At 37.4% G+C, this 59,019-nt stretch overlaps 3 protein-coding genes and 3 long non-coding RNA genes across 9 annotated transcripts; 2 read left to right on the forward strand and 4 right to left on the reverse strand.

Moving 5' to 3' along the window:
• Nucleotides 1–10,906: 10,906 nt before the first annotated feature.
• Nucleotides 10,907–13,475, reverse strand: LOC148202342 (uncharacterized). Its single transcript, XR_015785313.1, has 3 exons — nt 13,214–13,475; nt 13,018–13,107; nt 10,907–11,246 (listed from the first exon to the last, which is right to left on the reverse strand). It is a non-coding gene; the product is annotated as an uncharacterized LOC148202342 (long non-coding RNA).
• Nucleotides 13,476–17,971: 4,496 nt separating this feature from the next.
• LOC148202343 (uncharacterized) lies at nt 17,972–20,971 on the reverse strand. Its single transcript, XR_015785042.1, has 3 exons — nt 20,710–20,971; nt 20,514–20,603; nt 17,972–18,743 (listed from the first exon to the last, which is right to left on the reverse strand). It is a non-coding gene; the product is annotated as an uncharacterized LOC148202343 (long non-coding RNA).
• A 566-nt stretch (nt 20,972–21,537) lies between these two features.
• On the forward strand, nt 21,538–24,939 carry LOC148202344 (putative glucose-6-phosphate 1-epimerase; the record flags this gene model as incomplete). The annotated part of the gene is made up of 8 exons (XM_088110008.1): nt 21,538–21,744; nt 21,929–22,003; nt 22,469–22,525; nt 22,608–22,771; nt 22,930–23,064; nt 23,682–23,784; nt 24,009–24,108; nt 24,224–24,939. Coding segments are annotated over 8 exons (1,050 nt in total), but the record flags the coding sequence as incomplete, so codon positions are not given.
• A 1,411-nt stretch (nt 24,940–26,350) lies between these two features.
• On the reverse strand, nt 26,351–30,326 carry LOC148202345 (exosome complex component RRP41 homolog). 2 transcript variants are annotated; one of them, XM_088110949.1, is made up of 11 exons: nt 30,273–30,326; nt 29,393–29,439; nt 29,247–29,307; nt 29,043–29,078; nt 28,883–28,950; nt 28,125–28,203; nt 28,003–28,039; nt 27,767–27,883; nt 27,557–27,627; nt 26,499–26,588; nt 26,351–26,398 (listed from the first exon to the last, which is right to left on the reverse strand). In XM_088110949.1, the coding sequence occupies exons 1-11, from the start codon at nt 30,324–30,326 to the stop codon at nt 26,351–26,353; spliced, it is 708 nt and encodes a 235-aa protein (XP_087967075.1). The 2 variants fall into 2 exon arrangements, with proteins under 2 accessions (XP_087967075.1, XP_087967074.1); XM_088110948.1 differs by having other exon boundaries at nt 27,557–27,642.
• A 5,615-nt stretch (nt 30,327–35,941) lies between these two features.
• On the forward strand, nt 35,942–46,278 carry LOC148202346 (exosome complex component RRP41 homolog). 2 transcript variants are annotated; one of them, XM_088110011.1, is made up of 11 exons: nt 35,942–35,995; nt 43,117–43,163; nt 43,249–43,309; nt 43,478–43,513; nt 43,604–43,671; nt 44,426–44,504; nt 44,590–44,626; nt 44,746–44,862; nt 44,987–45,072; nt 46,041–46,130; nt 46,231–46,278. In XM_088110011.1, the coding sequence occupies exons 1-11, from the start codon at nt 35,942–35,944 to the stop codon at nt 46,276–46,278; spliced, it is 723 nt and encodes a 240-aa protein (XP_087966137.1). The 2 variants fall into 2 exon arrangements, with proteins under 2 accessions (XP_087966137.1, XP_087966138.1); XM_088110012.1 differs by having other exon boundaries at nt 45,002–45,072.
• On the reverse strand, nt 38,302–42,442 carry LOC148202347 (uncharacterized). Of its 2 annotated transcripts, XR_015785045.1 has the most exons (3): nt 42,128–42,166; nt 41,755–41,856; nt 38,302–39,316 (listed from the first exon to the last, which is right to left on the reverse strand). It is a non-coding gene; the product is annotated as an uncharacterized LOC148202347 (long non-coding RNA). The 2 variants fall into 2 exon arrangements; XR_015785044.1 differs by having other exon boundaries at nt 41,755–42,442.
• Nucleotides 46,279–59,019: the final 12,741 nt, after the last annotated feature.

Consider the following 59,019-nt stretch of genomic DNA (forward strand, 5'->3'; position numbering starts at 1 on the left):
AAGCAGCACCGAACACTCCTCTCACAGATATGGCAGCAAGGATTTCACTCCCCATACTCCCCTTTTAATCTCCCACAAGCCTCTCTTTCCTTTCTTGTTTTTTTTTTTTGAGTGGGGAAGCAACGTTGGCTGTCTCCTTGTGGCCAACGTTCCTTCCTCCTCCCCTTTCCCCCGTTCGTTTTGTTTTTTTTTTTTTTTTTTTTTTTTTAAATTTTAAAAAAAATGATTCCTTACATAATCAATATTAATAAATGATTGTCTTTTAATATAGGACATTCAAATAAACACTGAAATATTCTTTGTAGGTAGAACTTTGGTTCGATCGAACAGGAAAACCTTTTTAAAAAAAACTTAACCTTAACCCCAAACTAAAACAACATTGTTTTGAAATTGTTTTGCATATAATTCTTTTTCTTGAATATTCAATAAATTTATCGCTCTTTATATAAACTTATTAAATATCCAGTAAATATAATGACATAACTCAAAATTAATACTTGATGTAACATCCCAAAATACAGTAATTACCATAATTGAGAATTAATTACAATTAATAATACAAACAGTGCAGTCTTTAAATTCATAAACGAAGTTCCAGAGTCGAACGGTTCAAGTACAAAACAACGTATGTGAGAACCTGATTAATTAACGCACCCAAATCCACACTCTGATCACCATTTAATGCACCGTGCCACGTCAAAACACACTCACACCCACTCTGCATGCGGTTGCCAAGTGTCACGACTGTAAGTTTGGAATTAGATAGTGGAAAACAAGTGGCATCAGGAGAACGGACGTTCATCCTGCGTGGGAAGGAAAACGATCCCACTCTCTGCAGGCACTGAATGCCATCTGTCACGTTAGAAGCTTCTAAAAGCTGTAGTGGGAACCAGGTGGCAGTACGGGAGTGCACGACCGTTTGACGAGGGAGAGAAAATGAGTTCTCTGAAAACACTTCTCTTCATTCCATGCACTCACCTTCTTCCTCAAGAAAACTCTGGCCTTTTCTATTCTCCAACTTCTCTCTAAAACTCTTCATCTTCTCTCTAAGATAACTCACCATCATCTACTCCAAATCCATTTCAGATACCATAGAAACATTCCCTGCACCGTGAGCAGCGTTCTGAACCGAACAGAACTAAGATCTGAACCGGTAAGCTCTCAAACCCTAAAAACCCTTTTCTGAGTTGCATGCGGACCTTGATACAGCTGCATGTTAGAATATACACTAAGTTTTCCTACGTTTCTTTTGGTTAGAGTTAGTGAAACACTTGAGAAGCACGTTGCGGGTAGGAAATTGTATTTGGGCAAGTTAACAAGCATTCACTTAGGGAGTTCACTACTAGACCAGGTAAGGGAAGCTTTAGTAATTTAATTTATACTTGTATGATGTGTGGGAAAGCATGAAACTGTACTGGATATATGAACTGTATGATATTTAAATATGCATGAACGAGTGCTGTGTAATGGATGGATATGAATGATATTGTTTGAACTGTATGTTGAGAATGAAACGTATGATTTGGAAAAATGGATAATTTCTGTATGGTATGGGATGATAATATGAATTCTGTAATGTATGATATGTATGTTGGAGATAAATTCTAAGTTATGGATCGTATGAAAATTGTGAAGTTATTGTGGATGGAAAATCTGGAAAATATAAGAGTTCTTGCTTGATAATGCACGCTCGTCATCGAACGGTCTTATACCGTTCGGTTTCCCTTGAAAATGACTTAGAATAAGAATTATTTCATTTGGAAAGGATTCTGATTAAGAACGAGCGTCCTTTGTGTGAAGGGTTAGGTTTGAGCGTTCGGCTCCGCCTAGCGTGTCCAACGATTGAAATTAAATGAAGTATATTAGTAACGCTCGGTTTTATATTCCAGCGTTCGTTATAAGTAGCGCTTAGTCTTATACTGAGCGTTCGTCCAAATGAGCGCTCGGTCTTATATCGAGCGTCCGTTCTATTTAGTGCTCGGTCATCTACCTAGCGTTCGTCCTAAATATCGTTCGGTTTGATACCGAACGTCCGTCCTAAATAGCGTTCGGTCTGATACTGAACGTTCGTTCTAAATTAGCGTTCGTCCTAAGCAGTGTTCGGTTTTATAACTGAACGCTCGTCCTTATCATTGATTACTGAGCGAACGTAACTAGCGTTCGTCCCAATTATTAGTTGGCGTTCGGTCATTGACTAGAAGTGTTGTCTTCTGAATTAATCATACTCTGGTTATTTATCTAAGTTATTTTGTAAGGTATTTATCCTTTTTATTCAACCTAAGGTCTTTGTACTCAAAATTTTCTAAGTATTATTCCGATCTTCTAAGATCAGTTCATTCAAATTATTTAAGTGTCGTAACGTCCGTCAGTGGATAATGGTTCGTTTCTTTTGTTCAGAAACGAGGATGCAGTGTACTGTAATACGTTCGTTCTTATCTATTAAGTGATGAACGTTCGTTAATTTATGAGAGTGGAACACAGAATGAAAATGTGAAAAAGAGAACTGGTTAATGTGTGCGAACGTTATTTTAAGTGAAATATTGAAAGTGAGTTTTGAACGAACGTTCCAAGGAGGAACGTCTCTATGATCTGAATGTGATAAGTTGTATAGTATGACCATGGTAAAATCGCTGATGGCTGTTCATCCTGATATTCCGTGAGTGCTCGTCCTCATGTAGAGGGGAGTAGGTCATGCGTGGGAATGGCAGGAGACTCTAGTCCTATTGAGTACTTTGGACTGATAGGGTTAACCTCGGGTGGCAGCTGATGGATGGTTCCAGTTACCACACCACCCGAGTGCATGAACGCCTGTGGTTACATGGATTCATACAGTCCGGACAGTCGTTATTTATGAGAATTGGATGATTTACTATATGCTGATTTATTGGTGGATGCTTTGTATGTTAATTTCTTATGTTAAAATTGTATGTGAATTGTATGAATTAAATTACCTAAGCTTACCCTTGCATTTCCTTGTGTTGTCTACTGTTGTTGTACGTTCGTCTTATCAATGCAATGATCATCTGTGTGGATGTGAGCAGACGGAGAGGCGCCACTTGAAGAGATGCTGGAAGAAGAAAATTTGGAGGACGCCAATCTAGTCGAGGTGGAGGTTAAAGCCGAGCAGTAGAGCGCTCGCTTCTTAGTAGTAGTTAGTGGTTTGGATTGTATTTTTGGGACGTTCGGTTATTTGGTTTTGTAAAACCGTTCGTCCAGAACTTGGTATTTTGTAGATAGATTCCGAACCCTGTATATCTCGTACGTTCGGCTTTTAATAGCTGTTATGTTTAAGACTGCACTGTTAATTCTGAAAATGTGATTAGTTCTAATTAATGGTAATTACTATTTATTGGGATGTTACAACGTACGCTCAGAACAGAAGTAGAGATAATTAAGACGAACGACTTTACAAAACATTTAGCCGAACGTCCAAGCTACGCTAACATTTACAGTTCTATTCTAACGAGCGCTCTAAGGCTCGGCTTTTACTTCCACTTCAACCAGATTTGCATCTTCCAAATTTTCCTCTTCTAGCATTTCTTCAAGAGATGCACCACCATCTGCTCACATCCACACGGATGATCATTGCAAGATAAGACGAACGTACATAGACAGAAGACAACACAATGGAAATGCAAGGGTAAGCTTATAATATTTAATTCATACAATTAACACATACGTCTAACATTTCAATTCACAATTTCAACATGTAATTAACATAGAATAACATAGAAATATATATATATATATATATGACAGACCGTCCGGACTGTATGAACCATGTAGTTACAAGCGTCCTTGCACCCGAGTGGTGTAGTAACTGATCTAATCTCACAGCTGCCACTCGAGGTTAGTCCGTTCTTACGTCACCCATGTTAACTTATGGACTAAGGACCTCCTGCCGTTCCCACACATGACTACCCTCTTCTACATGAAGATGAGTATCACGGAACATCAGGATGGACAACGAGTCTTAACTCATCCATGTTCATACTTTACCAAATTTAATATTTAACACCTCTGAGACGTTCCTCCTTGGAACGCTCGTTCAAATTCCACAATCGTATAACCAGTTAATATAGTGTTCGAACATCTTAACATTTCATGTTTATAACATTTTCATTCTATGTTCCACTCTCTGAAAAAGACGAACGTTTATCTTCTGAAAGAAGAGGACAAACGTTAAAAGTCAGATTTAAAAGAACCTATTAAAATGAGACAGACTCCAGAATAATAAAACCAATTCCAGAATATTTTAAGTACCAAGAGGTCAGACTAACTCAACTTGGATGAAGGGACATCAAGGAGAATACTTAACTACATAGGGAACCTTTTATTCGAAAAGAACTGGCTGCCAGTCAATGACCGAACGCACCAATACTCATTTTACTAACTGTTTGAACGAACGCTATTTACGTTCGGTAAGGAATTAAAGATAAGGCCGAGCGTTCAATCTAGGACCGAACACTTCATTAAAGCGAACGCTAGGTAAATGACCGAGCACCAATCAGGACGAACGCTTGGTATAAAACCGAGCGCTATTTAGGACGAATGCTTCGGTATAAGACCGAGCGCTATTTGGGACGAACGCTTCGGTATAAGACCGAGCGCTATTTAGAACGAACGTTCGGTATAAGACCGAACGCTATTTAGAACGAACGTTCGGTATAAGACCGAACGTTACGTATCTTTAAAGTTTAAAGTATTATATATCGCTGAGCTGAACCGAACGCTCAGATATTCAAATGGGGACGCTCGTTCTCGAGCAGAGTTCTTTCCAAATGAAAGAATTCCATTCTAAGTTATTTTAAGAAAAACCGAACGGTCTAAGATCGTACGGTGACGAGCGTCATTTATCAAAGGGCATAATTTAAGTTGCAGAATTCTCAACCTTAACAAATTTTCCAGATTTCAACATTTTAACTTATACTTTATACTTCAGATGATTCTCAAATTTATGAATTTTATAACTTTCACTCCCAAATTAATTCACGTTCAACAATCAACATATTAATAACTCATACATTATAATATTCATCCATCATTCATACATATCAAACCAACATGCAGTTCAACAACCCAGAAATCATATCCGATATCAGTGAACGTTCATAACAGCTCAAACATCATACTTTTCACACATGCAATTCAGATCATACAACATGCAGGTATAAATTAAACATATAAGCTTCCCTTACCCGATAGCAGTGTTCGTTCTAATGCGAAGATTGGGTTTGTCTCTTACAGCGTTCTACCCTCAGTTTCACTAAACACTCTCACTTGATCTAAACACCAAAACCAGAAATTACTCAGATACAGTCCATGCATGAACCGAGAGCATGGTTTCACATGAAACCCTAATGGACAACTACTAGAAAAGGGAACTTACCAGCTTAGATTCCAATTCTGCTCGGTCCAAAAGGAAGATCACAGCAGGACGAACACTCCTACGGTGCTGCAAACGTGATCGGAGAAGAGATGTGAGTTTTACAGTAGAGAGAAGTTAAGGGTTTTTAGAGAGAAGTTGGAGAAGATGAAAGGGTGAGTTTCGTGAGGAAGAAGGTGAGTGATTGCAGGTGGGAGAGCTTTTTCGAAAACTAAAGTTTTGTTAATTTCCACGCCCCACGGACGAGCGTCTCCCACGTTGACACCTGCACTCTCACTTCTGATTTCAGAAACTTCTCTCGCGACACGTGGCGTGCGTGCATGTGAGGCTTGGTGCGTTTTTAATGTTTCAGAGGAATGATGGGGTGGTGTTTTCCGTGCACGTCAGAGAGATGATATCAGATTGGGGAGTGGTTTGAAATGGGATAAGTATGGATGTGGTGTGCATTAATGGTGAGGTGTCAGAAATTATCTTTGCTAATTATCAAGGGTCTCACACTTGATATATTTAAAGTTTTAAAAATAGATGAATGAAACAAATTGGGTTTCCATATAAAATCAAATATAAGCTTATAATATAATAATAGCTCATCTACACTTTTAAAAATTAATTAAGTCTTTAATCTATATATATAATTAGTTATGCCGTTTATAGTTTGCGAATTTTATAAGCGAGTTCAAGTTAATTTACTGGTTCGAAGTCAAAGAAAAACAATATTTTGTATCGATTTAAATAATTTCAGGTACTCCTTATAAGTTGCAGAAGATCAAAATTATAATTTCTAATTTAAGACTCCAACTAAAAAATTAATCAGTTCAAGGTTTTTGTTTTTAAAAATATTAAACCTTAGCCATTAATACAATGGTTTACTGTAGAATGAAAAGATTGAAAAGTTTAAAAAGAAAAAATAATTTCAGTACAACAAAATGCAAAAAATGTGTATGTAATCATGATTGAAAGAGACAGGAAAGAAATAAATGTGCACAGTGAAAAAGATAATGAAGATAATATTAGTAAACAACATATTGTATGAATAAATGTAAATTTAATGTTCAAAATACTAACGGTGATGCAGAGTCTAGAATTCCATGGACGTCTCTTTGCCCTTATCGTCTCAATTGAACAGCCGTGACGAAATGATAGTATAATAATAATTATTATTATTAATATTATTGTCATACTAATAATATAGGGAGGATAATGATAATTTATTAGACTAAAATTTTTTATTGTGGGAATTTCAATTTCTTTTTTTGTGTGCTCTGTCTTAGTATATTAAAAAGAAAGAAAATGGTCAGTGTTTCCGTGCTAAAAGAAAAAAGAAAGAGAAATTGAAAGATAAGCCCGGGATTGCGGTGACAAATCCATTTTGCACACCTCATTGGAAGAAATACCGAACATCTACGCATACCCTTATAATAGTATGCTGAAGTGATGTGATGCCTCTGTGTTGTGTGTTCTGTGTTTAAGACATAAATGTTTTTTTTTTTGTTTTTTCTATTGGTTTACATCTTGAGATGGATTCATCCATCACCTTCGATTGTGTTGTGCTGTGTGTTGTGTATGTGTGACATCCCAAAAATACAGTATTAAACCATAAAATCAGAAAATCACATTTAATAATAATTCAATACAGTTTTCCAACTAAAAACAAAAATAAACGAACGAACACTCAAGGACGAACGTTCTTGAGTACAAATCCAACATTTCGGACGGATGTGCAAAAGCCGCACGTCACACATAAGAGTTTACAAATTAAAACCGAACGTACAATAGACTTGACCGAACAGTTTACACATAACAATTACCGAACGGTCGAAATAACTTAAACGAAAACAAGAGATGGTCGAACGACCACTCACGCCAACAACCAGTAGCCGAGCTTCTCACTGCTCGGTCTTCACTTCAACTTCTATCAGGTTCTCTTCGTTCAGCGCCTCTTCCAAACGCTCATCTCCCTCTGCTCACATCCACACGGATGATCATTGCAATGACAAGACGGACGTACATGACGAGACAACACAAGGAAAACACAGGGTAAGCTTACGTAATTTAACTCATGCATCAACATACAATTTCAGGTAAACAATTCAACATACATGCATATCTCAACATACACATTCATTACATAACAACCCATTTTAACGTACTCACTAAACAAAATTCGACACTATTGACTGTCCGGACTGTATGAACTCTGTGTAGCTTCGGTGTTCGTGCACCCGGGTGATGTAGTAACTGGAACTCTCATCAGCTGCCACCCGAGGTTAGCCCTATCTGCCCAAATAACCACTAGGACTAGGACCTCCTGCTGTTCCCACACATGACGTACCCTCTCTACATGAGGACGAGTAGTCACGGAACATCAGGATGAACAACCGGCTAAGCTTACCACATTCATACATTACAATTCTCAATAATCAAATTCTGAGTCGTTCCTCCCCGGAACGCTCTTTCAAAAGTCACTACTTTCCATTCATCTTTCATCATTTACTATTCATCATTCACTGTTCATCAATATCATGAATTACCGAACGTTCCATTCCTAGGAGACAGAGGACGAACGCTGTTTTGCGAGGCCAAAAGACGCTCGTTCGGATCAAAGAACGAACGGCAGAGTTACAATTATGTTCGAAAGTAGCCAAGTATAGTACTGTTCATTGGACGAACGCTATTCTGAGGTAAAAGAGTACGAGCGCTCAAAATAATACCGAGTGTCATTTACGACGAACGCTCAGCATAAGGCCGAGTCTCATTTTAAGCGAGCGCTCTGTATAAGAACGAGCCTCATTTAGGACGACCGCTAATTTCAAAACACAGCAGCATTCTGGACGAACGCTCACATCAAAAGCGAGCGCCATGTTGGACGAACGCTCGGTGTGAGACCGAGCACCAATTTGAGCGAGCGCGAATATCATTTAGAGCGAGCGTTCGGTATAAGACCGAACACAATTTTGAGCGAACGCTCATTATGAAACGAACACCAAACAGAACGAGCGTTCAATATAAGACTGAACGTCAATTAGGACGAACGCTCAATGTGAGACCGAACGTTAATTGGTACGAACGTCACGTATGAGACCGAACGTTTAATAACCCATATTTGTAGGACTTGAAAAATAAACTAAGATACTTTTAAAGAAGTATTTTCGAACGGGAAAAATAGACTGTTACATATACACATACAATTACAAAGAGATAGAAGTTTATCAAAAATGTTAGGTTCAACAGTGTTTGACCGAACGCTCAATTAGACCATTTTGGAGTGAGGACGCTCGTCCTCAATTAACGAAAACCGAACGGTCAATGACCGTTTTGTACGAACGTACAATTTCATGGAGAATTCATTTTCAGTTACATTCCAGTATATTTCTCATCATAAACTTTTCATAGCTTCATTCGTTCATATCAAAATCAACTTCCACATTTCATACGATCCAGATCATCAAATCTCATATATTTCATACATCATACATACACTTATTCACATATCATTTCCATTCAACAAATAACGAACGTTCACATAGCCAATCATAGCAGCATCAAACAGTAAAATGACGAACGTTCATTCATTCATACATCATGCCTTACTTTCATGCAATTAAATAACGAACGTTCACATAGCATACATCAAACCAGTTAAATTAAATAAGCTTCCCTTACTTGGAAAATGACCGAACGTCCACAAACGCACCACACTCTTCTCCACTACAGTTTTCCCCCGCTCGTCAACGCTCGTTAAACCAAGCTACAATGAACGAGCCCCTACACCAAATCAGATCTATACGTTTCTAACAAGGATGACGCACGTACGAACTTAGAACTGAGTTCACGTTCATGAAAAACGAACGTCAGAGAGAGGGAAGGACTTACCAGCTACACTTAACCGAACGTTTCTTCTGGAAGTCCTGGTCACCGTACGTCCTTCTATGGTACCGGAATACAGATAGGGGGAGGTGAACGGTGGTTCCTTTAGAGAGAGAAGGTGTAGAGAAGGTAGAGAGAAGGAGGAGAAAATTCTTGGAAATTTGGCAGGGAAGGTGCGCGCAGGGGGAGTGGTGAATAAGTTCAAAATCTCCAATTTGTTTCCACTCCCGTCCAGCGCCCGTCCAGTCTGGCAGCCACTTTCCCAGGACGGCGCACGTCCCCACTCTGCGGCGCACTCCACGCTCCTGTCGGCCATGCTGGACGGTCGTCCACTCTGCAGTCGCCACGTGTCTTCCACTTCTGATTACTGACTCAGCTCCACGTTCGATAAGCGGCGCTCGTTAGTGGATGTCGGGCGCTGCTGTCGCCCATGTGCGTCGCTGAGGTGGCGCGCTCTCCAACTGCCACGTTTTTTTTTTTTTTTTTTTTTTTTTTTTTTTTTTTTGGTTCTCACAGTATGTGACTCTTGATTCTGTCCACCACAGTCAAAGAAAAAGTAGCTTTCAACCCTGTACTGGAATGGTGTATATTTTATTCTGGTTTTAAATCTTGTACACAAAATTAATGTAGTTTAATTGTCATTAAAAAATGTTTAAATTTTTTAACTGTTTGTACATGTGTACATTTACTTTTCGTATCTCCACGTCCAAGAACTGGCTTTTGCACCAAAGTAGGCAAATATGCCTCTAATATTACCAAAATGGGCAAATTCAAACCATATTACGAAAATGGGGAAGTCGTGAGGGGCCCAAACGACTTCAAATGAAGAAGTCGTGCCCCTCCTGCACGACTTCACACTGTTCATAGCAACAGTGTTGAAGTCGTGCACCCCAAAAACGACTTCTGGGTCCTGTAATCGATTACCATTTTTTGGTAATCGATTACACAATGTTGAAATCCTGACCCCTGCAAGACTGAAAATGGACGAGCGTTCAATGCAAATGGACGAGCTTCACTTTCGGTCAAATTTTGCCTATTTTGGTAATAAAGAAGGCATATTTGCCTACTTTGGTGCAAAAGCCCCAAGAACTAGATCTCTTCAGCAGCCAACAGACACAGAATTTACAAGACCGGTTTTTGCTCCTTATCTTAAGCTTCTGTAAAAGTTTTATCTCGCCTTCACACAACATTGCCACCTACCATTTGCTGTAGTTTTTTTGGTTTTTCAAATCTTGGGGTTGTTGAAAGTTTTGAACTTTCTTGATTCAATTGCAAGTATGGTCTTGAATGCATACTTCTAAGAAAAGGGTACCTTTCAACTTTTTGAACGCTTCTTCTTCGTCATGTATGTATCTATGTACTTGATGAGCATGTGCTGCCTCGTGTCATTGGATGTGTGAATTTTCTTAACTCATTTCACAGAGGTCATGCATTATTCTGGCTCCTACTGCTGCTTCTCTTTGCATCCAAGACCTGGTGTCGGTTTAGACTTAGAATTCCTGATTCCGGATTGTTGAAGTAAGTAAACTTATTACCAGTGTTTGGTTAATGGGAGATTTATTATTCAGTATTCTCTTGAGATTTATTAGTGTTTGGTTTTTCTTCCTTAATTTGAATTTTCTTGAAGAAATTATGGTTATTGTATTGTAACATCCCAATAAATAGAAATCTCCATTAATCAGAACTAATTACATTTACAGAAAATACAGTGCAGTCTTTAAATATAAACAGCAGCTGCTCAAAAGGATACAGCACGTACATAACAGTATTTACAGTAGTTTCCGTGTTCAGAAATTCAGCCAAATTAAAAAAAACCAGTTCTGATTAATCTATTCTGCACAACCGTATACAGAACTGTCAAAATACAGTACATAAAAATCTAATATCTACTACGGAACTAATCCCTACTGCTCCGATTTGACTTCAACTTCCACCAAGGTGGCATCCTCCAAATTTTCTTCTTCCAGCAATGATTCCAAGGGTGCTTCGCCATCTGCTCACATCCACAACGGATGATCATTGCATTGACAAGACGGACATACAGAAACAGCAGACAACACATGGAACATTGCAAGGGTAAGCTTATATTGTTTAATAAATACAACATACATACAGTTCATGATTCAATTCACACATTCATCAAGTAACTTAATCATATAATTTAACATATAAATATATATATATATGACAGACCGTCCGGACTGTATGAACCATGTAGTTACAGGCGTCCTTGCACACAAGTGGTGTAATAGCCGGGATATACCTAATCAGCTTCCACTTGAGGTTAATCATTCGCCCCTGCTAAGTGAGAGATACGAATGACCTCCTGCCATTCCCACACATGACTACTCCCTTCTACGTGAAGATGAGCATCACGGAATATCAGGATGGACCAAGCCAGCATTAACTAACCACGGTCATACTTTACCAATTCCATATTCAATCATATATGAGACGTTCCTCCTTGGAACGCTCGTTCAATTCCATAATCGTATAATCATATCACATAGTGTTCAACCATCAAATCCTTTCATAGTTATAATCTTTCCATTCTGTGTTCCACTCTCTTAACATTAACGTCATGCATTCTTTGATCAAATAAAACGAACTTATTACAGAACCTTTGATTTCACGTTTCTGAACAAAAGAAACGAACTCTTATTCATTGATGGACGTTAAGAATTCTTAAAGAATTTAAATGAGATTGAATTTAGAAGTTCAGAATAATACTTAGAAGATGTTGAGTACAAGAACTTTAGGTTGAATCAAAAGAAATAAATATCTTACAAGAATAACTTAGATAAATAACCAGAATATTTAAAGTACAGAAACAACTCTTACTGTCAATGAATGAACGTTCAGAAATTTACTTTGGACGAACGTCAATTACGTTCGCTCAGAATTCAATAATAAGGACGAGCGTTCAGTTAGAAACCGAACCCTGCTTTGGACGAACGCTAGGTCAATGACCGAGCACGAATTAAAACGAACGCTGGATATACACCGAGCGCTATTTAAGACGAACGCTTCGGTATAGGACCGAGCGCCAATTCGGACGAACGTTCAGTATAAGAATGAACGCTCTGTAGAACGAACGTTCGACATTAGGTCGAACGACATTAAGGACGAACGCTCGACTTAAGGCCGAACGTCACTTATTTATAAAGTCTTAAATATTTAAACATTGCTGAGCTAGACGAACGCTCAGACCATCAACTAGGGACGCTCGTTCTCGAGCAGAATTCTTTCCAAATGAAAGAATTCCAATCTAAGTAATTTTACTGAAAGCCGAACGGTTTAAGACCGTACAGGGACGAACGTCCTTTATCAGTGGGAAAGAGTAAATTCCAGATTTTTCAACTTTAACAGAATTTTTCCAGATTTCAAATTTATGAATTTTACAACTTTCCTTCCAGATTTAATACATTAAAATCATACAGATTTCAACATTTGAATCATTCCAACTATACAATCAACATATTCCATTCATACATAATCAAATCAACATGCATTTGAATCAAATCAACCACAACCTGTATAAAGCATATATCAGTATTCATTCATGACAGATTCAATCAATCCACTCATTCCAATTCTATAACATTCATACACCTTTCATACGTATCCAAAGCAACATGCAAATGAACCAGAATTCATATCCCATATCAGTAAACGTTCATAATGCTCAAACATCAGATTTCATATACATGCAACTCAGATTATAAAATCAAGCAGTATGAATTAAACATATAAGCTTCCCTTACCTTATCAAGCAGTTCACTTCAATTGTTTAGAGTTTCTCTCGTGCTCTCACAGCTTTCTATCAGAATTTCACTCAACCACTTCCACTTAATCTAACACACCAAAACCGTAAGCAGATCAGACTTCTAACTCAAGCATGCAACCAGAATTTTGGTTTGCATGAACCAAATGGACGAAGATGCAGAGATGAGAACTTACCAGTTCAGTTCTCAATTCTGTTCGGATCAGAATGAGATTCACAGTGCAGGGAAGGCTTCTATGGTGTCTGAAATAGGATTGGAGGAATTGATAGTGAGTGATCTTAGGGAGAAGATGAACACGGTTTAGAGAAAAGCAGAGAAATCGAAAACAGAAATTCTGAGAAGGAGATGAAGCATGCAGGAGGAAGAGGGAGAGTTTCCAGAATTATTTTTCTCTTCCTATGCAGAATAAACTCCCCAACCTCCACACGCCACTTGTCTCCCACTAACCTTCTCAGAATGCTCTAACCGTGACACATGGCAAGCGCATGCAGTGGAAGTGTGAGTGCATCTTGACGTGTCACGGTGCATTAAAATAGTGATCAGGGAATGAATTAGTGTGTATTAATTATCAGGTTCTCACATTCCCCCTAACTACAAAAATTTTCGTCCTCGAAAATTCTAAAGCTTACCAGGGAATAGGTGAGGATACAATTTCTTCACAGCCTCTTCCACCTCCCATGTTGAGTCACCTGTCTTGGCATTCCACACCACTTTCACGAGATGAACATTTTTACCTTTGTAGAGTCTGGTGCGGCTGTCTTCCACACAAACAGGTTGCATTTCCAGTGTTCTGTCTGGGCGAATTTGGATATCTTCTAACTCCAGTACGTGAGATGGATCAGCTATATACTTCCGGAGTTGAGACACGTGAAAGACTGGATGAAGGTTGGACAGTTGAGGAGGTAAAGCCAGTTCATACGCCACTGCTCCAATCTTTTTCAGAATCTGATAGGGTCCTACGTACTTTGGTGAAAGCTTCTTTGGACGAAGAACTCTTCCCACTCCAGTGATTGGATTCAATCTCAGAAAAACGTGATCACCAGCAGAGAACTCTAAGGGTCTTCTTCTCTTATCTGCATACGATTTCTGCCTGCTTTGAGAAGTCTTCAAACGTTCTTGAATCAGTTTCACCTTCTCAGTTGTTTGCTGAATTAATTCAGGTCCAGTTACTGCAGTTTCACCTTCTTGGAACCAACATAAAGGAGTCCTACACTTTCTTCCATAAAGAGCTTCAAACGGTGCCATTCCTATGCTTGCTTGATAACTGTTATTATACGTGAATTCAACAAGCGGCAGAACCTCATCCCATACTCCCATATGATCTATAACGCAGGTCCTCAACAAGTCTTCAAGAGTTTGGATGGTTCGTTCAGATTGGCCATCCGTCTGAGGGTGATATGCAGAACTCATTTGAAGTTTGCTTCCTAATTCTCCTTGCAATGACTGCCAAAAACGAGATGTGAATCTCGTGTCTCGATCTGATATAATGCTTGAGGGAACTCCATGCAACCGAACAATCTCTTTAATGTACAATTTGGCCAAGTTTGTCATGGACATCTTTAAATTAACAGCCAGGAAATGGGCGCTCTTAGTCAATCTATCCACAATCACCCAAATTGAATCATGGTTTCGGACTGTACGTGGCAGATGGGTCACGAAATCCATGGAGATGCTATCCCACTTCCATTCTGGAATCTCCAAAGGCTGCAGCAATCCTCCTGGTCTTTGATGTTCAGCCTTGGCTCTTTGACAGGTTAAACAGGATGACACAAAACGTGCAATGTCACTCTTCATACCAGGCCACCAGAATGACAAACGAAGGTCATGATACATCTTAGTCATGCCAGGATGCATGCTAAGACGGCTGTGATGTGCTTCCTCCAGGATGATTCGTTTCAGTTCGCCGTCATTGGGAATGCACGTCCTACCACGGTAACGTAGCATACCATCTGTCCCAGCATTAAACTCCTTGGCCTGATCTGTACCAAGCACGTTAAAAATTTTCACCAATTCTTCATCCTCACGTTGCTTCATCCAAATTCTGTCAAACACATCGCTGGAAATTCTAAGATTACAGCACTTTATAACGTTCTCTCCTAATTCAAATTGTAATCTTAGATCTCTAAAACTCTCCACCAAGTTCAGTTCCTTCACCATCATTGAAGAAACCCTTACGGCCTTCCTACTCAAGGCATCCGCAACTACATTGGCTTTTCCAGGGTGATACAGCAGTTCAAAATCATAGTCTTTTAAAAACTCCAACCAACGTCTTTGCCTCATATTCAGCTCCCTCTGATCAAACAAATATTTGAGGCTCTTGTGATCACTAAAGACTTGGAATGTTGATCCGTATAGATAGTGTCTCCAAATTTTTAATGCGAAAACAACTGCTGCTAACTCCAGATCGTGTGTGGGATAATTTTTCTCATGAATCTTCAATTGGCGAGACGCGTATGCTACTGCACGTCCCTCTTGCATGAGCACACAGCCCAAGCCTTGGTGAGAAGCGTCACAGTACACTTCAAATGGCTTGGACGTGTCTGGAATAATTAGAACTGGCGCGCTCGTCAGTTTCACCTTCAGCTCCTGGAATCGCTCCTCACACAGATCAGTCCAAGCAAAGGGTTGATCCTTTCTAGTCAACCGGGTAAGCGGAGCCACTATCTTGGCGAACCCCTCTATGAAACGTCTGTAATAGCCTGCCAGTCCCACAAAACTCCTCACTTCCGTGACTGAACGCGGGCTCTTCCAATCCAACACTGCTCTCACCTTAGAGGGATCCACTGAAATACCTTCAGACGATATCACATGCCCCAGAAACTGCACCTCCTTCAACCAGAATTCACACTTGGACAGCTTTGCGTACAACTCTTTCTCCCTCAACACGGTTAATACTGTTCTCAAGTGTTCTTCATGTTCGGCATTGGTTTTGGAGTAGATGAGAATATCATCTATGAACACAACCACAAACTTATCCAAATAGGGTCTGAATATCCTGTTCATGTAATCCATGAAGATGGCTGGAGCATTTGTCACTCCAAATGGCATTACCACGTACTCATAATGCCCATAACGTGATCTAAATGCTGTCTTCTGGATGTCGTCCTCCTTAACCCTTATCTGGTGATATCCCGAACGCAAATCAATTTTAGAAAATACCGTTGCTCCATGTAGCTGATCCAACAAATCATCTATCCTTGGTAACGGGTATTTGTTCTTGATGGTCAGCTTGTTTAATTGTCTGTAGTCTATACATAACCGAGAGCTGCCATCTTTCTTTTTCACCAAGAGCACAGGAGCCCCCCATGGTGATACGCTTGGTCTAATGAATTGCTTCTCCATAAGCTCTTCAATCTGCTTCTTGAGTTCAACCAACTCTGCAGGTGCCATACGGTATGGTTGAACAGATATAGGGGCTGCCGTTGTCACCAGATCAATGGTGAATTCAATCTCTCTAACAGGAGGCAATCCTGGTATCTCTTCTGGAAAAACGTCCAGAAATTCATTCACAACTGCTCGTTCAATACTGCTCTCCTGGGACGTCCGTGCTTCTGCCAATCCTCCTAATTCCTTATCTTCATGCGTCATGATGAGGAAACAGCTTGCTCCCTCCATGATGTCCTCTCTAAACTGCCCAACAGTGATTGACAGTTCTTCCTCTTCTTCACTGGGAAAAACTAATTCCTTCTTCCCACAATCTATAATAATATGGTTGGTAGCCAACCAATCCATTCCTAGAATTATTTCCAAGTCCTTCAAAGGTAAACAGATTAAGTTCACCTTATAACTATGCCCCTCAACCACAATAGGACATCTAATGCACACGGTAGATGTCCTAATCTCTCCAGCCGCTGGTGTTGATACCACCAAGTCAAACTGCATATCCCTCTCCACTATTCCCAGCTTTTCAACACACGCCTTCGAGATGAAGGAGTGCGTCGCCCCAGAATCAAACAGTACATGACAAGGCATTCCAAACAGCAAGCATTCACCAGTTATAAGATTACCTGCGCTTGCTGCCTCCGCTCCAGTGATAGCGTACACACGGCCTACTGCTTGTGCTCGCCCCCCCCTAGGCTGATTTCTTCCCGTGTTTGGTGGTCTCATCACTGCTCTTCCACTCATATTACACTCGTTCCCCAAGTGTCCATTTCGTCCACATCGGTTGCAGTGTTTTCCTCCCACTAGCTGAGGACAGGATGAACGATAATGCGGCCCTCCACACTGAAAGCAAGTTATATTTCCTTGTCCAGTGTGTCCGACAGGAATCAATGCTTGAGAACCACTCGTATTGGCTGATTGATTTGGACGAGTGTAAGGTATTTTCCTTTGAACAGAACCTCCCCTGGACACAATTGGTCCCCTACTAGCTTGTTGTTGCTTCTTGTGTCGTTCCGCCTCTGCCAAGTTCTTCTCCAACACCTTGGCTCTCTCAACCATAGCAGGGAACGTTCTGATACACAAACTGGAAATTACAACTTTTAGATCACTGCGTAGACCGTTCTCAAATTTTCTGCACTGCCACTCCTCACTAGTGGCCATTGTATTGAAGCGGACAAGGTGTTTAAACTTATTGGTGTATTCTGATACAGACATTCCACCTTGAGCCAGTTGTAAAAACTCCACCTCCTTTGCAAACTTTACGCTGTCAGGGAAATATTCCTCATAAAACTTATTACGGAATACTTCCCAAGTAATAGGGCGGTGAGCGTCTACCAGTATGGCCCTTGTGCTCGTCCACCAATGGCTTGCTTCTCCAGTTAATAAGTATTCTGTATACGCCAACCTGTTCTCATCCGGACACCTTTTGGCGTTAAAAATCCTCTCCATATCCCTTAGCCACTGGTCCGCCTCATCAGGAAGACATTTGCCACTGAACTTAGTCGGATGATGTTGGAGGAAACTCTCCAAACTCCATTCCGTTGCAGGTGGGGCAGCGTTAGAAGAAGATGCTCCAGGTGCACCTCTAGTTGCAGCCAGTATTTCCATCAATTGCCTTTGCGTGTTTTCAGAATGAACACGCGAGGCCTCCAAACCTTGCATAGCAGCTTGGTTTTGCTGCATCAAGGTAGCATTCTGCTCCATTAACGTGGTATTCTGTTGATGCAATCTTTCCACCACGGTTTCCAACAATCTAGTGTTGTTGGACGTTTCGGACTCATTCGGTTGAGGAGGAGGAGGAAGTCTAGGTGCCATTTGTTCTCTGGATGCAGAGAAAAACAAACGAGCATTAGTTATGTCCAAGAGTTAAAACAATAATAACTCATTAAACATGCAATAAGCACACAGCAAAAACACAGTGCACTCATAACCCTACAGTGTCCTTAGAAGAACAAAACTGCTCTGATACCAATAAATGTAACATCCCAATAAATAGAAATCTCCATTAATCAGAACTAATTACATTTACAGAAAATACAGTGCAGTCTTTAAATATAAACAGCAGCTGCTCAAAAGGATACAGCACGTACATAACAGTATTTACAGTAGTTTCCGTGTTCAGAAATTCAGCCAAATTAAAAAAAACCAGTTCTGATTAATCTATTCTGCACAACCGTATACAGAACTGTCAAAATACAGTACATAAAAATCTAATATCTACTACGGAACTAATCCCTACTGCTCCGATTTGACTTCAACTTCCACCAAGGTGGCATCCTCCAAATTTTCTTCTTCCAGCAATGATTCCAAGGGTGCTTCGCCATCTGCTCACATCCACAACGGATGATCATTGCATTGACAAGACGGACATACAGAAACAGCAGACAACACATGGAACATTGCAAGGGTAAGCTTATATTGTTTAATAAATACAACATACATACAGTTCATGATTCAATTCACACATTCATCAAGTAACTTAATCATATAATTTAACATATAAATATATATATATATGACAGACCGTCCGGACTGTATGAACCATGTAGTTACAGGCGTCCTTGCACACAAGTGGTGTAATAGCCGGGATATACCTAATCAGCTTCCACTTGAGGTTAATCATTCGCCCCTGCTAAGTGAGAGATACGAATGACCTCCTGCCATTCCCACACATGACTACTCCCTTCTACGTGAAGATGAGCATCACGGAATATCAGGATGGACCAAGCCAGCATTAACTAACCACGGTCATACTTTACCAATTCCATATTCAATCATATATGAGACGTTCCTCCTTGGAACGCTCGTTCAATTCCATAATCGTATAATCATATCACATAGTGTTCAACCATCAAATCCTTTCATAGTTATAATCTTTCCATTCTGTGTTCCACTCTCTTAACATTAACGTCATGCATTCTTTGATCAAATAAAACGAACTTATTACAGAACCTTTGATTTCACGTTTCTGAACAAAAGAAACGAACTCTTATTCATTGATGGACGTTAAGAATTCTTAAAGAATTTAAATGAGATTGAATTTAGAAGTTCAGAATAATACTTAGAAGATGTTGAGTACAAGAACTTTAGGTTGAATCAAAAGAAATAAATATCTTACAGAATAACTTAGATAAATAACCAGAATATTTAAAGTACAGAAACAACTCTTACTGTCAATGAATGAACGTTCAGAAATTTACTTTGGACGAACGTCAATTACGTTCGCTCAGAATTCAATAATAAGGACGAGCGTTCAGTTAGAAACCGAACCCTGCTTTGGACGAACGCTAGGTCAATGACCGAGCACGAATTAAAACGAACGCTGGATATACACCGAGCGCTATTTAAGACGAACGCTTCGGTATAGGACCGAGCGCCAATTCGGACGAACGTTCAGTATAAGAATGAACGCTCTGTAGAACGAACGTTCGACATTAGGTCGAACGACATTAAGGACGAACGCTCGACTTAAGGCCGAACGTCACTTATTTATAAAGTCTTAAATATTTAAACATTGCTGAGCTAGACGAACGCTCAGACCATCAACTAGGGACGCTCGTTCTCGAGCAGAATTCTTTCCAAATGAAAGAATTCCAATCTAAGTAATTTTACTGAAAGCCGAACGGTTTAAGACCGTACAGGGACGAACGTCCTTTATCAGTGGGAAAGAGTAAATTCCAGATTTTTCAACTTTAACAGAATTTTTCCAGATTTCAAATTTATGAATTTTACAACTTTCCTTCCAGATTTAATACATTAAAATCATACAGATTTCAACATTTGAATCATTCCAACTATACAATCAACATATTCCATTCATACATAATCAAATCAACATGCATTTGAATCAAATCAACCACAACCTGTATAAAGCATATATCAGTATTCATTCATGACAGATTCAATCAATCCACTCATTCCAATTCTATAACATTCATACACCTTTCATACGTATCCAAAGCAACATGCAAATGAACCAGAATTCATATCCCATATCAGTAAACGTTCATAATGCTCAAACATCAGATTTCATATACATGCAACTCAGATTATAAAATCAAGCAGTATGAATTAAACATATAAGCTTCCCTTACCTTATCAAGCAGTTCACTTCAATTGTTTAGAGTTTCTCTCGTGCTCTCACAGCTTTCTATCAGAATTTCACTCAACCACTTCCACTTAATCTAACACACCAAAACCGTAAGCAGATCAGACTTCTAACTCAAGCATGCAACCAGAATTTTGGTTTGCATGAACCAAATGGACGAAGATGCAGAGATGAGAACTTACCAGTTCAGTTCTCAATTCTGTTCGGATCAGAATGAGATTCACAGTGCAGGGAAGGCTTCTATGGTGTCTGAAATAGGATTGGAGGAATTGATAGTGAGTGATCTTAGGGAGAAGATGAACACGGTTTAGAGAAAAGCAGAGAAATCGAAAACAGAAATTCTGAGAAGGAGATGAAGCATGCAGGAGGAAGAGGGAGAGTTTCCAGAATTATTTTTCTCTTCCTATGCAGAATAAACTCCCCAACCTCCACACGCCACTTGTCTCCCACTAACCTTCTCAGAATGCTCTAACCGTGACACATGGCAAGCGCATGCAGTGGAAGTGTGAGTGCATCTTGACGTGTCACGGTGCATTAAAATAGTGATCAGGGAATGAATTAGTGTGTATTAATTATCAGGTTCTCACATGTATTCTGCTTATATTAAAGAAAATTTTAATTTTATTACAGCTGTAATATATGTATGTGTGTGTATGTATATGTATGTATGCGTGCGTGATTTATTTATTTACTGATAGTTATTATGTTTTTTCAGTGTTTAATTGTCTTTTTCTGCTGTGAATCTGACAAGTTTTAAGGACATGTTTGGATGTGTACCAGGTAGATTGGTATTCAATTGCTAAATGTTCAGTGTAATGTTTCTGCTCTTGGCTTTCTGGAGTTTTCGTGGAATTCTATCACACATTCCAGATTCTTGTTTAAATAGGTTTATTGTTCCGTAGATCTGAATCATACCAGTGAGAAGAAATTTGGAGTGAAATTGGGTGTTGGGATTTTGGATTTAACTGACGAGGAGGCTAATTCACGTGTTTGTTACGGTATAGGTGTGAGGTGGAGACCCCTTCAATCCTCTGGCATTTGCATGTTCCGAATTTGAGAAGCTTAATAGGATTTTGCTGAAGAAATTTAGGATCTGCATTAATTTGAATGGGCATTCTGCAGCCGTATGGGACTATAGAGCAGCAACTGAAATTACAAAGGACTGGAATGGAATTGATCAAGTTCTGCTTCGGACCCCAAGGGGTTCTTCGGCACGGGTGAGAAATTGTTCATTGCAAAACTGGTGTCGGTTTTAACATTTGGTAAAGTTATGATTTTAAAATTTACTATGACATCCAATGCGAATTCTTGATGTGGATAACTTGGTCTGTAAAGATATTTGTAGTTTGAGTAATTTAATTACTACGATTACTTAGATTAACTGCTTTTTCTCGAAATTAGGTAAGCTTACATGGGGCGCAGGTCACTTCATGGCGGAATGAGCACGGGGAAGAACTTCTATTCACAAGCAGCAAGGTATGTCTTTCAATTTTGATTGAAAATCAATTTGTACATTTTAAATTATATGAATTTTGTTAGTTGTCAGCGCTGATAAGGAAAACATGTCAATATTTCATAATCTTGCTTTCTGAAAATTTTCATTTTGGGATAATCTGCATTATATTGCAACTGGCATGTGAAGGGCATTTGCCCAAATAATCAATAAATTTAAGAAGAGTTTGGATTTTGATGAATCATAGTATTCTATGCTGTCCATCAATCACATCGATGCAAGAGAAAAACAGGGAAGAATGGTGCATTGTAGTGCTTTTGTCCTTTGGAACCACTGGGGTTGAATACTGGTATAATGAAAAACTTTGACGGCAAAACCAACTTCTTAACTGATGCTTTTGTAGGAACACAGAACTTTAATCAATTATACTTTTTAAAGAGGCAAGTAGTAATAACTAACTGTTTTGTTTCCTTTTCCATTATCTGTAGGCAATTTTCAAGGCTCCAAAAGCAATTCGAGGAGGAATTCCCATGTGTTTTCCACAGGCAAGCTTATTCCTTTTTACGTTCATTTTATATAACTTGTAACATGCATACTTACATATCTTGAGCTGAATTTGTTTCACAGTTTGGAAACTGTGGATCGCTGGAGCAGCATGGTTTTGCAAGAAATAGAATGTGGGCAATTGATGAAAACCCTCCTCCTCTTCCTGGGAATGACTCCAGTGGGAAATCCTTCATTGACCTGGTGCTAAAATCATCTGAAGAAGATATGAAGTGCTGGCCACACAGGTATGAATAGCATGATGTGACAGTATAACAGGGATATCCACTCTCCATGTGTTTGATAATTTGAATCTGGCATATATGCACTCGATATTACTTTTTCCTGTGTTTGGCAGTAAATTTCAAGCAGTAGTAATCTAACGATTGTTTAATAATTGTACCAGTTTTGAATTCCGTCTTCGGGTGTCTCTTGCAGCAGATGGGGACTTGACTTTGATATCTAGAGTCAGGAATATAAATGGCAAGCCATTTAGTTTCTCATTCGCGGATCACACATACTTATTGGTTTCTGACATTAGGTATGGATAATTCTTTGTTGTACTTGGTCTGCATTCCCTTTTCTGAGTGTGTGGGATGATGTCCAACCATCATTTTTCTTTTCCATAGTAAATTGATTGCTGAACACTTGATCGGAGTTTTATTAGCACTAATGGTACTTCCTTGTTCAATATTTATAGTAGACAAATATATTTGGTTTTTGTTCTGAAACGTGTAGTTTCTGCATTTGCTGAATGCTTTAAATTGTGGGATTTTAACATTCAAGCAGATCTTAGAGGACTGTTTCTCTTCTTTAGAAACTAATAACAACTTACACTCTAATCATTTGAAACTAGCATGGATACTCTATATATTAGGTGGATTCTTCTCCGAATACTGGAATTATGAGTTTTATTCATGTCAGTTATCGGGAAATATGTAAACAAGTGATCAGTCGTAATGAAAGTACAAAGTTCTTACACAGCCTATAGAATTTGTAAGCATTTGAAGCAAACTACTGTTTGCAATGCTTGTTACCTATATAGATTCTTGTTTACATATTTTTACTTGAACTACCTCTCTTTTGATTGTTTTAGAACAGGAAATTTTATTTTAAGATTGACAATCATTATTAACGTCACATTAACAATTTTTATAGTGAGATAAGGATTGAAGGTCTGGAGACACTGGACTACCTAGACAACCTTTTCAAAAAAGAACGATTTACTGAACAAGGAGATGCAATAACATTTGAATCTGAGGTAAACCCTTCTAGGTTATATTGATGTTAACAAAATGTAGACATTTATAGTTCCATGCTGCAATTTAAGCTATTACTTCAGGTTGAGATAAATAGAGCACTATATTCCTGGCCTATGCTGCAGTTTTGTCAATCACACACAGTATCCACTACTAAAGTCTTTTGGTTTTGACACAATGAAGGCTAATGAAGATGTTTTTAATATCCATACTTCCTTCATGGCAGGCGGATCGAGTTTATCTTAGCTCTCCAAACATAATTGCAGTGCTAGATCATGAGAAGAAGCGAACATTTGTTATAAGGAAGGAAGGTCTCCCTGATGTTGGTAAGCTCTAAGTAGCAAATTTTTTCCACAAACAAAATACAAACGTAGATAAGGTTTCGAGTTGTAGAAAATATAAAATCAGTCCTTTTCATCTTAACTTTTATGGTGTGTTCAGCTGTGTGGAATCCATGGGAAAAGAAATCAAAATCCATGGTAGATTTTGGTGATGAAGAGTACAAACAGATGCTTTGTGTTGACGGGGCGGTGATAGAGAAACCGGTGAGCTTGAAGCCGGGAGAGGAATGGACCGGTCGGCTGCAGCTATCAGTTGTGCCATCAAGTTTTTGCAGTGACCGTCTTGGTCTTGACAGAAGTGGTCTTTGAGGAATTGTACAAAATGGGTCTGAGTTAATGCTGCTACTACATCCAGCAATGTAGCAGCATCTAGTTGTAGAAATAGTGCTGTTCAGTAGGAGTGTCAGGTTTTATGTTGTTATGATCTTAGGCTAGAAATAGTGCTTTATAGAGGCCTATGTTTTTTGTGAGAATGGCTTTCAAGTGTTACCAGGTCATTAGTCAGTTGGTTCCTTCCGTTCTGCTATGGATGCTCCTTTAAGCATTAGATTTGTTGAGTTGGTGCCGAGTTTATTCTCTCCATGGATTTGATGATATGTTCCACGGCATGGATAATTTAGCTTTGGTGTTCCAATTTGCTTATATTGGATGGTTACGGCTATGATCTGCCTCTCATGACAGAGATAAAACGAGTGATTAGTGGACAATGTGATCATGCATCTTTTTTTGGCATTTTCCATTTTACAGTGATACGTGCATAATTCAATAACCTTCACATAAATTTTGTATACTATCACTGTTTTTATTTCATGGTTAGTTGGCTGAATTATGCTATAAATGGCTTTTAAAGTAATCTAGAAGTCAATATTTTTATTATAAATGATGTTTACAATTGAATGACATTGTCAAGAATTCTGATGTTGACTGTGATGTAATTGAATTCATGTCTGTATTCAATAAAGTGGGTCAAAAGTGGTGCGTCAAAAAGCAATAGCACTTCTCCTGCTTTGTACAAATGGGACCGATGGGCTGTGCATTAAAAGGTTGAAGTTGCTGAGATTCGAGACATTGCGGTTGGTTATTCAAACTATGAATCGGTATTTACTTTTTTCCAACTGAGCTTCATATGTTCATATGCACTTATAATTATCTTAATTTTTTCATCATTTACCAGTGGTTTCTTTTAAGAGGTAAAATTTTTGTGTTCAATTATATTCTCGTTATATCACTCTCCATTCATAATTCTCATAACTTCAAACTTATTTTTATAAATAGTTAGTATTATAATATATTTTTTAATGAAGTCTGGTATTAGTTGAAAACAAACTCAACCACCAAAATACTTTCCTTTACCATAGAAATAATCCTAAAATTCTCTTGATCATTAACTTTCAGGTTAACTTTTTCTGTGAAATTTTTTTCCCAGAAAAATTAACATTTTTCCATACAATATTATTACTTCAAATACTTTTTTTTCTTCTAAATCTGTATTAGTGATGTTTCAAACTTACAGTATTCAACTCTACCAAAAAACTTCAGTATTCCGCTCTAGCATACGTATTTAAAAGAAATAAAAAAATGTTAACTTAATTAAACTACTTTAAATTTACCAGGATTTAGAAATTACTATAAATTATTTACTTTTTATATTTACATAATTAATCAGTTTAACTCGTTATATCAAGACTTTAACTGCAATACAAACATTTAACACCAAAGCTGTCTTTATCAAACTGTATCGTACCCAAAAAGGAAATTTAGGAAACTAACCATTGAAATTAGTTAGCAATTAAATTGTCAATACTGATGTCATTGCTTTTTCTGAGGATGCAATCACCATGTACACACACTCAACCAACCCACTGATTATTTTGATTCTAACTTCAATCATTAATTCTTCATTCGTTGAAGTGTCAGATCATTAGTTCCATTCTACACGTCTTATTTTGGGGGATTGGTGGAAATTCAGAAAGTGGTCCCAAAATAAATCATAATTTTGCTACCTTTTATTCATAGTGATAAGGTGACAGAAATGAGAAACGAATTCTACAACAAATTTTCGTTTTATTCAGCACCGTATGCTAAAAACAAAATTGTTCCACGTAAATACAAGAGAATTCTCCTCCATAACCAAAAAAAAGCACAAATGCTGAAAGAACGGACCTACAAATCTGGAAAACCGTGACCACAGGTAATAATAATCATAGCATCATTTCTGCTATAAAAACTATACACCTCGTCGATACTCCAGTTGCTTTGTGTTCTCCAGCAAAATCTGCCAGCCAACAAAGAAACAGGATTTAAGCAGTGAAATTAATGTAAAACTTGTTTGGACTCCTCTTAGTATAATCACAAAAGTGTCAGCAGGTTCTTACTTCTCGAATGTAGTTTGTTATTGCTTTGCAGCCTTCGATTGCCAGTTGCATAACATTTTCCAAAATGTCAATTGGTAGTTTAGAATCCATCTATAGACAGTAACAACAGAAATTAGTGCAAATAAAATTAAACTAGGAGCTTTTCCATTCTAAACTACGGAATATGGCAGGGAGTGAACGAATGAAATAAGCTGGATGAGAAAAGAAAAGCATTGCATGCTTTTCATAATAATGATAGTAGTAAATTTCTGATTAAAACTTTGAAGGTTCACAATCTCAACCAGCCTTTACATAGTGGCACGTGTTCGAAACAAATTTAACTCCATAATATCAATCTAAGAATGGGAGCAATAAACTGACTGATAAACTGTCATTGGAAAAAATCTATGCCAGCCCCACCAAATGAAGTTACCCTCCCTCTCTGTTTTGTGGACCATACATGAATTTCATCCTATAATAAGGTGGCGGAAAGAATATATCAACTATATTTCTTCAGTCAAAATTTAAAGTATCAACAAAAGATCTGCAACTAAAAAAGTAAAAGATGCTGAACTGGAATTCCAAATAAAGAGTTACCAAGTATGATACTAGTGAAAATTAAGTTACACTTGATCAAACATTAACTCAGACTAAAAAGAAGATTTGTCATGACATAACTCCATCAAAGGGTACAACAGCAAATCACTCTATCAGGAACCTTCGTAAGAAGTATCTGTTGATTAAAAAACAACTGATATTTGAAAAAAGATTCATGTGTACAGCAAACTATTAAGTTGTTAAATCTGAGGCGAGCTTAGATAAGCTTCTTTTGGGGATTTCCGAACATGCACCTATTCCCTCGAGTAATCAAGGGTTAAAACTCTACTGTTCTCTCCAAAATCTCTAATAACAAGAACAGTTTTTGAAGGAAGAGGAATTACAGCTTCAACACCACCAGACTCTTTACTACGTGAGTACCAATGACTGAGAGAGCAATAAAAAGTTTTCCTTTCTGTTGAACTAATTTACCTGGTTGACTACACAATAGATACAGAGAAAATAACAAGACATGAATTAACCTGAAGCAGTGTTACTTTATCCAACTTTGGCAGAATTCCTAGGGTTACATCAGGACCTCCAGCACTGTCTTCTACATAGTTCAAATCTGTACACATTCAGAAACCTTTAATAATTAGGGCAGCCCGTGCATCAGAAGTAGACAGAAACAAAACAGACATACCACACTTGTATTTAGCCAGTTCAAATTTAGAGTAAAAACAGATATATACCAAGCAGACTTGTGCTGTTAAGGTATCCGGCACTGCAGGATGTTACAAGATCACGCATAGGGATCCCAGCATCGGCAAGGGCCAAAGTTGCAGCATTTATACAAGCAGATCTAGTTCCTATAAAAGACATGTCAACATCACCCAAAATTAATGTACATATTAAATGAGTAAAGAGAGAAAATAAAATGGCAATGACAGAAGAGAATCACAAGATCCCATTATCAAGTCTTAGTTACCTCCATCTGCTTGGAGAACTTGGACATATATATCTATCTGCAAATTTAATAAGTAAAACATTAGGGAGGACTAGGGGAAAGCAAAGCACATGACAAAATAAGTTCTTAATGTGTAATAAAACCTGAGATCGAGGCAATAGATGTGTCAATATAGATGCTTCCATGGTTTGCCGAATAACCAGGGAAATTTCAGTTGATCTCCTGTAGAATGAGAACTTCAAATCACGTAGTAAAAAATAAGAAGTGATCCTATTATCCTTCTGTAAGAGAACCTTACAATGAGAACCATATTAAAACTATGAAGGAAAAGCAAAACAGGATAACATTTATATCTGCAAACATTGATGGTTAAGCCATTCAAAACTATTCAGTGAGTTTTGGCCAAAGATTACTCAAAAAAGTCAAAGCTTGCAAAAAAGATTAAAAATGAGAAAAGGCAGCAAAAGGGTGCATGGGGTTAAGCTTTTCATTGTTTTATCATAACCCATTGCTGAGCCTGTAGTCAGCTATATCAAAGGCATGGAGCAGCCAGCCCCAAAAACACTACAATACGTTAGTGGATAGCAAGATAGTTGTTACATAGAAAATTATGAATGCAAGATTAAAAAAAAATTAATAATCAAAATTTATACTCTAAAAGTCTAAACATGCATTACCACCATTGCTATTAAATTCTTACCTCAGTAAAAAGATCAAAAAGTCCAATTTACAAATTACAAGGCACTCTTAAGATAGATTCTACTAATGCAACATTCATTATCATCCTAGTAGTCTATGCTCCAATACCATTTTGATAAGTATAAAACTACGAATATATAAAAAATAAGTGAAAGGTCAAAAAGAATAGGAAGTTAAACAAAAGCAAGTAAATGAGCAAAACCTGTCACCCTTTGATTTCCTCATGCGATCTCCAGTGCTAAAATTAGCCATGCTGTACTCACACCGAACCTATAGACATACATTGCACATAAGCAACAATTAAGTTTTTGTTACAATTCATATAAATACAGACAACATAACTTAGAAGAAAAAAAAACTACCAGAGCATGGTTGGTTATTTGGCTTCTATTTTGCACCTGAAATGCAGAGAAGTTACTAAAGAAAAACAGCAAATCATCTAAAGCTCAACTACAACATCAAAGTTTTTTAAATGTCTAAACCAACTAACACTGAAAAAGGATAGTTAACAATCCTTAAATTACATAGACAAATTTTCATTAGCAAGGTAAATAATTAAACAGTACCTCTCTAGGGCCATAGACGGCAGCAATAACTTTTGTATTACCCATCTCAAACATGGCAGAACTATTTTCAAAATAAAAAAACTTTATGGTCAAATGCTTCAAATGATATCACAACTTAATTTTCTAAAAAGCTAAAATTCATTTACCCATCTGCTTTGGATACAACACCAATTTCTGCACGAATTTGTCGCATCTACAATATACCATAAAGAGAGGAGAAAAAGTTAAAGGCAAAAGATCAGTAGAGAAAGAAATATAAAATCATAGATTTAGATCCTCTGCAGTGAAGGAATAACACTTTAGAGGATAAACTGCAGTAATAGTCATTGAGATTTTAATAACTTCATAGTTTCTTATACATGTACATATATTTTATCGCACTCTTAAATACTAAATTTTTAATAAATAGTAATAACTTCACCTTATCCTCTAAAGTGCATCTCCTCATTTTAAATAGTCGAATCCCAAAATCATGTCCAAATCACAGCTGTTAAATAGGACTGAATTCCATAGGCCAGACCTTAAAATGCTGCTTTCAATTAGCTCATTTTGTCATAGGACCAAGTTCATATATCTCACTAAAAAAGGTTGGTTAGACATCCTTAGGGTTAGAACCCTCCATTTTCTTACTTTTATCATTTGGCAAACTACAACATTTGTAGCTTTTAAGTGATAGGTTTTAATGTTTATCAGAACTAAGGTTATTGATTGCTTCTAATCTGTTTATATGTTTTTTTGCAGTTCAAAATGTGCCCTTACACATTTCCATTACCCATGGCATGGCTCATCTATGTATAACCCATATGCAGAACTATCTACAGATCTTATATATACTAATTAACATAAAGCTTCAGTAATTCATGACTATGTAAGAATTCATGTAGGATATTATTATTTATTAATACTCCGCATTTCATACGCTTCATGAGTATTCTTGAAAGATCTAAAGGAACCTTTTTTGGAATGAATATTAAGTGAAGAAAAAAGGAGGAAAAAAAAAGCCCAAGAAAAAAATAATAGCTGTACCTCCATGGGTCTGCGACCATCCAGTCGAAGTCCTTCTGGGCTGACGTATTCCATCCTCAGGTCAATCTATGGCAGAGACAAAAAGGAGACAAAGATGAGACATAAGCAGCTGGATTTTGTTTTATTTTGCTTTATATTCTTGGCTTCCAAAAAAAAATGATATTTTCTACTAAAGTTATTGAAACAAAATGGTGAGATTTTGCAGAATCTGTGTAAGGACTTGGATTTGAGTCAGCAAAAAGGGGATGACAAGTGGAAAAGATGAGAGGTTGAGTACTTTAAAATAAAATTACATTAGTTTTGAAACATTGATTTTTAACTCATTCCTCTTGTCTGAGAAACCATTCCTCTTCCTGCAAGCTCTCTCCTCCCCCTATATCTTCTCCCTTTCCCTTCTTCACACTGAACCATTAAATTCTCGATTAGGTGCTGCCCCAACGATCACAAAGTAGCGGGTCTTGCTCTTAGTCGATCAATTTCTCTAATCAGAACCGGTAAGAAAACCCCCTTTCTCATGTGCCCTAGGGTTGTAAGCATGTGATTGAACTTGTTGCATGCAACCCATTTCGTTTTCTTCCGTAATCTAGCTTCTATTGGGTTCTAACATTCGTTTTCTATCATCAATTGATGATTTATAGGTGATTCTAACATTTTGAGAGTGCAAGCAAGTGGTCTAGGGTTCCTACTTGAGCTTGGTTGTCTACACTAGAGGTAAGGGGAGCTAGTTCTACTTTTGATTTTACTGTGTGGAGTGAATGCATGATAAAATTTGTAGTGGTTTGTGGTGGAAGCATGAACTTGGTTCTAGCTAAACTTGAAATGCATGTATGAAAGTGTGTGTTATGTGTATTTGGTGATTGATGTCTATAAACTGTTTGGAATGACTTAGAATGATGGAATTGTGTATGTTGGAACTGTTTTAGCGTGAAAATTCTGTGGTAGTGCTGTTAGAAAGGAAATAAAGTGTCTTTAGGGTCAATTTTAGGCCATTTTAGAGGAAGTGAGGTAGGGATTTTGAGTAAATGAAGGCTGCAGTGTTCCTGGACTATTTGGGCAGCCTAGACAAGTCCATTGTGACTTGTTAGAAACATAAGAGTGGTCGGAAACATGTTCCAAGTAGTAGAATCAAATTTGGGTCCCTAAGTTGTTGAAGTTAGTGTTTTGGAGCTGAAAGTGAACTTTAATCACTTAAAAATGGTAGTAGGAATGCTTAGAATCAGTTGGACAAGTTTAATTAAGTCTAAAATGAGAATTAAGAGTCTAAGAAGTTGAGAAAAGTGGTTAGAAATGGTCAAAGGGAGGTTCTGTTACCATTATGCAGAATTCTGCATAATTCTGCAGAATTCTGCAGAATTCTGCAGAATGCGCAAACTGACCGTTCGTCCATGTCGAATTTGAACGCTCGGTCATGCCATGTGCTGAGTGACGTTCGGTCAAATGTTGGTTTGATTAGCGTTCGTCCTTGTCTGGGGAGCGTTCGGTCTTAGGGGATGATATTAACAACGTTCGGTCATTGGTTTAAATAACGATCGCTCAAGTTATGGTTTAGTAACGATCGCTCAGGTGTTGGTTAGTAGCGTTCGTTCAGTTGATGGTTTAATTAGCGTTCGGTCAGAGGTTGAATTAGTAGCGAGCGTCCATAAGTAATAGCGAGCGTTCATGTTGGTGGCGTTCGGCCTTGCTTTAGTTGCGATTGTGAGTGTTCGGCCTTAAGTTTGTATTCTTAGGGTTGAATCTTAAGCGTCCGGTCTTGATATTGGTTAGTGATCGCTAGCGCTCGGTCTTCATGTTTGATCGTTGAGCGTTCGTCCAAACAAAGTCCGCCCAAGGGATTTTGACGTTCGTTCAAACAGTGTCCGACCAATGGGTTTTGGACGTTCGTTCAAACAGTGTCCTCCCAAGGGCTCTTGGCGCTCGTCCAAATAGTGTTCGTCCAGTGGTGATATTTTCTGTTATGTTTTCTCTCATTCCAATAAGTTATGTTATTTAAATATTTCGGTTACAATTTATGAATGCATCTTCATGTGATCCAGATTGGTTGAAAGTGTATGGTTATAAGTGGTTTATGATGTACATTGTTGATCCAAAAGGAATATCATAAGATTTAAAATGGTAGGATTGAATCGGAAATTTAGATCTCTCGGTGGGATCAGTTAGTGTATTGAATGAATGTAAGAGGCTTCCATATGGGGGTTATCCCTAACACTCCAACGGTCTTTCATTCTCACTTAGAGAGGATTGACGCGTGTGGTGGGAGTAGTGGGAGGTCCTAGGGTAGACGCTATCACTGGAGGTCTATTCCGCGGTAACGGACTAGCCTTGTGTATGGTCGGGTGGAACCCCTCGGCAATGGCTTTGCAAAGCAGTAGAGGCCATCACAAGTGCACGACCCGCCCCAGCTCTACATACATTCTATGTCCGGACGTGTCTAGAGTCTTAACATGATAGGATGCTTGTCTTGATGAGTTTTATGAAATGAATGCTTATGTTTATGATGACTAAGGTGTTTATATGTGTATGGATATTCTGGTAACTGCTAGATTGATTGAAAATGAATTGTATGTGTTGCATGTGTTTGCCTTTCCCCTTGCGATGATCATCCAATCCTTTGGATGTGAGCAGTAGGTGATGATGTACCTTTGGAGCAAGCTTTGGAAGTTGAGGAAGACCCAGCCCCTAGTGCTTAGGATTTCTACTAGCTAAACAACTCTTTATTTTGAAAGACTTCTAGCCTTCATTTTAGCATGATCTGTGTTTTGGAGAATTATGAACTTGTACTTAAGTTTTAAAGTTTCCCAGCCAGACTTGGATAACTGTACTCCTTAATTCTATCTATTGTGTACTCTTAACTGCTTTCTATTATTATAATCGCTGCATTCTACATATATACATTGTTATATATTTTGGGATGTCAGCATGTGACACCCGGGCACTGATGAGAGTGCGGGGAGTGACGCCGGTGCAGGTAGCATGGTGCAGGGGGCACAGACAAGGAGCGGCTCCTGGCAAGGCTTCCGGTGGAAGGGGTACATGGATGAATCGAACATACACCGGAATGAGAGGGATCTGGAGACTATATAGGTATGGGACTATACCATTGAAGGATAGCTTAAAGGAATTGATTTGACTACTCATATCACCAAATGCATTTGCTTTTCGGTTGCCCGACTCATAAGAACTCCATGGTTAAGCGTGCTTAGCCTAGAGTAATTCTAGGATGGGTGACCTTTTGGGAAGTTTTCCCGGAAAGTGTGCGAGTGAGGACAAAGCACACTAGAAAGCCTAGTGGTGATCTGTGGGGGCAGTCGACGGTCCCTGTGACGTTACAATCTACCGAACAAACTCCAGTTGCTATCTAAAGATTAGGATGTAAACAAGGTTACAAAAAATCAAGCAATCTGAACTTTGAATGAATATCATATAGACAACAACAAACATTTACCCAATAAGTGGGGCACTAGGTAAATAATATTGCAGAAATAAATATTAGAAATCAGCAAACAACAAAATAACAACGCATTTGAAGAAAATAAATCTGGTCGTGTCCCTACCCTTTTAAACATTTAAGTTTGCTCTTAATCTTACTGCAAGCAAAGAAAAAGAGGAAAGTACACCACGGACAGAAAGATATTGTAAAGGGGTGGTTCTCGAAGCAAATTCAATCTGCATACTGTTATTATTTTTATTTTATTCTAGCACTCCCCGAATTTCAACAAATTTCTAAAGGAGAATGAGCAGGCTTTTAGTTTAATAGTTACAGAGGAAAGATTTGGGTCAATTATATATGAGAAGGACAGTGTTCCCTTCCCACTTAATAAACTAACAACACAGAGCAATGATTTTAGTGACTCGGTTATGCTATAGATCAATTTTATGGTTGAGTGGTATGCAAGTTCAAGATGCAGGATTTTTAAGAAGAGTTTTTGTGAGATCGATACAAAGGGCAAGGAAGGGTTATAAGTTTGATTGAGAGAACGATATAGTATAGGAGTAATTGGTTATCAAGATGTTCAATGTTTGAAGCTTATACAAAGCTGTCGTAAACTCCATTTTTCTTGGTTGTAAATGTTGAATTGATTAAATTAGAAAAGCATAGCAACTTTTACGAGTTTAACAGAAAATAGGGATTGGGTGGTGAGTGGTGACACTGCAAGGCACTACACATGACAACGCAAACATTGAAAGGGTTTGAACTTTGATGACCAGAGAGAGAGAAAAGGAAAAGTACCTGACTGACGACGAGATTTGCCGGTGGCTGTTACGCTCTGTGTGGCGACAGCGAGAACGGAAGTTGGTCCGCGCACTGCAAACGAGCCTAGTATAGGCAGGGTTCCGCTGTTCGGTGTTTAAATAGGTCACTAAATAGGTTTAATAGGTCCTATTTTTTTTTCTAGAAAAATCAAATTTAAACACCGAACAGCGGAACCCTGCCTAGACTAGGCTCGTTTGCAGTGCGCGGACCAACTTCCGTTCTCGCCGTCGCCACACAGAGCGTAACAGCCACCGACAAATCTCGTCGTCAGTCAGGTACTTTTCCTTTTCTCTCTCTCTGGTCATCAAAGTTCAAACCCTTTCAATGTTTGCGTTGTCATGTGTAGTGCCTTGCAGTGTCACCACTCACCACCCAATCCCTATTTTCTGTTAAACTCGTAAAAGTTGCTATGCTTTTCTAATTTAATCAATTCAACATTTACAACCAAGAAAAATGGAGTTTACGACAGCTTTGTATAAGCTTCAAACATTGAACATCTTGATAACCAATTACTCCTATACTATATCGTTCTCTCAATCAAACTTATAACCCTTCCTTGCCCTTTGTATCGATCTCACAAAAACTCTTCTTAAAAATCCTACATCTTGAACTTGCATACCACTCAACCATAAAATTGATCTATAGCATAACCGAGTCACTAAAATCATTGCTCTGTGTTGTTAGTTTATTAAGTGGGAAGGGAACACTGTCCTTCTCATATATAATTGACCCAAATCTTTCTTCTGTAACTATTAAACTAAAAGCCTGCTCATTCTCCTTTAGAAATTTGTTGAAATTCGGAGAGTGCTAGAATAAAATAAAAATAATAACAGTATGCAGATTGAATTTGCTTCGAGAACCACCCCTTTACAATATCTTTCTGTCCGTGGTGTACTTTCCTCTTTTTCTTTGCTTGCAGTAAGATTAAGAGCAAACTTAAATGTTTAAAAGGGTAGGGACACGACCAGATTTATTTTCTTCAAATGCGTTGTTATTTTGTTGTTTGCTGATTTCTAATATTTATTTCTGCAATATTATTTACCTAGTGCCCCACTTATTGGGTAAATGTTTGTTGTTGTCTATATGATATTCATTCAAAGTTCAGATTGCTTGATTTTTTGTAACCTTGTTTTCATCCTAATCTTTACAGAGCAACTGGAGTTTGTTCGGTATGTTTTCAATTGAGCAGTGTTATTAATTCGAACTGCTCTCTCACTCATCTCACTGCATGACCCACAAACTACTTGAGCCAACACAAACTTTTAAATGACTCAGATTCATCAAAATCTCACCATTTTGTTTTAATAACTTTAGTAGAAAATATCATTTTTTTTGGAAGCCAAGAATATAAAGCAAATAAAAACAAAATCCAGCTGCTTATGTCTCATCTTTGTCTCTGCCATAGATTGACCTGAGGATGGAATACGTCAGGCCAGAAGGACTTCGACTGGATGGTCGCAGACCCATGGAGGTACAGCTATTATTTTTTTCTTGGGCTTTTTTTTTCCTCCTTTTTTCTTCACTTAATATTCATTCCAAAAAAGGTTCCTTTAGATCTTTCAAGAATACTCATGAAGCGTATGAAATGCGGAGTATTAATAAATAATAATATCCTACATGAATTCTTACATAGTCATGAATCACTGAAGCTTTATGTTAATTAGTATATATAAGATCTGCAGATAATTCTGCATATGGGTTATACATAGATGAGCCATGCCATGGGTAATGGAAATGTGTAAGGGCACATTTTGAACTGCAAAAAAGCATATAAACAGATTAGAAGCAGTCAATAACCTTAGTTCTGATAAACATTAAAACCTATCATGATGGACGAACGCCCGAGGAGAGGTCGATTGAAGCTGCGCGAATACAAACCGGACCTCCTCGAAGCTTCTCCGACGAAGAATACACAACGGAAAATGACAAAAACAGAGGGTTAAACTCGATAGAAACCCTAGAAATGGAAGGAAACCCAATATGAACCGATTAATCGGTTCAAAATGAAGATTGAACGGTGGAAAAGGTTTGGAACGAATCAAAAGTAATTTTAATCGGCTAAAATCAGAGAAAATGATGAAGGATGAAGAAACCCTAGACAAATGTGCAGATGATTTTGTGACAGTGGAAGAAAGATGAAGAAACTTGTGAATCTGATACTTACGGAGGAGAAGAGATGGATTTGTGATGAAGAATGGCTGGCGACGAGGAAACTCTTGAGTGGAAGAACGAGATGTGGTTCTGCGAGATGGAGAAAAAGCTCTCACGAAAGAGAGAATGTGGCTGTGCGTGTCTGATGTGTGAGAAGAAAAGCAAATGATGTGGAATGAGGGAGCGGACGCGTGGCTGAAGAAGGAATTGAAAAACGCTGACGCATGCGAGGTGGCAGCGAAGGAGAGGTGGCGTGGAGGAATGAGTAGCACCGTGGAATTTTGGAGAAATGGAAAAATGAGAGTGTGCTTGGAAGGTGGCTAGAGGGAGTCTTTGGACTCTCTAGCCTATGACTTTCAAGAGAGAATTATTCTGATTTCAGAAATATAATTCTCATTCAGCTCAAAAGTGACAATACAATAGAGGAGCTGGGTATTTATCTTGAATTAATTGTTTTCTTAAAGATAAGAATAACTCAAGATTTGAATTGTCATATTTTGAAAATGTTTTCATGACAATTGGTTTGAAAGAGAAGTCAAAAATTGAAAAGTAATCAATTATTGGAAAAGAAGTAAAGATTTGGAAACCTTCCCTTTTTTGTTCCACAGTCTTTGAAAGAATAGGATTTGTCATCAGTAACAATTTCTCCTTTTCTTTCTTCTCTCTTTCTTGCCTTTCTCTCTTTTCTTCTTCTTTTCTCTCTTCTTCTCTTCTTAATTCCTCTCTTCTTCTCTCTTTTCTTTTCTCTATTTCTTCTCTTCTTAATTTCTCTCTTTTTCTCTCTTCTCTTTTCTCTATTTCTTCTCTCTCTCTTCTCTTCTTCTTTCCTTTCTTCCTTTTCTTTTCTCTCAATCTCTCTTTCTCTTTTCTTATCCTTGATCTCCTTAAGTCTTGCCCCAAATTCTAATTCTCTACGAAGAAACCCATGATTATTTAAACTCTCAAGAAATAATTTTCCATCATTAATGCAATCCCTAATTAGTTCTAGGTTTCTTTTAATGCTTGAAGGCACAAACTTTCTTCTCATGCAAGCTTTTAAATCACGCCAATCACGTATGGAGGACTTTCTACCTTTCCTAACATGATATTGTCTTTCATCCCACCACTCACTTGCATTTTCTTCTAACTTAGAGAGATATATACTAAGAACATAATATTCACTCTCTTCACAAAACCAAGGATTTATTTTATCAATTTCTTTTTCCCAAGCTAGGTATGTTAATGCACCTATATCTTTACCAAAGGATGGAAGATTCCTAGCTTGTTTAAACATTTCATCAACTTTATCTAACCTAGAAGACCTATATGAACCATAAGACATCTTTGTTTTTAAAAGTTTTCTTAATCTAAAGGGTTCAAAACTTTCACTTAGACAAGTCCCAGGTAAGAGAGGTGAGCTAAAGAGCTGCTTAAGTACCAAATCTTGCCTTGCCAGAAATGTCTTAGGCTACTAACTAATTACCCCTTAAACTAAAATCACCTTTAGAAACAAAGTACACAACTCAAACAATTAATCACAAATAAAAGACTAGACTCTCGGACTCTAATGTGAAAAGGCTTAGAGTTTAATCCCTTTTAGCCTAATCAACCCTAAACGTGAACACAAAATCAAAGATACAAAAACACTAAAGAAACCAGCGGACTCTAATGACCCCTACGAGATACACAAATTAAGTCAATATTAAAGTCTACTCCTATGGTGAAGCTTGTAGCTTTGGCTAACAAGACACATTCACCTGTCTAGCTATGCTAAAAATAAAAGCAAATAAAGTTGCCAAGAGTTTGAAAGAGCACCAAGGACTCTTCCTAAACACTTGGACTTTATAAAAGGCCCTTTTACAAAACAAAAGCTAAAGCTAAGAGTAGGCTAACACAAGCCTATTACAAACAAATTGAAGAAAATAATTACAAAAGAAAAACTATACTAGGCTGCTACGGTCCTGGTCCTGGTCCACTTCATTCATTTTGATGCCAAGTCCTTCTGCCAAAAAAAAATGTACACTCCTGTTGCTGGTTCGGCCAGCTTTGGCCCCTTTTCTAGCTTCTGGTTTATCCTATAATCACAAATCACAATTGGAATCAATGTGCCTTATCTACACACAGATATCAAAAGGATTAAATTCACACAATATAAAAGATTCTTCCCCTTTCTCCTAGTCTCGTACACTTGATGCAGCTATATAAATTTCTGTTGCTCTCAAATGACAAACTGCAATCAAAGATTCACAATCAATTCAGCAGAGTAACCATCAATGCTATCAATTTCCAGCTAAGACAGAAACAATTAAGTAATCCAGAGGCAACAAAATTAAACAACTCCCCTAATTAAATGGTTGGTCTATCTTGCTGTAAACTCTACTGATATTCTGCTACTGCTTAAAATTCTTGACTCCAAATGTTTATCAACTCTGCACACAACAACATCAAACCAGATTCCAATTCAGCAAATCACATCATCCAACAAATTGCAAGCTATAACACAAACAGTTAAACAAATAGAAGTAATATAGCTAAGCAACTTCCCTGATTAATGCTATTTCTAGTTGTTGGTTTTAGTGGACTTTGTTGTAGGTTCTTCCTTGTGCTCAACTAATCAGCAGATTCATTCTTCACTTTTTCCCTGCACTGATTCGTTTCAGATCTGCTCACAAAAATTGCACCAACTCCAGCAAAAATACACAAGGACATAGATATTAAACCAGATGCAATGGGTGTAATTCAAAGCTGAACTAAACTGATTTAAACAACCATTCAATTCTAATTTAAATTCTGATCAATCCAATGGGTAAAAGAATTATGTGCTTAATTCAACCACAACGTCAGAATTGGAAAGTAAGTGCTTTAGTCACTTCTTCAAATGGAATGATGCTTTGGCAGTTAAAACAAGTTCATGCACAAGACTAATTACTCCAAGCAAATCAATTCATGCATAAATCAGTCCATGAACAACTAACTAGGTGGCATGCAAGGTATTCAATCAATCAATCTGAATAAAACTGAAATCTGCATGTGATTAATACCAGGAAAATATTTTCTATATGCATTTGGAAAAATTGATCTCAACAACGAAAGAATGATGGTGCTAATAAGTATTCAACAGATTTCAACAATTGTAAGCAAACCATGAAATCAGTAATCACATTCAGACATATAATATCTCAATGATTTCAGCAAGCAGTTTATAATCCAAAATGAATGCAATGTCAGTTTAAGCAAACCACAACTGATCCAATCTAATTGATCCAATTTCTTTTCCTGCACAATGAACAATCACAAAACAGTTAGATTAACAATGAATTCTCTATTTCAAAGTGCCAAGGAATTAGGCCAAATCAGCCTTACAAAACTCAAAACACTCAGGCTTCTTTTTAAAAGCTTAAAGCACTCAAAATGTAAAGGTTTGGAAGGGAGATTCTCCCTTGGCAGTACACAGCTGGAGAGTATTCCAGACCACCACCACCTAAAATGCTACCAAGCACACAAACCTTCTTTCAATTTCCAGAAATCCAGAGTGAAAAAGCTTCTCAAGTAATAAAGAAATGGCTAGGCAAAGATCAAAGTAATGGACAGACAGGTAGAACAGAACAGGACAACCACTAAAGCAAAAGAATTTACAGCACAACAGAGAAACTGACTCAAGATCAGATTATGAAAGCAAACAAAGCTCAAATTAGAACAGCTGAACAGATTTTACATGTAATGTAGACAAAACTAAGACATTCAACAATGACAAGCAAGAAACAAAGCTTTTGATCACAGTAAGCACTCAAACAGGATCCTAAGATCAGTTCTAGAGTAGATTTCAAAAGCAATAAAAGATCAAGAACAAATTGCAGAATTTTTGTAAACAAATGTTCAAACTGATTCACTTTATTTCAGACTTGTAGTGCAGCATTTAACATTGTTAATTTCAGCCTTATGCACTGTTTTACAATGAAATCAGTAGAATCAACTCCAATTACAAGTGTTACTGCTAGGTTCAAATTCAAATCACAGATTTAGTGGTTGTTTTGTACAAGATTACAAGTACTGCTGATGTGATGCAGATTTTTGTGGACTTAATCATCAACCACTTACAAATTTTAAGCCAGAACAACTTTGACACAAAGGTGCAGTAACACAAGTCAAATCAAATTTAATTCTGCAGAAAAGAAATTAAAGCACTCAGACACAATGACTGTAGGATGTACTGATGTTAGAACTTAGTAATGATCTAATACTAAGTAGAACAAACACACACTCAAAACATTAACACAAACTTCAAAGAAAAACCAGTTCGGTGTAGCTGGCCAAATGAAAGACTGATGCTGCTGTAAGCATCTTGCACCCAAGCTCAATGCAACATTTCATAGCTTAATTGGTGTGCATTTGCTATCCACAAGCAGATTCAACTTTCAGCTCACAGAATTTCAAAAGTGCAATACAAATTACATGTAATGGTCAGCATCAAAAACTCAAGACAGCTTCAGATAAATGAAATGAAATTAAACTGCTGTTGAAGTCTGCATCAAGCTCATTCAATTGAATGTCACTGCTTATGATGATGAACAGATCTTACTCAAAGCAAAAAAAACTCAATTGAATCACAGTTAAACTCAGATTTAATTGACAATTAAAACAAAATAACATGACATAGACAAAACAGAAATGGATTTAGAAATTAAAATACTCAAACAAAGACTTGCACCGAAATAAAATGAAATAATACTCATATAATGACTCAAAGGCACAGAACAAGAAAGCTTAAACAAATAAGTAACACTCAACTTGAAAACCTAAACGCAGAAATTGAGATCCAAGAACGAACAAACATATTTGAATCTCATACAGAAAAAACAACACATACTGAAACTGAATCAAGGCAAAACACTTTGAGAATTCCATGACGAACAAAAGTTAAACACAAGACAGTAAAGAAATTAACTAAGAACGCGAAAATGGAAGAATAAACTCAGAATCAAGACAGAATCAAAACACAAAACTAGAACAAAGACAGAGACACGAATCAAACTGAAACAAGAATCGAAACAACTCAATAATGGAAGAAAACTCAGAACAGAGACGAATCGAGATACTTACCTCTGAAGCGTGTTCGAACCTGGCTCTGATACCACTTGATGGACGAACGCCCGAGGAGAGGTCGATTGAAGCTGCGCGAATACAAACCGGACCTCCTCGAAGCTTCTCCGACGAAGAATACGCAGCGGAAAATGACAAAAATAGAGGGTTAAACTCGATAGAAACCCTAGAAATGGAAGGAAACCCAATATGAACCGATTAATCGGTTCAAAATGAAGATTGAACGGTGGAAAAGGTTTGGAACGAATCAAAAGTAATTTTAATCGGCTAAAATCAGAGAAAATGATGAAGGATGAAGAAACCCTAGACAAATGTGCAGATGATTTGGTGACAGTGGAAGAAAGATGAAGAAACTTGTGAATCTGATACTTACGGAGGAGAAGAGATGGATTTGTGATGAAGAATGGCTGGCAACGAGGAAACTCTTGAGTGGAAGAACGAGATGTGGTTCTGCGAGATGGAGAAAAAGCTCTCACGAAAGAGAGAATGTGGCTGTGCGTGTCTGATGTGTGAGAAGAAAAGCAAATGATGTGGAATGAGGGAGCGGACGCGTGGCTGAAGAAGGAATTGAAAAACGCTGACGCATGCGAGGTGGCAGCGAAGGAGAGGTGGCGTGGAGGAATGAGTAGCACCGTGGAATTTTGGAGAAATGGAAAAATAGAGTGTGCTTGGAAGGTGGCTAGAGGAAGTCTTTGGACTCTCTAGCCTCTGACTTTCAAGAGAGAATTTTTCTGATTTCAGAAATATAATTCTCATTCAGCTCAAAAGTGACAGTACAATAGAGGAGCTGGGTATTTATAGTAACCCATGCTCCTTAAGAGCTAAACTATAAAAAGTAAAAAAATACAAAAAGAGGACTACGTCAAGTACGATTCCATCATATCACTTAAAAGCTACAAATGTTGTAGTTTGCCAAATGATAAAAGTAAGAAAATGGAGGGTTCTAACCCTAAGGATGTCTAACCAACCTTTTTTAGTGAGATATATGAACTTGGTCCTATGACAAAATGAGCTAATTGAAAGCAGCATTTTAAGGTCTGGCCTATGGAATTCAGTCCTATTTAACAGCTGTGATTTGGACATGATTTTGGGATTCGACTATTTAAAATGAGGAGATGCACTTTAGAGGATAAGGTGAAGTTATTACTATTTATTAAAAATTTAGTATTTAAGAGTGTGATAAAATATATGTACATGTATAAGAAACTATGAAGTTATTAAAATCTCAATGACTATTACTGCAGTTTATCCTCTAAAGTGTTATTCCTTCACTGCAGAGGATCTAAATCTATGATTTTATATTTCTTTCTCTACTGATCTTTTGCCTTTAACTTTTTCTCCTCTCTTTATGGTATATTGTAGATGCGACAAATTCGTGCAGAAATTGGTGCTGTATCCAAAGCAGATGGGTAAATGAATTTTAGCTTTTTAGAAAATTAAGTTGTGATATCATTTGAAGCATTTGACCATAAAGTTTTTTTATTTTGAAAACAGTTCTGCCATGTTTGAGATGGGTAATACAAAAGTTATTGCTGCCGTCTATGGCCCTAGAGAGGTACTGTTTAATTATTTACCTTGCTAATGAAAATTTGTCTATGTAATTTAAGGATTGTTAACTATCCTTTTTCAGTGTTAGTTGGTTTAGACATTTAAAAAACTTTGATGTTGTAGTTGAGCTTTAGATGATTTGCTGTTTTTCTTTAGTAACTTCTCTGCATTTCAGGTGCAAAATAGAAGCCAAATAACCAACCATGCTCTGGTAGTTTTTTTTTTCTAAGTTATGTTGTCTGTATTTATATGAATTGTAACAAAAACTTAATTGTTGCTTATGTGCAATGTATGTCTATAGGTTCGGTGTGAGTACAGCATGGCTAATTTTAGCACTGGAGATCGCATGAGGAAATCAAAGGGTGACAGGTTTTGCTCATTTACTTGCTTTTGTTTAACTTCCTATTCTTTTTGACCTTTCACTTATTTTTTATATATTCGTAGTTTTATACTTATCAAAATGGTATTGGAGCATAGACTACTAGGATGATAGTGAATGTTGCATTAGTAGAATCTATCTTAAGAGTGCCTTGTAATTTGTAAATTGGACTTTTTGATCTTTTTACTGAGGCAAGAATTTAATAGCAATGGTGGTAATGCATGTTTAGACTTTTAGAGTATAAATTTTGATTATTAATTAGTAATATATATATATATATATATATATATATATATATATATTGCATTTGTTCATGTGATACAGTATAATTTTTTTTTAATCTTGCATTCATAATTTTCTATGTAACAACTATCTTGCTATCCACTAACGTATTGTAGTGTTTTTGGGGCTGGCTGCTCCATGCCTTTGATATAGCTGACTACAGGCTCAGCAATGGGTTATGTATCATAAAACAATGAAAAGCTTAACCCCATGCACCCTTTTACTGCCTTTTCTCATTTTTAATCTTTTTTGCAAGCTTTGACTTTTTTGAGTAATCTTTGGCCAAAACTCACTGAATAGTTTTGAATGGCTTAACCATCAATGTTTGCAGATATAAATGTTATCCTGTTTTGCTTTTCCTTCATAGTTTTAATATGGTTCTCATTGTAAGGTTCTCTTACAGAAGGATAATAGGATCACTTCTTATTTTTTACTACGTGATTTGAAGTTCTCATTCTACAGGAGATCAACTGAAATTTCCCTGGTTATTCGGCAAACCATGGAAGCATCTATATTGACACATCTATTGCCTCGATCTCAGGTTTTATTACACATTAAGAACTTATTTTGTCATGTGCTTTGCTTTCCCCTAGTCCTCCCTAATGTTTTACTTATTAAATTTGCAGATAGATATATATGTCCAAGTTCTCCAAGCAGATGGAGGTAACTAAGACTTGATAATGGGATCTTGTGATTCTCTTCTGTCATTGCCATTTTATTTTCTCTCTTTACTCATTTAATATGTACATTAATTTTGGGTGATGTTGACATGTCTTTTATAGGAACTAGATCTGCTTGTATAAATGCTGCAACTTTGGCCCTTGCCGATGCTGGGATCCCTATGCGTGATCTTGTAACATCCTGCAGTGCCGGATACCTTAACAGCACAAGTCTGCTTGGTACATATCTGTTTTTACTCTAAATTTGAACTGGCTAAATACAAGTGTGGTATGTCTGTTTTGTTTCTGTCTACTTCTGATGCACGGGCTGCCCTAATTATTAAAGGTTTCTGAATGTGTACAGATTTGAACTGTGTAGAAGACAGTGCTGGAGGTCCTGATGTAACCCTAGGAATTCTGCCAAAGTTGGATAAAGTAACACTGCTTCAGGTTAATTCATGTCTTGTTATTTTCTCTGTATCTATTGTGTAGTCAACCAGGTAAATTAGTTCCACAGAAAGGAAAACTTTTTATTGCTCTCTCAGTCATTGGTACTCACGTAGTAAAGAGTCTGGTGGTGTTGAAGCTGTAATTCCTCTTCCTTCAAAAACTGTTCTTGTTATTAGAGATTTTGGAGAGAACAGTAGAGTTTTAACCCTTGATTACTCGAGGGAATAGGTGCATGTTCGGAAATCCCCAAAAGAAGCTTATCTAAGCTCGCCTCAGATTTAACAACTTAATAGTTTGCTGTACACATGAATCTTTTTTCAAATATCAGTTGTTTTTTAATCAACAGATACTTCTTACGAAGGTTCCTGATAGAGTGATTTGCTGTTGTACCCTTTGATGGAGTTATGTCATGACAAATCTTCTTTTTAGTCTGAGTTAATGTTTGATCAAGTGTAACTTAATTTTCACTAGTATCATACTTGGTAACTCTTTATTTGGAATTCCAGTTCAGCATCTTTTACTTTTTTAGTTGCAGATCTTTTGTTGATACTTTAAATTTTGACTGAAGAAATATAGTTGATATATTCTTTCCGCCACCTTATTATAGGATGAAATTCATGTATGGTCCACAAAACAGAGAGGGAGGGTAACTTCATTTGGTGGGGCTGGCATAGATTTTTTCCAATGACAGTTTATCAGTCAGTTTATTGCTCCCATTCTTAGATTGATATTATGGAGTTAAATTTGTTTCGAACACGTGCCACTATGTAAAGGCTGGTTGAGATTGTGAACCTTCAAAGTTTTAATCAGAAATTTACTACTATCATTATTATGAAAAGCATGCAATGCTTTTCTTTTCTCATCCAGCTTATTTCATTCGTTCACTCCCTGCCATATTCCGTAGTTTAGAATGGAAAAGCTCCTAGTTTAATTTTATTTGCACTAATTTCTGTTGTTACTGTCTATAGATGGATTCTAAACTACCAATTGACATTTTGGAAAATGTTATGCAACTGGCAATCGAAGGCTGCAAAGCAATAGCAAACTACATTCGAGAAGTAAGAACCTGCTGACACTTTTGTGATTATACTAAGAGGAGTCCAAACAAGTTTTACATTAATTTCACTGCTTAAATCCTGTTTCTTTGTTGGCTGGCAGATTTTGCTGGAGAACACAAAGCAACTGGAGTATCGACGAGGTGTATAGTTTTTATAGCAGAAATGATGCTATGATTATTATTACCTGTGGTCACGGTTTTCCAGATTTGTAGGTCCGTTCTTTCAGCATTTGTGCTTTTTTTTGGTTATGGAGGAGAATTCTCTTGTATTTACGTGGAACAATTTTGTTTTTAGCATACGGTGCTGAATAAAACGGAAAATTGTTGTAGAATTCGTTTCTCATTTCTGTCACCTTATCACTATGAATAAAAGGTAGCAAAATTATGATTTATTTTGGGACCACTTTCTGAATTTCCACCAATCCCCCAAAATAAGACGTGTAGAATGGAACTAATGATCTGACACTTCAACGAATGAAGAATTAATGATTGAAGTTAGAATCAAAATAATCAGTGGGTTGGTGGAGTGTGTGTACATGGTGATTGCATCCTCAGAAAAAGCAATGACATCAGTATTGACAATTTAATTGCTAACTAATTTCAATGGTTAGTTTCCTAAATTTCCTTTTTGGGTACGATACAGTTTGATAAAGACAACTTTGGTGTTAAATGTTTGTATTGCAGTTAAAGTCTTGATATAGCGAGTTAAACTGATTAATTATGTAAATATAAAAAGTAAATAATTTATAGTAATTTCTAAATCCTGGTAAATATAAAGTAGTTTAATTAAGTTAACATTTTTTTATTTCTTTTAAATACGTATGCTAGAGCGGAATACTGAAGTTTTTTTGTAGAGTTGAATACAGTAAGTTTGAAACATCACTAATACAGATTTAGAAGAAAAAAAAGTATTTGAAGTAATAATATTGTATGGAAAAATGTTAATTTTTCTGGGAAAAAAATTTCACAGAAAAAGTTAACCTGAAAGTTAATGATCAAGAGAATTTTAGGATTATTTCTATGGTAAAGGAAAGTGTAAGACCCATGAAAAATATTTACTTTAATAATAATAATTTTATTACTAGTAGTAATAAATTTCTTTGTGAATGGAAAATATATAAGTTTATAAAATGTGGAAAGATTAATAAGAAATTTTGGTAGCTTAATTTGTAAGACCCATGAAAAAATATTTATAATAGTAAATTTTAGCATTTTATTAGTAATAATAATTTTAATGGATAGAAAAATGTAAATTTTTGGATATAAAATTATAGTAATTCTAGAGGGAGAGTTTCAAATTTTTGATAACTTATTTAGGATTTTTTTTAAGAAAAGTGAATAGTGAATAGTAAATAGTAAATAGTAAATAGTGAATAGTGAATAGTTAAAAAAAAATATTAAAATAAATTGTGGAAGAGAACACTCCACGTAGAATTAATCATTCAGAGATAAGAATGGTGAATAAAAAATAATATTTGAATAGTAAAAATGAATAGTAAAAGTGAATAGTAAAAATGAATAGTAAAAATGAATAGTAAAAAAAATTTTTGGCTATAAATAGCCAAGGGGGGGAGGCTGAAGATTTGCACCAAAATTCTAGAGAAATTGTGAGAGAAGAGAGTTGGAGGAAATTCTAGTTGAAGAGGGGAAATTCTGGAAGTTTCCGGAGAACGGTTTGAGAAGAGGAAACTAAGTCTGGAATAGAGGTAAGGGGAGCTAACCTTGAGTATCTCCTTTTGTATTATCTTGAGTCTTGAATATGCTATATTTTGCTTTTGTCTGATCTTAAATCTTGAATATGGAGTATTTTGTTTCTGTATGATTTTGAATTTAAATGAGAGTATGCTTTTGTGTTGATATCCAAGTGTGATAGTTGTAAAACGTGATATTGATTATGTTATGCCATTTGTATGTTATTAGTTGTTTATTTTTGTATTTTGGAAGGATTAGAAATTGTCTAACCGGCTCTGCCAGATTCAATTTCTTGTTTCCCCAAACATTTTATTGCTTTCCTTGTTTATTTTTATCGTATTTTGGAAGGATTAGAAGTTGTCTAACCGGCTCTGCCAGATTCAACTTCTTGTTTCCCCAAACGTTTTATTTCTTTACTTATTTATTTTATTGCATTTTGGAAGGATTAGAAGTTGTCTAACCGGCTCTGCCAGATTCAACTTCTTGTTTCCCCAAACTATTTATTGCTTTACTTATTTATTTTATTGCATTTTTGGAAGGATTAGAAGTTGTCTAACCGGCTCTGCCAGATTCAACTTCTTATTTTCCCATACATGTTATTGTTCTTGTTATTTAATTATATTGTATTTTTGGATGGATTAGAAGTTGTCTAACCGGCTCTGCCAGATTCAACTTCTTGTTTCCCCATGAATTTTTATATTAGGATTATTTTTATGATTGTCAAATATTGTATTCTTATATGACCATTTACAGTAATATTTTATTATTGTTAATTGTTTATAATTATCTTGTATGAATTTTGTAAGACCCGTAAATTTTGGATGGTGGGGGACATGGTGGGGGCATGGTGGTCACCCACCTCTTTGACTATTGGGAGTGCATTATTGGAGTGCAATGATAGGAATGGGAGAATGAGGGGGGAATGGTCTCAGTAGGGGCATCTACTCTCGGATGCCATGGCCATGTACTTCTTCTTCATTCACGGTTGTAGCTGCTGGTGTGTTGGACTTCTCTTCTTTGCTTCCAAACTATAATTTCTTGTAAAGGCCGTGAAGCTTTCTTCACGCTGCTGCTGGATGCTTTCGGAAGTCCTCTCCTTTATTCCAAAACTTAGTGCTTTGGTGTATGCTTGCCACAACGGGAGAACAACCCAGAGGAAGGAAATCCTTTCTTCCCTTTTTCAACCGTCCAAGAGCACCCAAGGGAAGCAGTACCAATTTTAGAAGAACTGAGAGGAGGATCTGGGTTGAGCATCTTGTGAGGGTGGAGTTCTTGCACCAAGATCTGGGAGAGGAAGTGGAGAGCTGTTGAAGTTGCTAGGAGATCTTGATCTGCACGTCTAGGAGGAGATTGATCCCAAAACTTACAAGGAAGTCTTCAAGAGGTAAGGGGAGCTTGATTTATTTCCTTGATTTTTGAGTTATTAGTGTTTGATGCAAAACTGGGTAAAATCTGGGAAGAAGGAATGAAAATGGAGGTTTTCTGGGCTTTCTGGACTCTGGTGCGATTCTGCAGAATTTCTGCAGAATGCGCGTTCGTCCAATTTTGGGGAGTCAAAATTGGACGTTCGTCCTAACAGTGCTCGACCAAATAGTGGTCGGCCAACTTCTGAATGTTCGTCCAATTCTGGTGAAATTGGACGTTCGTCCAAATTGCTGAGCGTTCGGTTCTGAACGAACGTCCGCGTTCGTTCGTCATAATATATGGGACGCTCGTCCAAGTGGTATTTAAACAGTGAATTATGAGCGTTCGTCCGTAACTTAGTATTTTGGTGGAGTAATCTTGAACGTTCGGCCTTAGTCTCAAGACGAAAGTCCATAGGTTATAAAGAGCGTTCGTTCTTTGAAGATGTCTGATATTATGCGCTCGTCCAAAGTGTCCAATGGTTTAGCGTTCGGCCAGAGTGATGGATCTTAGCGTTCGGCTCAGTAATTGAGCGTTCGGCCTTGTGGTAATTATGAGCGTTCGGCTTTTGGGTTTAACGACCGTTCGGTTTTGGAGTATAAGTGAGCGTTCGGTTTTTGAGTGTAAGTGAGCGCTCGGTTTTTGAGTGTAAGTGAGCGCTCGATTTTTGGGTATAATGAGCGTTCGGTTTTTGGATATAAGTGAGCGTTCGGTTTTAAGTGTTCGGTGTGGATCTTAAACGTTCGTCCTTGAATTTGTGAACGTTCGTCCTTTAATTTGTGAACGTTCGTCCTTGGTCTGTGAGCGTTCGTCCTTGGAGCTCGGTTAGGTTTGGTGTTCATCGGCAGCGTTCGGCTTTTGATGAGGATTGATTTCAGAACGTTCGTTCAGATAGTATCGGAGTTGGAAATAACGTTCGGCAATGCATGAATCCGTGGGAGTATTTTGAAGCAATTATTGAGAATTGTGGGTTATTTCCTTGATCCAATATTGGATTAGTTATACATATTATTGAGAATATGTATGACTTCGTGATTGAGCACGTTTATTCGGTTGGAGGTTGTGACATCCCAAAAATACAGTCATAAACCATATAATTAGAAAATCACAGTTAATAATAAAACAATACAGTTTTATTACTAAAAATAAAATCGAACGAACGAAAGCTCAAGGACAAACGTCCTTGAGTACAGTCTTACATCAATAACGAACGAACGCGCAAAGCCGCACGTCCTCACAAGAGTTACAAATTTCAGCCGAACGTACAATTAAAACTTGACCGAACGGTTTACACGGAAATTACCGAACGGTCGTACAAACCAAAAGCAAACAGCTAAGTGATCGAACAACCATTATAGCACACTGCTACACTACTAGCCGAACCTCTTACTGCTCGGTCTTCACTTCAACTTCAACCAGATTCTCTTCGTTCAGAACATCCTCCAAACGCTCGTCTCCCTCTGCTCACATCCACACGGATGATCATTGCAATGACAGGACGGACGTACAAAACGAGACAACACAAGGAAAACGCAAGGGTAAGCTTATGTAATTTAATTCATGCATCAACACATCAATTCAAGTAAACAATTCAACATACGTCCTTATTTCAACGCACGCTCAACATAAAACTCAATACACGACTGACTGTCCGGACTGTATGAATTCTGCGTAGTTACAGGCGTTCACGCACCCGGGTGGTGTGGTAACTGGCATTCTCATCAGCTGCCACCCGAGGTTAGTCCGTTCCGTCCAAATTACTGTTATGTAACGGTTCCGCCCAAATTACTGTTATGTGACGGGGAACTCCTGCCATTCCCACGCATGACATACCCCTCTATGTGAGGACGAGTAGTCACGGAATATCAGGATCGAACAGCCAGCATTAACTATCCACAGTCATACTTTACAAAATTCTTATAATCATCCATGAGTCATTCCTCCCCGGAACGCTCGTTCAATATTCATACTTTCATTTCATTTCATATACTGTACATCATTCACTATTCATCATTCCATAATCATTTTCATCATTCATAATGAAACCAAAAAAAAACGGAACGTTCTATCCCCAATAAAACCGAGGACGAACGCTGTGAGCGAGACCCAAAAGACGCTCGTTCGAATCAGAGTACGAACGGCTGAATTTCAATGACGTACTGGGATACATATTATACTGTTTATTGGACGAACACGAATGGCTGAAAAATACACTGTTCATTTGGACGAACGCGAATGGCAATTTGGACGAACGTTATTTACCTTGAGAATATTTAAATGAACTGACGCTCGTGAATTTTAAATAAATAACCAAACGGTGGATAATCTGAAATTGGACGTACGCTTTTTCAATAAAACCGAACACCATTTTGAGCGAGCACTCAGTGTAAGACCGAGCCCCATTTTTAGGACGAACGCTCCTTTCAAAACCGAGCACCATTAGGACGAGCGTTCAATATAAACCGAACACCCTTTAGGACGAACGCTCAATCAAAACCGAGACCATTAGGACGAACGCTCAATTCAAAACCGAGACCATTAGGACGAACGCTCAATTCAAAACCGAGCGCTGGACGAACGCTCAGTGTGAGACCGAGCACCATTTTGGACGAACGCTCAATTCGGAGCACTTTTGGACGAACGCTCAGTTCAAAACCGAGCGCCATTTTGAGCGAGCGTTCGGTATCAGACCGAACACCAATTAGGACGAGCGCTCATCATAAAAACCGAGCACCCTAAAGGACGAACGCTCAATCAGAGTATTTTGACACGAGGACGCTCGTCCTCCACTAGATTACTATTTAAATGAGAGAATCAACATTTCACTGTTACTTACTGGAAAACCGAACGGTCAATGACCGTGCAGTAGGAACGTACATATTTATGGGAAATTCTCTTACAATCCATTCTCATTCCAGTTCATATCATCATTAACTTTCACAGTTAATACGACTCATATCATGTAAATTCATATATTTCATTTCACCAAATTAGCGAACGTTCATGCATCTCAAGCACATTAACATCATGCATTATACTCATCCAGCAAATAACGATCGTTCAAACATTTCATACGTATCATACATCATGCATTAATTTCATGCAGTAAATTAACGAACGTTCATACAAGGCACACCACATGAATTAAATCAAATAAGCTTCCCTTACTTGGAAAATGAACGAACGTCCACAGATGCGCAAATTACAATTCTCCACTACAATTTCTCCTACCGCCAACGCTTGTTATCCACACAGCTTCACTAACCGAACGTTCTTCTCTGGAAGTCCTTGACGCCGAGCGTCCTTCTACGGTGCTGGAATACAGAATTGGAGGGGATGAAACGGTGGTGTGTCTTAGAGAGAGGGTGCAGAGAGTTTAGAGAGAAGGAGGAGAGAAAGAATTTCTCAGAAATGAAGGAAAGAGGGGGCGTGCAGTGGGAGTGGGGAATAAATTCAGATCTCAGATTTGTTCCCACCCCCTTTCGAGCGCACGTCCAGTCTGGCAGCCAGCGCACGTTCCCACTTTGGCAGACACATTCCCATGCTGCCAGGGCACTCCACCACGCTCCTGTCGGCCATGCTGGACGGTCGTCCACTCTGAGGTTGCCACGTGTTTTCCACTACCATCGGACGCACGTTCACACCCTGGCATCCGACAGACGCTGCTGTCTCCACGTGTGTCGCTGAGGTGGCGCGCTCTCAGACTGCCACGTTTTTTTTTTCTGAGGCCTGACATTCCCCCCAACTACAAAAATTTTCGTCCTCGAAAATTAAGACGTGCTCTCAAAGAGATGGGGATAAAACCTGAGATCGAGGCAATAGATGTGTCAATATAGATGCTTCCATCGTTTGTCGAATAACTAGGGAAATTTCAGTTGATCTCCTGTAGAATGAGAACTTCAAATCACGTAGTAAAAAATAAGAAGTGATCCTATTATCCTTCTGTAAGAGAACCTTACAATGAGAACCATATTAAAACTATGAAGGAAAAGCAAAACAGGATAACATTTATATCTGCAAACATTGATGGTTAAGCCATTCAAAACTATTCAGTGAGTTTTGGCCAAAGATTACTCAAAAAAGTCAAAGCTTGCAAAAAAGATTAAAAATGAGAAAAGGCAGTAAAAGGGTGCATGGGGTTAAGCTTTTCATTGTTTTATGATACATAACCCATTGTTGAGCCTGTAGTCAGCTATATCAAAGGCATGGAGCAGCCAGCCCCAAAAACACTACAATACGTTAGTGGATAGCAAGATAGTTGTTACATAGAAAATTATGAATGCAAGATTAAAAAAAAAATTATACTGTATCACATGAACAAATGCAATATATATATATATATATATATATATATATATATATATATATATATATATATATTACTAATTAATAATATATATATTACTAATTAATAATCAAAATTTATACTCTAAAAGTCTAAACATGCATTACCACCATTGCTATTAAATTCTTACCTCAGTAAAAAGATCAAAAAGTCCAATTTACAAATTACAAGGCACTCTTAAGATAGATTCTACTAATGCAACATTCACTATCATCCTAGTAGTCTATGCTCCAATACCATTTTGATAAGTATAAAACTACGAATATATAAAAAATAAGTGAAAGGTCAAAAAGAATAGGAAGTTAAACAAAAGCAAGTAAATGAGCAAAACCTGTCACCCTTTGATTTCCTCATGCGATCTCCAGTGCTAAAATTAGCCATGCTGTACTCACACCGAACCTATAGACATACATTGCACATAAGCAACAATTAAGTTTTTGTTACAATTCATATAAATACAGACAACATAACTTAGAAAAAAAAAACTACCAGAGCATGGTTGGTTATTTGGCTTCTATTTTGCACCTGAAATGCAGAGAAGTTACTAAAGAAAAACAGCAAATCATCTAAAGCTCAACTACAACATCAAAGTTTTTTAAATGTCTAAACCAACTAACACTGAAAAAGGATAGTTAACAATCCTTAAATTACATAGACAAATTTTCATTAGCAAGGTAAATAATTAAACAGTACCTCTCTAGGGCCATAGACGGCAGCAATAACTTTTGTATTACCCATCTCAAACATGGCAGAACTGTTTTCAAAACAAAAAAACTTTATGGTCAAATGCTTCAAATGATATCACAACTTAATTTTCTAAAAAGCTAAAATTCATTTACCCATCTGCTTTGGATACAGCACCAATTTCTGCACCAATTTGTCGCATCTACAATATACCATAAAGAGAGGAGAAAAAGTTAAAGGCAAAAGATCAGTAGAGAAAGAAATATAAAATCATAGATTTAGATCCTCTGCAGTGAAGGAATAACACTTTAGAGGATAAACTGCAGTAATAGTCATTGAGATTTTAATAACTTCATAGTTTCTTATACATGTACATATATTTTATCACACTCTTAAATACTAAATTTTTAATAAATAGTAATAACTTCACCTTATCCTCTAAAGTGCATCTCCTCATTTTAAATAGTCGAATCCCAAAATCATGTCCAAATCACAGCTGTTAAATAGGACTGAATTCCATAGGCCAGACCTTAAAATGCTGCTTTCAATTAGCTCATTTTGTCATAGGACCAAGTTCATATATCTCACTAAAAAAGGTTGGTTAGACATCCTTAGGGTTAGAACCCTCCATTTTCTTACTTTTATCATTTGGCAAACTACAACATTTGTAGCTTTTAAGTGATATGATGGAATCGTACTTGACGTAGTTGATGGACAAATTTATGATCACCAAAATATGATGTCACAAACTTGTTTCACAATCGGCAAGTATGACTGAATCGTTCAAGTAATAAACTTGGTAAGACCAAGTATCGTTCTTCCCAAAGGACTCACGACCTAGTTTAGTTATGTGATTTGTTGATTAGCTAGGACTTACAAACGAAATATTTGGATTTAATTATGCAAGACAGAAAATAAACATGTATGCATGAATTGATCAATGGCAAAGACAAAAGATAAACACTTTCAAGGAAATATATGAATGAATATGTTGTTGGGGGTCAATTTCATATCATCCACTCTCATACATTTTAGGAATTCAACATTCAAATCATCATTGTTAATGCCACTCTCTAAAGTACCATTCTAGATGGCTTCTCCCTAATCAAATAGTTCATACAATTCCTAGCATTCCTAATGATTAGTTCATAAGTGCAGGAGCTTAACGACAACCAATATAATATTGGGAGAAATTCCCCGGATCTAGACTTCCCCGTACGTGCCCGTATCGACAAAACCAATAATCATGCATTGAATGAGTTAAACTATGCAAGCATTAAGCAAAGAGGAAAAACCCTAACTAATGATGAAAGAAAGCATAAGTCTTAATGAAAAGATGCAAGCATAAATTCCATATATGAGAGCTTCAAGAGATTACATTGATTCCCCAACAAACATACAAGGTTTAGTTCACCATATTCATGGTGAACCTAGATGAATTACAATGAAAGTATGAAAGAATAAACCCAATAAAGGTGAAGAGGTAGCCTAAGCATCCAAGATCCTCCTTCAAAGGGGTGGAAGAGAGAGTGTTTGCCTCGTTTCTGCCAAAGATACTTAATCCTAGGACGTGCAAGTCCTTATATACTATTCTAGAGTTACAAAAGATTACAAAAGCCCAAGCCCAAAAAGTGCCGCTCAGCGGTAAATACCGCTCAGTGGTGACCACGCTTCACTTTTCTTCCCCTCAGCGGACCTCCCGTGACCTCCTGAGTGCCGCTCAGCGGTAAAATGCCGCTGAGCGGTGCCTTCGACTTCTCTTTTTGCACTCTTTGCTTCCTTTTATGATTCCATCTCTCTCCTTCTTCACTTCTTTCACTAAATTCACCTTAAAACCTGCACAAAAACACTGAAATCAAGCATAAACCTGTCCAGCTCTCTTATTTCTGAAAATATAGATAAAATGCATGATTTCAAGCTAGTTTCTAAGTCTAAAGGTTGCTTTTAGTATCAATTTTAAGCATGAAAATAACAGTTTTTCAACTGTTATCACAACCCCAAACTTAGAACTTTGCTTGTCCTCAAGCAAACAAAATGTAACTCCATCTCCAACCAATTCATATGATGGTTCACTCATTCAAAATCCTCTTTTCAAGATAAGTAACAACTTCACTCAAACTAATGACCAAGAGTTCAATCAAGATGTGCACATGCTTTATTATTCACAAAGTCATTTAAATTCCAACAAATGCTATTTTTCATGAATGATCAATCAATTAAGCATGGATGTTCATGTGCTCATGGAATATTTCCTCACTAGGTAAAGTGTTTCACTCAACACACAAGTGTATAAGAGGTAAAGTGTTTCACTCATTCACTCCACTATCACAATGTCACATGAATCAACTTTGCCTTTCATTTTACCACAATCAAAAACATTCACAAGCATGCATCATCACAAGGACTTTTCAATGGCTTATAATGTGGCTGGGCTAACAAGAAAATTGGTTTTTTTGGATCACAAAATCCTTGAGTCAAGAGAATCATAACAACACAATTTTTCTTATTCATTCCCAACTTTCTTTTGCCTTTGCTTTTGCATTTGCATTGAGCTTTGCTTCTTTTTCTTTTCTTTTTCTTTCTCTTTGCATATTTTTACTTTTTAGCTCTTAGCTCAATGCTTTTCCTTTTTCATGTTTCCCCAACAACCCCAAACTTGAACATTTAACAGTACCACACAAGATCTTCTACTTAACTCAAGGTAAAGATTTTCAATCAAGGGTGTTCAGTGTATGTTTAAGGCTAAGGGTTCAAAGGATAGAACACAACGTGTTCTCTTTTTAGTAGGCTAACTTTATGAATTTGGCCAATAAAAAGGGTTTTAACAACACGGCCTTGATCATATGATGCAAAACAAGCAATTGATTCAATCATGGAAAACCTGGGCAAAATCATTCATGCTTTCAAAGTAACAGCATTTAACAATAACAACTCTGGAGCTCAAAACCTCACATATAAGCTCATTCACATTTGACATACACATCCTGCTTAATCTCACAATCACAATCATGATATCATGCATTTGTTCACAAAGCTTGTGAATCACCTGTATAAGCATTTAATGTGCACATCATCTCAACATCAATCAATCAATAAGCATCATTCAATCATTACTTATCAAACAACCACAGTTAATAGCAAACCATCATAACAAACCAGGTGTTCAATAGAGTACATCAAACCCTAATCTAAAAACAAAAACAAATAAGTTCAGAAAACTTAAACCACCAAAAGCATAAGCATATGATAGCATTCATCAGCAAATGCTATCTGAGCTCCTCATCAGTCTGAGCTGTCCTCTGTATCTTCCTTCTTCTTGGATCTTATAGTCTTGATTCTTTTTGCCCGATGAGGAGGCCATCCCTGCATCAAACATAATTCACAAAACCAACAGATACATTGTTAAGCATTAGTAAACCACAATGAAGAAATCATCCCCTTCAATGATGCTCTCTCCCAACCCCAAACTTAGATGGAAAACTAGTGAGAAAGTGAGTGAAAGGGAGATTTTCTTAAGAGGGAATAGGGAAAAGATGTGGAGAACCTTGGAAAAGGTATGTGGGAATGTGTGTGCAGAGAAGAGCCTGAAAATAGAAGCTTATGCGCAGTTTAGGGTATAAAAATACCCTAATGGGCTCGGGTCCCGCTAAGGGGAACTAAAGCCCATTCTGCGAGAGTACCGCTCAGCGGTAAAATACCGCTCAGCGGCACTTGCGTGATGTGCTCTTCTCCTTCTTTTCTTAACCTACGTGCCTCCTAAACATGCCCCTCACTGGTTCCCTGCAATTCAATGTTTAAAATACTTATGCAAACCCTAACTAAAATAAAACAAACAAAAACAATCAATCAACTGGGTTGCCTCCCAGGTAGCGCTTGTTTAACGTCACGAGCCTGACCCAAAATCCACCAACACCCATCAGTAGGTGTTTCAAACTTACCAACACCCATCAGTAGGTGTTACAGACTTACCAGCACCCATCAGTAGGTGCAAAATTTTCTCACCAACACCCATCAGTAGGTGTTACAAACTTAGTATCCTTCAGTAGATACTTAACCACCTAGCATCCTTCAGTAGATGCTGTATCCAACAAAATATTTACAAAATAATGTCCACAAATTAAAAGTTACAAAACAAAATCAAAAGTTTTTAAATCCACTGGGTTGCCTCCCAGCAAGCGCTCTTTTAACGTCATTAGCTTGACCCAGTAAGCTCAAGTTCCTTCTTCTTTTTCTTCTTTCTACTGAACTTCTTCAGAAATTTGATCAAACCGGGAACCTGTTGCAGTGTCTCAATCATAGGAACTTTAATCTCCAATTTCTTGAAGATTTCCATAAAGCGCTCAAATTCCTTCTTCCTATGATACTTCTTTGGATGAGGAAGAGGTTTTTCATATGATTCTTTCTTTTTTTCTCTCCTCCTCTTTTTCTTTTCTCTCACTTTCTTTTTTTCTTTTCTTTTTCTACTCACTTTCTCAATCTTCACACAAATTTTCTCTTCTCTCTCTTTTCTCTCTTCGTTTTCCAACTCAACTTTTTCAACATTTACACTCACTAGCACTTCACACTCTTCCCTGGGGTTAACCTCAGTATTAGCCCCACAATTTCTACTTGACCTTTCTTCCACCTGTTTGGTGATCTGCCCCATCTGAGTCTCCAAATTTTTGATAACAGCTTCAGTGCTCTTTTGGGTAGACTCAGTTTTCTGTATGAAATTGTTGAGAGTTTCCTCCATCCTCATGGACCTATCATTAAGCATAGATAACTG

Source organism: Vigna umbellata, chromosome 3 (genome assembly GCF_029865625.1).
Source record: "Vigna umbellata cultivar VRB3 chromosome 3, Vumbellata_1.0, whole genome shotgun sequence".
Taxonomy (NCBI): Eukaryota; Viridiplantae; Streptophyta; class Magnoliopsida; order Fabales; family Fabaceae; genus Vigna; species Vigna umbellata.

Coding starts and splice junctions, on each gene's coding strand:
- LOC148202346 (XM_088110011.1), top strand. CDS start 35,942: ATGGAATACGTCAGGCCAGAAGGACTTCGACTGGATGGTCGCAGACCC. Junction 44,505..44,589: donor ATCTATTGCCTCGATCTCAG/GTTTTATTACAC, acceptor TTAAATTTGCAG/ATAGATATATATGTCCAAGT. Junction 45,073..46,040: donor ATAAAGTAACACTGCTTCAG/GTTAATTCATGT, acceptor TACTGTCTATAG/ATGGATTCTAAACTACCAAT.
- LOC148202345 (XM_088110948.1), bottom strand. CDS start 30,326: ATGGAATACGTCAGCCCAGAAGGACTTCGACTGGATGGTCGCAGACCC. Junction 29,079..29,246: donor CCGTCTATGGCCCTAGAGAG/GTACTGTTTAAT, acceptor TCTGCATTTCAG/GTGCAAAATAGAAGCCAAAT. Junction 27,884..28,002: donor AGTTCTCCAAGCAGATGGAG/GTAACTAAGACT, acceptor TGTCTTTTATAG/GAACTAGATCTGCTTGTATA.